The following is a 72,089-nucleotide window of genomic DNA, read 5'->3' as shown; positions in this document are numbered from 1 at the left end:
ACATATGTACATACAGTGAAATGTATTGACTCAAAACAAGGTTTTTTTGGTGAGACATTCTTTACATTTTACAGCTACAGATCAGACCACCTCAATCAATAAAATAAATAAATATCAAATAAGGTTTCAAAAGATTTTCATGATAAACTGAGTAGCAGAATGTACATTAAAAAAACCAGTGGTCACACAGCACAGATAAATCATTGAACTATACTATATATAAAGTCAACAAAAAACACACAGGTCTTCACACTAATGTGAACATAGTAACCAATAAACAAATTATTGAACCCATCATAGTTATACAGAAGTCAAAAGTTATTTAAAACAGTTATTTCACAGGCAGGTTACAGGTAGGCGGTGACGCCTTAGCAACAAGGGAAGAAGAGAACTAGAAAGCAATGCAAAACATGCAGGGGATAAGGGAATCAAGTGGAAGGCAAGTATATACAGCAATAGAGAAGGGGGACAGGCTAAAAGAGGTGTGGAAGAATGAGGGGAAGGGATATAAAGAAGGAAAAGGAAAACAGAACAGATGGGCTAGGGAGATGAAGAGAAAAGTAGCCACATGACTAACTTTTTCAAAGAGAACTAGATACATAACTTAAAGACACACAAAAAAAATCAATGCTTGTAGCCGTTTTTCTAATAAGCAGTTGTGATGGATGTCATAAGGATATTATGGGATTACAAATGGGAGAGATGTTCTCAAGATTATGTGACTAATAAGATTTACTACACAATGAAATGTATCAACAACACTGGCCAAATATATTCTGGTGAAAGTTCCAAGCAAAGACAAAAAACAAAGATAGTGAGAATATGTTCCAAAATTATTTAATCTGGCATTTTTGTATTAATGATCATTTATTATAAGTGCCAGTTTGCTCATTATGCGACAGACAACCCTAGCCCTGAGAAGCTTATAGTTTCTTTTAATCTTTTGAGGCATTTTCCCTAACCCCATAATTAATTTTAGCTATTCTTCTCCGAATTCCCCCATTTTGTCATCATTCTGGTAAAGAGGTGCCCAAAACTGAAAGCAGAATTCTAGGTGCAGCCTCACCACTGTACTCAAGAGGGGGCCTTATGGCTGAGAGGGAGAGTGGCCTTGTAATTAAGGCACTGTACTGGGACTCAGAAGATACAGCTCCACCACAGACTTCCCATGTGTCTTTGAGGAAGCAACAGTCCATTAACCTTTCTAATTGTGGTGTGTTCTACATATTAGAGATAGACAGGTCAATCAGCCATATTTACTGCTATAATAATATTCAGCTGTAAAACAAAAAATGCCATACCATGAACCTAATGACAATAATAAATCTGGACTGAACTCATTCTCATTAGAAACTCAGTAACACACAGGACAGTCATGACTCTATAGAACAAGTCATAACTTGAGGCCTAAAGTCTCTTTAGAGTATGTGTACTTGTTGAAAGTTCAAATAGTGCAGGGGGATGCTCTCTCCAATACTAGCCTCTTCCTTTCAGAGGTTGTCCTAATCACAATTCTATCTTCATAGGAGATCTCAAAAAGAAAAAAAGTTTCTGCACTTCAGAGATGCTAAAGTGGGCTTTGGCTTTTCAAGGATTCATAGCTAGTTTGATTAAGGAAAATGCACCAATTCAAGTCACATCCTGTTTTAAATGCATCTATCCCCCATCTGAAATTGAGATTCATCACATGCAATATAAACCATTAAAGAGGGAGACATAACAATGTGAACACGGGGTATTAAAAGTAACAAATGGCATGCTAAGTCATTTCATAATGATAGGAAATGGCAAACACATTGCAAAAGAAAAGTAGAGGACAGCATCCTTATACAAAATGTGCTTAAGTATATAAGAAGTGATGTTCTCTCAGAAGGGGTAAAAGCTTTCTGGTCTCTTCCTTAAGCCATTCCTGGTCACAGAAGGGGCCATGAGGGTGGATGGTTTTTAAAATTCTGGTCCTACTGAGTGTGCGTGGTGAACAGAGTGGCAGGGATGACCCTACAACTCTAAGGTACTGAGAAAGGGATTGGTCACCCAGCAATAGTGGTACAGCATTATACTATGGCCTATAGCATTGTGATTCCTTGAGTTTGTGTCACACAGACCCAGCTATTTACTGCAGCTGAAGCCTGCTTGGAGATTCTGTGAGAGAGTGTTGCTCAGAAGAAATGGGCTAAAAGTTTTGATGCTTATCTTGAACTATCCAATGTTGTGGGTGCTTATCTGACCCATACCTCTGACTCGCTGGGAAAAAATAAACATTTAAAGGGTCACAGCTATAAGTTGAAAACAGGTATAAAAAAAAATGTACTCGTCTCCTTGGTCCTTCCACTAAAAGCTACATAATTCACCTGTGACTGCCTCTTCTTTTCACTCCTCTAGTAACGGCTCAAATGTAAGACCAGACCATTCACTGATAATTTCAGCAACTACTACAACAAAGAGGACACCAATTTTAGTGCAAAATGAGCAAGGAAGTAAGAGGAGAAATGGATACAGTGAGGCAAAAGCTGTTGCAAGGGTACAGTTGAACAAGGTGTTAATTGTGCAGCAAGTGAACTTAAGAGATAATAGATCAGGTACAGAAACAAGAAAGAATAAGAGACAAAATGAATTTCATTTATCTTTGCTGCAGCATTACAAAAAGGTATTAAACAGGCAAAGCATCTCATTTCTTCTTCTGAATCTACAGGACTTTTCTTAAGCCAGTTTTTCTATCTCAATGTATCTTTAAAAAAAAAAAAAAGAATCATAAGGAAAGAAGACAGTACAATTCACAGAATCAATGAAAATGAATTCACCCTTTGACATCAAATCTGAATCTAAATAATTACTTTACATCCACTAATACAAATATACAAAGCCAAAAAAAATCAAAAGTATTATACCAGTACGATTAATGTTCAAATAGTTATTCTACTACAATAGCCATGGCTTATAACTTCAAACAAACAAAGTCCAGGAAAAAATTATTAGGAAATTGCTTTTAAATTGAGGGAAAAAATATTCAGTCTTTCAGTACCCTAGTCCTGTTTTGTACCCAGTATAACAAAATACATCATGCAACATTCAAGCCATTAACAAAAAGGAAATTCTCACAGACACTGAACAGTACATAAAAGCGTCCAAGCCATTACAGCAAAGTTCAAAAGAAATATTTTGGGCTGACAAATTGAATGCCAGGGTTCACTGTCAATATACAAAGTACACTGAAAAAAGCAATTGTTCAAAACAAGGGCAGCTATTTTAAGCATAAGGAGTGTCAAGATGATGAACTGTGTTAGCACAGAATCAAATCAATATTAATGGCCACTATCTGGTATTTAACTTATTTTCATTTCTTTTTTCTTTTCATTTTTCCACCCAGTCTGCTTGGCTAATAAAACTTCTATTATAAGTGAGTGGCAAATGCATGATTCTATGCTACATCAATTATTATGACTTTATTGTGACATATTGGGATTCAACTGATCCCAGAAGACTGCACTGATGCCTTGGAAGCAATTAATTTTTGATTGATCTAACTCACTCCAGTACTGCATGTAAAATGTTCAGAAACATTTGAATAATTCTATTATATGTAGGAGATGACTGCATAAAGATAATTTCAAATTAATTGCAGTTATTTTCAGTAAATGTAATTCACTATTCTAGTTCTATTGTGGTAACAGTTATGTAATTGCTTTATGGAGTAAACTAATGAAATAAAGGAACTTTGACTAATATGAAAGGGGAAGAGAGAAAGGAGAAAATGCAATGTACATTTCTTTTCAAACGGCGATTAATGGGGTTAATTTTCTAATTTCCAAACTGAACATGTGACAAGAATGAACTAGGAAAAAAACAGAAAAATAAAATCCTATAGATGAATTTAAATATACAATTTAAAAGACTTCAGGTATTGGATGCTTCAACTATCAGAAGTGATGGTAAAACATAAGGATCAAGTAATCATTATAATTATTCCATACACTTTTTAAAAGGCCAAATATCAGTTATACCTGCTGAGTGTAGAATTTTGCCCTTATTTTGCAAACTCTCATGTTCTTTCACATACTTCATTTTATTCAAAAAAGCAACATGTACACTTACTGTTCTAAACACATAATTTGTAGATTGTGGACAGGTGCCAAACAAGTATGCACTGCAGTCAGTCTTCATACAAATTATGGATTTCAGTAATGGTATCCAGTTACAGGAATGCTGGTATTAACGTTCAGTGCAGGCCAGCTAATGCAAGGGGGCACAATGGTTGACTTTTGTTCTGAAGCATGAGGGTTTATAATAGAGCCCTGCACAGGACTATTTTTTTTAATTCCACTCCCGTCCCGCTCCACAATACCTACTCCCACACGCCCCTGCATTGTTTCTTGCTTTCTCCCACCTGCAAAAAACCTTAGATCCTGCAAGGGAGACAGATTCCCCCATGCTACTAACAAAAACAGTCAGTTAATATTTTTTAATATAAACAAACTAAATACATTAAAAAAAAAAACACACAGCATTCAGACACAATTTTTACCACTAAAGCATAAAATAAAAATTGCTTAAACCATGTAAAAAATACTTTAACTCCTGTTATAATAGACATCAAATCTCTTTCTGTCCTTCACTTAAATTTAAGTTTGTCACAGGATGTTTGTCCTGACTGTGATGTCCCAGGGCACAATCCTCAAAACTTCCCTGCTCTATCAGACAACTCACCTGTATAAAATGACTCATCTGTGTGATATTTGCAGGATCCGGGCCTTAGTTGTTTGCTACATAATTTACATCTTTTTAAATGAATGTTTTTTTCAGTGTATGCATATTCAGATCATTTTAAATACTGTTAACATTGGCTAATCAATTTTAGAAATTTTTATTAAAGTCAGACCATGGCATTTTATATTTCATTTAAGGAATGAATGCTTTTGTAGTTACTTAATGTCTTTAATTCTTTAGAAGTTATTGTTTGTGTGAAATTTATAGTACTTAAGTTAGCAAGCTTCTTATATTTTATTCATAACTTGCTATTGTTTATGTATTTGAAATGGTGAACAAATATGTTAACCAACTCTCCTTAGAATATCTGTGTGAGACTTTTAGACGCCTGCCATTATAGTAATGTTATAAATACGGCAATCCGTCACTGCACGTTAAGCCACTTTGTGTTAAACTTTTCAGCTCTCCAAATAGAGATCCAGAATTGTCTGTCGTGTATCCATATACTTATTCTCAGAGATTCCAGAATATAGTGCTTCTGTGTAATAGCTGCTCCTCGTGATATACCAACAAAGCAGAATTAATTAATTAATTAATTAATTATTCAAACACTATTGATTTGAGAGGTAAATTTCACTCTGGTTTTGTCTCTGGAGGCAAACACCAAAGTCTTTAAGCCCTACCTAGAGGATTGCTACGAAAAAACAAAACAAAACAAAAAAAACACTGAAGTCTTCTGTCCATTTAGCAAGGTGAATAAGGGTGTGGTTCTCAAAAAGCAAAGGCAAAAGTTAGGATGCACAGGACAGAGTCCTTTACAGAGCCCTGTTTACCTTAAGGATTACTATGCAAGGGGTAGCAGAGATTATTATGATTACACAGTAACAATCATTTTTGGGAAACCATTGTGCTGCACTGGAACATACAGCTTAAATACCTAGTCTAACTATTCAGATCAGATAAGGCCTAACAAGTGGCAGAGTATGTACGTATATTAAAAGGCAACGTGAGGAGGAGCAGGAATGAGTACAGGTTTGGGAATCAAGAAGTTCCAAGCCCTAATAATGGCCCTGCTATCAATTTATCACATGACTTTGACTAAGCCATAGCACTTTTCTGTCCCAGTTTATCTTCACCTGTAAATGGGGATAAGAGGAAGTTACTCACCTTGTGCAGTAACAACAGGTCTTTGAGATGTGCGTTGCTGTGGATTCTCCACTTCTGGTGTTGGCGCATCCCTGCGCCGCAGATCGGAGAATTTCGGTAGCAGTGCTTGGTCAGGGCACACATGCACAGCAGTCATCTCATTGTGCCGTTTGCACCTCACGTAGTGCACGCACAGCCCGACCCGTTCAGTTCCTTCTCTATGGCAGAGCTCGATGCACAAACTCCGAAGTAAAGGGGAGGAGGGTGGGTATTGGAGCACTTACAGGGACAAACCTCGAAAAACCCTCGTTACTGCACAAGATGAGTAACTTCCTCCTCTTCTTTGAGTAGTGTCCCTGGGGGTACTCCACTTCAGGCATGTGTAGAGCAGTGCCCCACTGGATGGTAGGGGCTTTGGAGTCGTGCGTGTTGTTGCAGAGAGCATAGTAAGGCCTAATACATCATCTGACATAGAGGATTGAGTGATAGCATAGTGTTTTGCAAAGGTGTGCTCTGAGGCCCATGTGGCAGCGCTGCATGTGTCTATCAGAGGGACATTGTTCAGGAAGGCTATAGATGTAGCAATGGCAGGCGTAGAGTGGAATCAGATCCCTGATGGGATTTCCTTGTTATGCAGTCGATAGAGTTGGCTACAAGTAGAAATCCATTTAGATCAGTGATTCTCAAACTTTTGTACTGGTGACCCCTTTCACATAGCAAGCCTCTGAGTGTGACCCCCCCCCCCATAAATTAAAAACACTTTTTAATATATTTTACACCATTACAAATGCTGGATGCAAAGCAGGGTCTGGGGTGGGGGCTGACAGCTCTCAACCCGCCATGTAATAACCTTGCGACCCCCTGAGGGGTCCCAACCCCCAGTTTGAGAACCCCTAATTTAGATAGTCTCTGGGTTGATACTGCACATCCCTTGGAATGTTCTGTTGTGGAAATAGTCTTGGAGATTTTCAGAAGGATTTCGTTCAGTCTAAATAAAATGTTATGGCACAACTGACATCAAGGGAATGTAGGATGGCCTCTTGTGAGTTCCCATGTGGTTTTGGGTAAAAGGTGGGAAGGTCTATGGATTGGCTTAAATGGAAGGATGTTGATGCTTTAGGCAAAAATTTTGGGTGTGGCCACAATGTGACCTTATCTTTAGCAAACATGGTGTAAGGAGTCTCGGCCATCAGTGCCCTGATTTCGCTGACCTGTTTAGCGGAGGTAATTGCTACCAAAAATGGCACTTTCATAGATATATGAATGAAGGAACAGGTTGCTAAAGATTCAAAAGGTGCTCTGGGGAGGCATTTGAGTACAAAGTTCAAGTCCCATGGGAGTGTGGGTTATCAAACTTCCAGGTACATGTTTTGTACACCAGTAAGGAAGGGTCTAGTGATTGGGTGAGCAAGACTGATGTTCCCTTCACCTTTGGTGAAAGGCTGTAACAGCCACTAGGTGTACTTTGATTGAGCTTATAGTTAAGCTTGATTCTTTGAGTTTCAGTAAGTAATCCAGTATGGCCGGTAGAGGCGCCATGACTGCATTTACCTGTTTTTGTTGGCACCATCGTGAGAATCTCTTCCATTTTTGGAGGTAGATATTGCGAGTGATTGATCGCCTGCTATTTAATAATATGTTTCACTCGTTCCGAACAGGCTAATTCATCATGTTGGAATCACGTAGGAGCCATGCTTTGAGGTGGAGTTTCTCCAGATTCGGTGGAGAGTTCGGCCGCCATTCTGTAAGAGGAGATCCACCTGCAAGGAAAGAGCTTGGGAAGCACACACTGCCAGGTGCAACAGATAAGGGAACCAAGTCTGTCTGGGCCATGTTGGAACAAATCAGCATGATATGGACCTTGTCGGTCCGTATCTTGTGTATGACTCGCAAGATTAGAGGTATTGATGGGAATCCATACAGGAGTGATGTGTCCCACGAAATGAGGAAGGCATCCCCTAGTGACTTGGGTGCAAGACTTGCCCTGGAAAAGAAAAGTGAGCACTTGTGGCTTGTTGCTGATGCAAACAGGTCTACAGATGGATAGCCCCATTCTGGAATAATCAACTGGAGGACACTATCATGTATTTCCCATTTGAGCTCCTCAGAGAAATGTCTGCTTAGCGTGTCTGCCATTGTATTCTGTCACCCCAGGAGGTAAGATGCTGAGATGGTTATGTGGTGGTGAATGCACCAGTTCCACAATTTCAGGACCTCAATGCAGAGTGAATGGGAGCAAGCTCCTCCTTGACGATTGATATAGAACATAGATTCATAGATTATAGGACTGGAAGGGACCTCGAGAGGTCATCGAGTCCAGTCCCCTGCCCGCATGGCAGGACCAAATACTGTCTAGACCATCCCTGATAGACATTTATCTAACCTACTCTTAAATATCTCCAGAGACGGAGATTCTACAACCTCCCTAGGCAATTTGTTCCAGTGTTTAACCACCCTGACAGTTAGGAACTTTTTCCTAATGTCCAACCTAGACCTCCCTTGCTGCAGTTTAAACCCATTGTTTCTGGTTCTATCCTTAGAGGCTAAGGTGAACAAGTTCTCTCCCTCCTCCTTATGACACCCTTTTAGATACCTGAAAACTGCTATCATGTCCCCTCTCAGTCTTCTCTTTTCCAAACTAAACAAACCCAATTCTTTCAGCCTTCCTTCATAGGTCATGTTCTCAAGACCTTTAATCATTCTTGTTGCTCTTCTTTGGACCCTTTCCAATTTCTCCACATCTTTTTTAAAATGCGGCGCCCAGAACTGGACACAATACTCCAGCTGAGGCCTAACCAGAGCAGAGTAGAGCAGAAGAATGACTTCTTGTGTCTTGCTCACAACACACCTGTTAATACATCCCAGAATCATGTTTGCTTTTTTTGCAACAGCATCACACTGTTGACTCATATTTAGCTTGTGGTCCACTATAACCCCTAGATCCCTTTCTGCCGTACTCCTTCCTAGACAGTCTTTTCCCATTCTGTATGTGTGAAATTGATTTTTCCTTCCTAAGTGGAGCACTTTGCATTTGTCTTTGTTAAACTTCATCCTGTTTAACTCAGACCATTTCTCCAATTTGTCCAGATCATTTTGAATTATGACCCTGTCCTCCAAAGTAGTTGCAATCCCTCCCAGTTTGGTATCATCCGCAAACTTAATAAGCGTACTTTCTATGCCAATATCTAAGTCGTTGATGAAGATATTGAACAGAGCCGGTCCCAAAACAGACCCCTGCGGTACCCCACTCGTTACGCCTTTCCAGCAGGATTGGGAACCATTAATAACAACTCTCTGAGTACGGTTATCCAGCCAGTTATGCACGCACCTTATAGTAGCCCCATCTAAATTATATTTGCCTAGTTTATCGATAAGAATATCATGCGAGACCGTATCAAATGCCTTACTAAAGTCTAGGTATACCACATCCACCGCTTCACCCTTATCCACAAGGCTCGTTATCCTATCAAAGAAAGCTATCAGATTGGTTTGACATGATTTGTTCTTCACAAATCCATGCTGGCTGTTCCCTATCACCTTACCACCTTCCAAAGTGTTTGCAGATGATTTCCTTAATTACTTGCTCCATTATCTTCCCTGGCACAGAAGTTAAACTAACTGGTCTGTAGTTTCCTGGGTTGTTTTTATTTCCCTTTTTATAGATGGGCACTATATTTGCCCTTTTCCAGTCTTCTGGAATCTCTCCCGTCTCCCATGACTTTCCAAAGATAATAGCTAGAGGCTCAGATACCTCCTCGAGTATTCTAGGATGCATTTCATCAGGCCCGGGTGACTTGCAAGCATCTAACTTTTCTAAGTGATTTTTAACTTGTTCTTTTTTTATTTTATCCGCTAAACCTACCCCCTTCCCATTAATATTCACTATGTTAGGCATTCCTTCAGACTTCTCGGTGAAGACCGAAACAAAGAAGTCATTAAGCATCTCTGCCATTTCCAAGTTTCCTGTTACTGTTTCTCCCTCTTCACTAAGCAGTGGACCTACCCTGTCTTTGATCTTCCTCTTGCTTCTAATGTATTGATAAAAAGTCTTCTTGTTTCCTTTTATTCCCGTAGCTAGTTTGAGCTCATTTTGTGCCTTTGCCTTTCTAATCTTGCCCCTGCATTCCTGTGTTGTTTGCCTATATTCATCCTTTGATATCTGTCCTAGTTTCCATTTTTTATATGACTCCTTTTTATTTTTTAGATCGTGCAAGATCTCGTGGTTAAGCCAAGGTGGTCTTTTGCCACATTTTCTATCTTTCCTAACCAGCGGAATAGCTTGCTTTTGGGCCCTTAATAGTGTCCCTTTGAAAAACTGCCAACTCTCCTCAGTTGTTTTTCCCCTCAGTCTTGATTCCCATGGGACCTTACCTATCAGCTCTCTGAGCTTCCCAAAATCTGCCTTCCTGAAATCCATTGTCTCTATTTTGCTGTTCTCCCTTCTACCCTTCCTTAGAATTGCAAACTCTATGATTTCATGATCACTTTCACCCAGGCTGCCTTCTACTTTCACATTCTCAACGAGTTCCTCCCTATTTGTTAAAATCAAGTCTAGAACAGCTTCCCCACAGTAGCTTTTTCAACCTTCTGAAATAAAAAGTTGTCTCCAATGCAGTCCAAGAATTTGTTGGATAGTCTGTGCCCCGCTGTGTTATTTTCCCAACATATATCTGGATAGTTGAAGTCCCCCATCACCACCAAATCTTGGGCTTTGGATGATTTTGTTAGTTGCTTGAAAAAAGCCTCATCCACCTCTTCCACCTGGTTAGGTGGCCTGTAGTAGACTCCTAGCATGACATCTCCCTTGTTTTTTGCCCCTTTTAGCCTAACCCAGAGACTCTCAACACTTCCGTCTCCTATGTCCATCTCTACCTCAGTCCAAGTGTGTACATTTTTAATATATAAGGCAACACCTCCTCCCTTTTTCCCCTGTCTATCCTTCCTGAGCAAGCTGTACCCATCCACACCAACATTCCAATCATGTGTATTATCCCACCAAGTTTCAGTGATGCCAACAATGTCATAGTTGTATTTATTTATTAGCACTTCCAGTTCTTCCTGCTTATTCCCCATACTTCTCGCATTTGTATATAGGCATCTAAGATACTGGTTTGATCTTTCCTCCCAGTTTTGTCCTGACTCTCCTTTCTCTCTGCCAATATAGCCCACACTCCCTCTCGTTTCCGACCCATCTCCCCGGTCTCCATGTTCCTCACTTACCTGTGGGCTTTGCTCACCTGTCCCCGTCGAACCTAGTTTAAAGCCCTCCTCACTAGGTTAGCCAGTCTGTGCCCGAATAGGGTCTTTCCTCTCCTCGAAAGGTGAACGCCATCTCTGCCTAGCAGTCCTTCCTCGAATAGCATCCCGTGGTCTAGGAAGCCAAAGCCCTCCTGGTGACACCATCTTCGCAGCCAGGCATTCACCTCCATGATGCATCTGTCTCTGCCCGGGCCCCTACCTTTGACAGGAAGAATTGAAGAGAATACCACCTGCGCTCCAAACTCCTTCACCCATACTCCCAGAGCCCTGTAGTCACTCTTGATCCGCTCAGTGTCACACCGCGCAGTATCATTTGTGCCCACATGGATGAGTAGCATGGGGTAGTAGTCAGAGGGCTGGATAATCCTCGACAATGCCTCCGTAACGTCTCGGATACGGGCCCCCGGCAGGCAGCATACCTCCCGAGATGAAATGTCAGGCCGACAGATGGGCGCCTCCGTCCCCCTCAGCAGAGAGTCTCCGACCACCACTACCCTACGTTTCCTATACACAGTGGTGGCAGCAGACTTTCCAGCCTTAGGGGTACGAGGCTTCTCCTCCTTTACTGTAGGGAGTGATTCCTTCTTTCCTGTATCAAGAAGAGCATAACGGTTACCTATAACCACGGCAGGAGGGTTCGGAGCAAGGGTGGAGCACTGCCTGCTGCCAGAAGTAACCAGCTGCCAGTGTCCACCCTGAGCCATCTCCTCCTCCACCAGTGGTGTATCAGCAGTCCTGTGTACTGGGACAGCTACCTCAGCTGTCTCCACATGGACACTGTCGAGGAATTGCTCGTGGATACGGATGCTCCTCAACCTAGCCACCTCCTCCTGTAGCTCTCCCACCTGCTGCCTGAAAGATTCCACCAGCAGGCACCTCTCACATTGGATGGTCCCCGCAGCCTGGATATCAGTAAGTGGAAATTGCAAGTTACAGTCTTTGCAAAACCACACCAGGATCTGGGTAGAGGCATCCATGCTCAGGCGCTCTGTCTGGCTACAGGCACAGGTGGAGGAGACAGTAGCAGTGCTGGCACAGGTGTTGCGGGTCTTCCTAACCATCGTAAGCCTCCCTCTGTCAAACTCCCGTCTGCAGCCCCCTGTCAGCTGAAAGGGTTGTTTAAGCAAAAAGTTATGAATGTAGTTGCTTTATAGGTATTAAGGGGAATCAAGAGAAAACAGATGGAACTGGCAAGGGACCCTCGCCCCCTCCCTGCTCCCCTTCCAAAGTCCCTTGCGAAACTCCCTGTTAGCAGCCCCTGTTCGCAAAGCTCCCTGGTCGCTTGTGCGCTGCTTTATAAAGCCCTGGCCTGTATGAATGCCCCGCCCACTGATGAAGGCTCAGCCACTTACCAGAGGCTTCTAGCTTTCAAACCTTCCTTTGAAGCTCACAGATTCCAACTGCCAGCCACAGCACACGGTCCCCAAAAGGGTGCTGTATTGCTCCTCCTTCACCTGGAGAACTCCCTTGCGAAACTCCCTGTTAGCAGCCCCTGTTCGCAAAGCATGGTGTTGTTTGTGGTCCCTGAGGGGTAGGCTAAAAGGGACTTCTCCTTAAAAATCATCTTGAGGCGGAAATCTCTATCATGCTGTGCCCTGACTTTCAGGTTACTACAATGGGCGTATTTTTGAGGGATATGCATCTCCCCCAAACGACAAGTGGCTATCATAGACTGGCATTGCCTCACGACAAGAGTCGGAGCATTTAAACCCAGGCAAGCCAGGCATCACAGTTAATAAAAGTTTCCCGATTGGGGAAGAGGGGGAGAATTTTTATTTTTATTTTGGGGGGGGGGGGGAAGAAACAATATCTAACTACAAAAAAATGAGACTTACTAAATTACAACTGTGACGGGTTCGGTAAGACCCCCCTTGGGACTGTCACATGATGCACTGAAACTATCTCTGAGCCCATTTTCTCTGATGGCTTGGGACTCTAGAACCCTGTCTTGTTGAGCCAGACATGCTAGCCTGCTGCAACACAGACCCATGCCCCCAAAGCTGCAGACTTAACTGTCTCCAGCACCCAGACGCCAATGGGATCCACACCCCAAATAAATCCATTTTACTCTGTATAAAAGTTATACAGGGTAAACTCACAAATTGTCCACCCTCTATAACCTGATAGAGAGATATGATCAGCTGTTTGCTCCCCCAGGTACTAATCACTTACTCTGGATTTAATAAAATCACTTTTGTTTATTAGTAACTATAAAAGTAGGATTTAAATGGTTTCAAGTAATAACAGACCGAACAAAGTAAGTTACCAAGCAAAATAAAACAAAACACGCAAGTCTAAGCCTAATACATTTAAGTAACTGATTACAGGTAAAGCTCACCCTCAGAGATGTTCCAATAAGCTTCTTTCACAGACTAGACTCCTTCTTAGTCTGGGTCCAATCCTTTCCCCTGGTACAATCCTTGTCAGTTCCAGCTCAGGTGATAACTAGGGGATTTCTCATGTCTGGCAACCCACCTTGTTCTGTCCCACCCCCTTTTATAGCAGGAATCTTTTATTTCTCTGGATCCCCACCACTCCTTCTAAATGGAAAAGCACCAAGTTTAAGATGGATTCCAGTTCAGGTGACATGATCACATGTCACTGTAAGACCTTCTTCTTCATTACCTAGTAGCTGGGAGACACTTGCACAGGAAGGCTTGCAGGTAAACAAACCCATTCACAGTTCATTGATTCTGAAGCACCCTTAATGGCTTCCACTTAACATGTTTACATCAGTAATACAAGTTTATATCTTATTCTCCTAACTCCAGACATAGAAATAATACATGCAAACAAATAGGATGAACACACTCAGCAGATCATAAGCTTTGTAATGATACCTTACAAGAGACCTTTTGCATGAAGCATATTCCAGTTACATCATATTCACACTTATAAACATATTTCCATAAAACATATGGAGTACAACATCATAACTAATCTAATTATTTCTCTAGAGAAAAATGAAGAGGCAGCACTGCCACTGAACTCTGTCTGCAGCTGAGGATGGTTGAGAAGGAACTGAATGGATCAGGTCGTGCGTGCGCCACATGAGGCGCCAACGGTGCCACTAGATGACACTGCGCACGCGCGCCCCGACTGAGCACTGCTAGTGAAAATCTCCAATCTGCAGCGCAGGGATGCACCGACACCTGAAGTGGAGCACCCACAGGAACACTACTCGAAGAAGAACAGCTACTTACCTGGCAGTAGGATTGAGAGGATTCATTTTCTGTACACTATCTTATACTGCCACCCATCACCATAGTATTGAGATCCTTCCACATAAAATTAATAGCAACTGCAAAATCTCTAGTAGACTTCATGGACCCTACAGGGTCAAACCCCTGCTTGGGGGTAATTTGGAGGGGTAAGGAGGAGTTGACAGGGTTTAGGAATGAAAAGGGTGCTTAAATTGTGACCATCAATGCTTCAAACATACAAGGCAATATAAAAATGCTGAGTATTTTTGGTTACAAATTAGATGCTTAGAATGTAAAAGCAGGTTTTGAAAAAATTAAAAACAGCATAAGGTTTTCTATTACATACAGTAATGCCTACAGGCCCAAATGAGACATTGTGGTTTACACATAGGCCTGGTCTACACTACGACTTTAATTCGGATTTATCAGCTTTAATTCGAATTAACCCTGCAACCGTCCACACAACGACGCTATTTATTTCGATGTAAAGGGCCCTTTAAATCGATTTCTGTACTCCACCCCGACGAGCGGAGTAGTGCCAAAATCGATTTTAGCAATTCGAATTAGGGTTAGTGTGGCCGCAATTCGATGGTATTGGCCTCCGGGAGCTATCCCACAGTGCATCATTGTGACCGCTCTGGACAGCAATCTAAACTCGGATGCACTGGCCAGGTAGACAGGAAAAGCCCCGCGAACATTTGAATTCCATTTCCTGTTTGCCCAGCGTGGAGAGCACAGGTGACCACAGATAGCTCATCAGCACAGGTAACCATGCAGGCTGATAATCGAAAAAGAGCACCAGCATGGACCGTGAGGGAGGTACTGGATCTGATCGCTGTATGGGGAGAGGATTCAGTGCTTGCAGAACTTCGTTCTAAAAGACGAAATGCAAAAACTTTTGAAAAAATCTCCAAGGGCATGATGGAGAGAGGCCACAATAGGGACTCAGATCAGTGCCGCGTGAAAGTCAAGGAGCTCAGACAAGCCTATCAAAAAACAAAGGAGGCAAATGGTCGCTCCGGGTCAGAGCCGCGGACATGCCGCTTCTATGCCGAGCTGCATGCAATTCTAGGGGGGGCTGCCACCACTACCCCACCTGTGTTCGTGGATTCTGGGTCGGGGATAGTCTCATCAGCGACACCTGAGGATTCTGCCGATGGGGTAGAGGAGGAGGAGGAGGAGGAGGAGGAGGATGAGCTTGCAGAGAGCACACAGCACTCCATTCTCCCCAACAGCCAGGATCTTTTTATCACCCTGACTGAAGTACCCTCCCAAGCCAGTACCCAAGACTCTGACCCCATGGAAGGGACCTCAGGTGAGTTTACCTTTTAAAATATAAAACTTGTTTTAAAAGCAAACGGTTTTTAATTATTACTTTGCCTGACTTTGCATTCGCGGTCAGTTCAGCTACTGGAAAAGTCTGTAGCTACTGGAAAAGTCTGTTAACGTGTATGGGGATGGAGCGGAAATCCTCCAGGGACATCTCCATGAAGCTCTCCTGGAGGTACTCCGAAAGCCTTGCCAGAAGGTTTCTGGGCAGTGCATCCTTATTCCCTCCTCCATGGTAGGACACTTGACCACGCCATGCTTGCAGCAAGTAATCTGGTATCATTGCCTGACAAAGCCTGGCAGCATATGGTCCCGGTGTTTGCTGGCATTCAAGCAACATCCGTTCTTTATCTTGTTGTGTAATCCTCAGGAGAGTGATATCACTCCTGGTAACCTAGTTGAAATACGGAAACTTAATTAAGGGGACAGAGGTGGCCGTTCCTACTGGGCTGTTTGCCTGTGGCGGAAAATAAATCCTTCCCTGCAGTTAGCCAAGCGCAGATGGGAAATTGGCCCTGAGTTTTTCGCGTTTGGCTAGCAGGGATCTTCCCTGTTACCAGCCACGCGGTGGGGGGAGGGGTATCGTGATCATCCCAGAGAATTCATGGCGGGAGGGGGGCGGCGGCGGGGGGGGAGGGTAAGTTTGGTGCCTGCAGGGATCTTCCCTGATACCAGCCACGCGGTGGAGGGGAGGGGTACAGCGATCATCCCAGAGAATTCATGGCGAGAGGGGGTTTGTTTTCTGGTGCTGCTGAATGTTAACAGAAAAACCGCAGCACTCTACTTGCCTGAAGGGGCCCAGACAAGCCCCCCCACACTGCCCCCCCCCCACTGGCTGAGATTGGCCAGGCTTCTGCAGCACTCTACAAGCTATGCTTGGTATGTGGGAAAGGAGGGCGCAGAAGCTTACCATGGCCGCATGCAAGCCGAATTCTGTTGCCCAGACCTGTGATCTCTAGCAGCAAAGCCACAGGCACTCAGCATTAAGAGGCAAAATGCGACCTTGCACAGAAATCACATGTGCTATGTAATGTGAACAGTGTTGGTCACCGTGAAAGAGTATAAGCATTGTTCTGCAAAATGTAGCTTTTAAAACAATTCTCTCTTTTTTCCCCTCCCTACAGCAGCTGCAAATTCCTCAAGCCTCCCTCCTCCATCCCGAAGGTTATCACAGATAAGGCGTCGTAAGAAGAGAACGCGAGAGGAGATGTTTTCTGAAATTATGGAATCCAGCCGCAGTGACAGAGCTCATGTGAATGAGTGGAAGGAAACAGTTTCAAAGTATAGGAAAGAAGTCAGTGAACGTGAGGACAGGAGGGACCAACGTGAGGAGAGGAGGGACCAACGTGAGGAGAGGAGGGACGCTCGAGATGAGAGGTGGCGGCAGGAAGACCAGAGGATGAAGGATGCAACGCTGGGGCTGCTCCGGCGTCTGGTGGAGGTTCAGGAACGGCTGCTGGAAAACAGACTGCCGCTTCAGCCCCTGTTCCACCCTCCCCCCTCCCCATGTTCCGTATCCTCCTCACCCAGACATGTAAGAACTCGGGGGGGGGGAGGCTCCATACACCTTCCCATTCCACCCCAGTAGACAGCCCAAGCAAAAGGCTGTCATTTTTTTAACCTTTTCTTTGTGGCTTTTTCCTTCCCAGCAATCCTCCTCCCAAATACCACCCGGGTTCCCTCCCTCTTTTTCTAATCTATTAATAAAGAATAAATGATTTTTAAATGATAGTGACTTTATTTGGTTTGAAAGAAAGCTGGGGGAAGGTGCAGGGTGGGTTCCTTACAGAAAATCAGTCAATAAAGAGGGCGGGTTTTCATGAAGGAGAAACAAACAGATATTTCACACTGTAGCCTGTCCAGCCATGAAACTGGTTTTTAAAGCTTCTCTGATGCACAGCGCTTCATGGTGTGATCTTCTAATCGCCCTGGTGTCTGGCTGCGCGTAATCAGCAGCCAGGCGATTTGCCTCAGCCTCCCACCCCGCCATAAAGGTCTCCCCCTTACTTTCACAGAGATTGTGGAGCACACAGCAAGCAGAAATAACAATGGGGAGATTTTTTTGGCTGAGGTCAGAGCGAGTCAATAATGAACGCCAGCGACCTTTTAAACGGCCAAATGCACATTCTACCACCATTCTGCACTTGCTTAGCCTGTAGTTAAACAGCTCCTGACTCCTGTCCAGGCTGCCTGTGTACGGCTTCATGAGCCATGGCATTAAGGGGTAGGCAGGGTCCCCAAGAATAACTATGGGCATTTCAACATCCCCAACCGTTATTTTCTGGTCCGGAAAGTAAGTCCCTTGCTGCAGCCCTTTAAACAGAGTAGTGTTCCTGAAGACGCGAGCGTCATGAACCCTTCCTGCCCAGCCCGCGTTGATGTTGGTGAAACGTCCCTTGTGATCCACAAGTGCTTGCAGCACCATTGAAAAGTACCCCTTGCGGTTTATGTACTCGGTGGCTTAGTGCTCCGGTGCCAAGATAGGGATATGGGTTCCGTCTATTGCCCCACCACAGTTAGGGAATCCCATTGCAGCAAAACCATCCACTATAGCCTGCACATTTCCCAGAGTCACTAACTTTCGTAGCAGCACCTGAGTGATTGCTTTGGCTACTTGCATCACAGCAGCCCCCACCGTAGATTTGCCCACTCCAAATTGATTCCCGACTGACCGGTAGCTGTCTGGCGTTGCAAGCTTCCACAGGGCTATCGCCACGCGCTTCTCAACTGTGAGGGCTGCTCTCATCTTGGTATTCTGGCGTTTCAGGGCAGGGGACAGCAAGTCACGAAGTTCCATGAAAGTGCCCTTACGCATGCGAAAGTTCCGCAGCCACTGGGAATCGTCCCACACCTTCAACACTATGCGGTCCCACCAGTCTGTGCTTGTTTCCCTTGCCCAGAATCGGCGTTCCATGGATAGAATCTGCCCCATTAACAACATGATCTCCAAAGCACCGGGGCCTGTGGTTTCACTGAATTCTGTATCCGTGTCCATGTCCTCATCATGCTTGTTGCTGCGCTGCCGCCGCCGCTGCCTCCTCGCCTCGTTTTTCTGGTCCTGGCTGAGCATAAACTCCACGAGAACGCGCGAGGTGTTTGCAATATTCATGACTGCTGTCTTGAGCTCAGCGGGCTCCATGCTTGCCGTGGTATGGAGTCTGCAGTGTTCACCCACCCAGGAAAAAAGGCGCGAAAATGGTTGTCTGCCGTCCGTTGCTTTCATGCAGGGAGGGAGGGAGGGAGGAGGGAGGGAGGTGAGGCTGTACCCAGAACCACCTGCGACGATGTTTTTTGTCCCATCAGGCACTGGGATCTTAACCCACAATCCCAATGGGCGCGGGAGACTGCGGGAACTATGGGATAGCTATGGAATTGCTACCCACAGTGCAACGGTGCAGAAATCGACGCTAGCCCCGGTACTTGGACGCACACCACCGAAGTAATGTGCTTAGTGTGGCCGCATTCATTTCGACTTTATACAACCTGTTTTTCAAATCCGAATTATCTAAATTCGGATTAATCCCGTAGTGTAGACATACCCATAGTGAAGATAGTCCCTGTCCTAACCAGCATATATAGCGTGTCATTATTATTTCGGTTAGTGCCAGGTGATAGTACACTATTACATTAAACAAGGTTATTTAACCTTTCAGCAAATATCAGTAAGAGATGGCAGAAAGCTATACAAACTAAAGAGCTGTAGTCTAGCACCAGGCCTGAAGAAAAGCCTCAACTAGCCACCAGAGAGGGACAAAAAAGTGGTAGAGTAAAGGGGAAAAACCTCAGGGTGGAGTAATAGACTCTGTAACAGAAATAACTCCACCTCATGTTTGAGCATTTTGTCCAAAACTTGTTTCCTAGAGTGTTTGGCTAGGAGGAATCTAGCCAGTGCAATCTATGGAACAACTCTAAAAGGTATGATTACTAGCAACTCAGCTCTGGAGTTATTTTTTTCCACTCCAGCGTTCTCTGTATTACTAGTGCTAATAACTATGTTCTCCACAAAACAGATGTGGAGTCATGACCTCTTTACTTTTCCACACTGGACACCCTGTCAGCAGTGAGTGCTCTACTGACAAAGCAAGATTATATTCAGCTGCACTATTTTTCCACCTAATTCACAGCTGCAGGAAAATCTAAACAACCAGCTGAAGTAATGTATAAAATTGTTCAAAATTATTAGGCTAACAGTTAAGCATCGTATTTCAATCCAGGTGACTGAATCAACTTGCTTTTGGGAAAGTGTGTTTGCTAAGCACCTACTGGCTTTAAGTTGTATCATTTTTAGAGTTCATATTTCAGCACGAGATCAGAAGAGAAATACAAATATGTCATACAAATCATGAGCTGGAGTTTACACCAGCAATGGGTAAATTACCTTTAAATAAAAGTTATTGACTTGGCTTTTATTTTATCTATAATGGATAAACATTAAAAATGGGAGCTAGAACCACTGAAAAATGGGAGCTAGAACCACTGTCACCTTAGCAAAAATGCAAGAGGCTATGGCAAACTGAAAGCTTGGCCATGAACTACCAAACAAATAATCCAATTAGCTAGAGGATGAATGGGAAGGTGCAGGATGGCATCCTACAGACCCAGAGCACAAAGAAACTCCTCTTAGGTTCACCCCCTGGATCACAGAACAAAGGGACTTGGAGGAAAATATGAACAGTGTTAAGGTCCAGCATGGGGTGGAAACAGAACGACTTCAGCAATAATTGAGAATCAGCAAAGAAATCCATCAAGTGACTTGCCAGCATCTCCTACGTCACCATCTAACTAAACTCATGAAAGATGGAGGTGGGAGGAAAGAAATTCACCAGTACAGAAAACTTAGTGAAGAACTAGTTACATAAACTAAAATATCCACTAAAACGTTAGTTTAGCCAGGTCACCGCCTGACATTAAGTGAGTAGAAGTGAATTGTTCCATGTGTCACGCCGATTTAGTTCCTGTCCCCATCTGTCAGTAGATTAATGTTATCAATTTTGTGGGATGACATTATTCTGGAAAAAATTGGTTATTAAAATCACTTTGTCCACATAACAAAGAGGCAGAGCAACTTTACACTTGACCCAAGGAGCATGTTGCAATAGAAAGGGGAGATGCACTCAAGCGTAAATTTGCCTTTTGTCACTGTGCAATCAGTACTTGTCATACTTGCTTTGTTCAACTCTGCCTTACTCACAATTTTTAATACATTCCCAAAGGCCATCATTGCATCCCAGATACAAATAAATAAGACAAAGAAAGATAGTGTGATGATTTCAAGAATCTATGTAAAACTTATGAATTACTATTTGATTTTATTAACAGTCTGTATCCTTGTCTTATGACGGTCTTTTACTGTGTTCTGCCTCACATTCATTGTGTTAAAGAGAACGGGAGTGGTACTTGCTTGTCTATCTAAGAAGAGGTTGATGGATAAAGACTATCACCACCTGCACAGATCTCACCTGGAGAGAACAAGAGTAACTTCATCCTACGTGAAGCCAGTTTTCTCCAAATTCTCTGTCTGCAAGGGGGGTGGATTGGAGCTCTGGGAAAGCATGTGCTTGACCAGCTTAGTAGCTCAAGTATAACCCCAGGTCCCCTATAGGGTTTAACTCAAGGGGCTGGCCCAAGTTAAAAGCGGAGTTGCTATGTCTTCTCTGCTATTTTAGCTAGCCCAAGTTAAGAACACACCTTTGTTTGCAGTGAAAACACTCAGAGAAACAGAGAAAACTTAGGCAGGAGAGAGGAACAAAGAGGAATGCTTTCGGGGGGGTGGGGGGGGGGTGGGGAGTCCTTTTCTAAATGCAGAACAAGCCAAGAAGGAAGGTAGCTATCTGGCTGGCTGGGAAGAGGGGGTAGGAGAGAAGGAGCGAAGAGAGAGCCTTCATGATTGAAAGGATGAACCATGAGGGGAAATGCTAGGAAAATGTAGAGCCCTCCTTCAGAAAAAAAGAATTGCAACACCTCAGGCAATTTCCTGCATTTTAGAAGAATATAACATTTCAAAACAAAAAGTTGATGCTAAAAAAAGTATAAAAGCCCATCTAGTATTTGACTCCACTATAGTATGAAGATAGCCAGCACATGGCAAGCTAGGTTCCATTCATGACACAAGTGCACATGTGAATCCAACATAGCCAACATCTCCCAAGCACCAGCATGTAGCTCACATCAGATGTAGATGCAAAGTTGTGTGTGTACATATATATTATACACACAATCTCCAAATGCAGTTACAGAAATGTATACAGGTCTGTTGCATCTTACGTGCACTTAACATGCGTGATTTCAGCTTTATGCGGTCGGCAAAAACAAAAAAAAATTTTAATACCGTACCTGTAGTGCCGGCAATTCCGCCCGCCATTGAACTCAATGTAATTTTGACTATAAGCGGTTTTTGCTTAACGCGCTAACCGCAGAACGGAACCCCCACGTAAGATGAGACAGACCTGTACATATTCACAAATACAGAATCAACATGGACAATATTCAAAGACAACACAGCTTGAACATAGGGACACCAGGCTCCTGCCCGCCTTCCATTCACAACCAAGTTCTACCAGCTTTCCCCTCTGACCTTCCACACCCATCTTAAAGAATCATGCCCCCTGTTGTCCAGTGATATTTAAAAATTAAATTAGGTGGGTATGCATTTTTTGTAAGTGTTTTGGCCCTTAATTTTCCATAAAATACAAGTAATCAACTCTGCCTGCCTCAGGTTTTGCTTAGCTCTCTTTACTTCCACCTCACCCCCCAGCTCCTCTCTGCACCCCACTGCCCTTCACTCCTCCAGCCATTCCACCCTTACCCCCAGCTCCTCTCTGCACCCCACTGCCCTTCACTCCTCCAGCCATTCCACCCTCACCCCCCAGCTCCTCTCTGCACCCCACTGCCCTTCAGCCCCCCCCAGCCATTCCACCTCACCCCCCAGCTCCTCTCTGCACCCCACTGCCCTTCAGCCCCCACAGCCATTCCACCTCACCCCCCAGCTCCTCTCTGCACCCCACTGCCCTTCACTCCTCCAGCCATTCCACCCTTACCCCCAGCTCCTCTCTGCACCCCACTGCCCTTCACTCCTCCAGCCATTCCACCCTCACCCCCCAGCTCCTCTCTGCACCCCACTGCCCTTCAGCCCCCCCAGCCATTCCACCTCACCCCCCAGCTCCTCTCTGCACCCCACTGCCCTTCAGCCCCCCCAGCAATTCCACCTCACCCCCCAGCTCCTCTCTGCACCCCACTGCCCTTCAGCCCCCCCAGCCATTCCACCTCACCCCCCAGCTCCTCTCTGCACCCCACTGCCCTTCAGCCCCCCCAGCAATTCCACCTCACCCCCCAGCTCCTCTCTGCACCCCACTGCCCTTCACTCCTCCAGCCATTCCACCCTCACCCCCCAGCTCCTCTCTGCACCCCACTGCCCTTAAGCCCCCCCAGCCATTCCACCTCACCCCCCAGCTCCTCTCTGCACCCCACTGCCCTTCAGCCCCCCCAGCCATTCCACCTCACCCCCCAGCTCCTCTCTGCACCCCACTGCCCTTCACTCCTCCAGCCATTCCACCCTTACCCCCAGCTCCTCTCTGCACCCCACTGCCCTTCACTCCTCCAGCCATTCCACCCTCACCCCCAGCTCCTCTCTGCACCCCACTGCCCTTCACTCCTCCAGCCATTCCACCCTCACCCCCCAGCTCCTCTCTGCACCCCACTGCCCTTCAGCCCCCCCCCAGCCATTCCACCCTTACCCCCCAGCTCCTCTCTGCACCCCACTGCCCTTCAGCCCCCCAGCCATTCCACCCTTACCCCCCAGCTCCTCTCTGCAACCCACTGCCCTTCAGCCCCCCCAGCCATTCCACCCTTACCCCCCAGCTCCTCTCTGCACCCCACTGCCCTTCACTCCTCCAGCCATTCCACCCTTACCCCCAGCTCCTCTCTGCACCCCACTGCCCTTCACTCCTCCAGCCATTCCACCCTCACCCCCCAGCTCCTCTCTGCACCCCACTGCCCTTCAGCCCCCCCAGCCATTCCACCTCACCCCCCAGCTCCTCTCTGCACCCCACTGCCCTTCAGCCCCCCCAGCCATTCCACCTCACCCCCCAGCTCCTCTCTGCACCCCACTGCCCTTCACTCCTCCAGCCATTCCACCCTTACCCCCAGCTCCTCTCTGCACCCCACTGCCCTTCACTCCTCCAGCCATTCCACCCTCACCCCCAGCTCCTCTCTGCACCCCACTGCCCTTCACTCCTCCAGCCATTCCACCCTCACGCCCCAGCTCCTCTCTGCACCCCACTGCCCTTCAGCCCCCCCCAGCCATTCCACCCTTACCCCCCAGCTCCTCTCTGCACCCCACTGCCCTTCAGCCCCCCAGCCATTCCACCCTTACCCCCCAGCTCCTCTCTGCAACCCACTGCCCTTCAGCCCCCCCAGCCATTCCACCCTTACCCCCCAGCTCCTCTCTGCACCCCACTGCCCTTCACTCCTCTAGCCATTCCACCCTCACCCCCCAGCTCCTCTCTGCACCCCACCGCCCTTCAGCCCCCCCAGCCATTCCACCTCACCCCCCAGCTCCTCTCTGCACCCCACCGCCCTTCAGACCCCCCAGCCATTCCACCTCACCCCCCAGCTCCTCTCTGCACCCCACCGCCCTTCAGACCCCCCAGCCATTCCACCCTTACCCCCAGCTCCTCTCTGCACCCCACTGCCCTTCACTCCTCCAGCCATTCCACCCTCACCCCCCAGCTCCTCTCTGCACCCCACTGCCCTTCAGCCCCCCCCAGCCATTCCACCTCACCCCCCAGCTCCTCTCTGCACCCCACTGCCCTTCAGCCCCCACAGCCATTCCACCTCACCCCCCAGCTCCTCTCTGCACCCCACTGCCCTTCACTCCTCCAGCCATTCCACCCTTACCCCCAGCTCCTCTCTGCACCCCACTGCCCTTCACTCCTCCAGCCATTCCACCCTCACCCCCCAGCTCCTCTCTGCACCCCACTGCCCTTCAGCCCCCCCAGCCATTCCACCTCACCCCCCAGCTCCTCTCTGCACCCCACTGCCCTTCACTCCTCCAGCCATTCCACCCTTACCCCCAGCTCCTCTCTGCACCCCACTGCCCTTCAGCCCCCCCAGCCATTCCACCTCACCCCCCAGCTCCTCTCTGCACCCCACTGCCCTTCACTCCTCCAGCCATTCCACCCTTACCCCCAGCTCCTCTCTGCACCCCACTGCCCTTCACTCCTCCAGCCATTCCACCCTCACCCCCAGCTCCTCTCTGCACCCCACTGCCCTTCACTCCTCCAGCCATTCCACCCTCACCCCCCAGCTCCTCTCTGCACCCCACTGCCCTTCAGCCCCCCCCAGCCATTCCACCCTTACCCCCCAGCTCCTCTCTGCACCCCACTGCCCTTCAGCCCCCCAGCCATTCCACCCTTACCCCCCAGCTCCTCTCTGCAACCCACTGCCCTTCAGCCCCCCAGCCATTCCACCCTTACCCCCCAGCTCCTCTCTGCACCCCACTGCCCTTCACTCCTCCAGCCATTCCACCTCACCCCCCAGCTCCTCTCTGCACCCCACTGCCCTTCACTCCTCCAGCCATTCCACCTCACCCCCCAGCTCCTCTCTGCACCCCACTGCCCTTCACTCCTCCAGCCATTCCACCTCACCCCCCAGCTCCTCTCTGCACCCCACTGCCCTTCACTCCTCCAGCCATTCCACCCTCACCCCCCAGCTCCTCTCTGCACCCCACCGCCCTTCAGCCCCCCCAGCCATTCCACCTCACCCCCCAGCTCCTCTCTGCACCCCACCGCCCTTCAGACCCCCCAGCCATTCCACCCTTACCCCCAGCTCCTCTCTGCACCCCACTGCCCTTCACTCCTCCAGCCATTCCACCCTCACCCCCCAGCTCCTCTCTGCACCCCACTGCCCTTTGCCCCCCCCCATTCCACCCCCTCACACCCTCTGCGCCCCCCCCCCTTCTCCCCGTGCCTCACCTACCCTGCCATGGCTGAGGGGTCGCGGCTCCTTGGGACTGTTCCCCTGAGACCAAGAGCAGAGCGTGCAGCTCGCTGCCGGGCGCTGAGGAGCCAACCCCGCAGCTCGACTCCCTCTGCTGGCGGGAGGCGGGAAATGCAGGGTTTAAAATTCCGATGCCAGCTATGGTAGTTATCTGAGAAGGCAGCTCCCCCTACTGCTTTCCCTAGGCATAGGCCTCATTCTACCAACCACTGGCTGAAGTGCTGCACGTTGCAACTCAGCTCCATAGATCTCCCCCGGTATCTCCAACCCCACGTGTTTACCACTCACGATGCTGTGGAGGAGCCTGATTCCTGAGACTAGTTTAAGATTAATTATGATTTAAAATAAGCTTGGGGGGGGAGGGTGTTTTCTGGTTTCTATCTTAGGTACAGTGCATACCACTTAATAGCAATCCTGATGTTCACTTAACAGCAGCACTTTGCCTAGAAATGACCCGTCCCCTTGACTTTAATGTTAATGGAACTCCGATATTGGCAAGAGGCGGGAATACTTCATAGCAACTTATTTTTGGAAGAAAGGCCTTGGCCCCAGGCAGATTGTCAAGGCTGCACTCGTGCAAGGAAGCACTGGAACGCATCTTCCCTGGCTGCAGCCCTGCTACAAACCTACCTGTGACCAGAAACCCACTTCCCACACAGGAGGTAATGGGCTGGGGCCCCCACATCCCCACCAAATGAGGAGCCCTTGCCAGAGCCCTAGCACTGCAGCCTGGAAGCAGAGGCTGTAGGCAGGGCAGCAGCAGAGAGAGAGAGAGAGAGAGAGAGAGAGTTCAGCCTGGATGCCAGGGCTTTCCACAGGGAGTAGGGGCACTGAGACCCCATGGAGCTGCATGCTACCTCAGGCTCTTCCTATCTTCTCTGGACCGCACCCTTCCCTAGCACCAGGGGCCCAGACTCTGCACATTCCAATGTTTCCTTTCCTAGCTGCAAAGTGCAACAAGTGTACAGGGTCTGCTCAACAGAATAACTTACAAACCAAACAGAACAAGAACCTTTCTAAAGAAAAAGGGACTGAGGTAGTAATGGGTCTGCCTTGTACATGGTAGAGTAAATTATTCCAATTTGAAGTGAATGCAAAGTAGGTATGCAACTTTCAAAATCAGAACCGCAGGGTTTTACACCAGCTGTACAAGTCTAAATGACTACATGGAGTGTAGGGAAAGTGGAAAGGCAGGGAAAGTGAGTGCGCACAGGTGTGTGGTTTGCATTACTACTCCCCAACTGGTGAGCAAGCTTTTTCTGGGTGGACTTCATATTTAGCAATGCAACTGTAAGAAGTGTTACTACTTCAGTCATTTATTAAAAATCACAACTTTATATCGCTACTGTAACTCCATTGGCACCATCTGCCATTATAAACAAGGTACTGACAACCACTTATGTCAGAGTATATGAATGACATTTTAATTATATATTTTATTCAACCTTTCTGAAGCTTGAGTTCAGCAAAACCTTATCTCCTATGGCTCCTGGATTATCTAAAGAATACTGTCTTAAATAGTGAAGGATTTCACATTTATAGAAATCACATTCCTGAAATTGTATTAGGCCATTCTCCCCAAGCACCTGAATTAAAGCTTTTGCTAGGTCTATAGCAGTTCAGAACGAAAGTGCGTCTTAGCCCAGCAATGCCTGCCCTTTATACCCTCAGTAGATGTCCACAGAAATGTAAATGATAATGGCAAGAAGAATAAGCTTTTGGGGTGTAGAATGAACCTGATTCCTTGAATATTCTGTGGTCATTACACCAAAATCCCTAACAGAAGAGTCAATGTGTCTCATGATCCCTTGAATCATGATCTGGAAACAAACTGTTCAAATACTATCCAGATTAGCGGCAGCATGATCTAATGAACAGGACATTGGACTAGGACATGGGAGAGAAGGTGTCAAGGCTGCTTCCCCACTTTGAACTTTAGGGTACAAATGCGGGGGCCTGCATGAAAACTTCTAAGCTTAACTACCAGCTTAGATCTGGTCCGCTGCCACCACTCCCAAAGCTAATTCCCTTCCCTGGGTAGCCTTGAGAGACTCTTCACCAATTCCCTGGTGAATACAGATCCAAACCCCTTGGATCTTAAAACAAGGACAAATTAACCATTCCCCCTCCTTCCTCCCACCAACACCTGGTGGATCAAGATCCAACCACCTTGGATCTAAAAACAAGGAAAAATCAATCAGGTTCTTAAAAAGAATTAAAGAAAGGTAAAAATCATCTCTGTAAAATCAGGATGGAAAATAACTTTACAGGGTAATCAAACTTAAAGAGCTCAGAGGACCCCCCCCTCTAGCCTTAGGTTCAAAGTACAGCAAACAGAGGTAACACTCTAGCAAAAGGTACATTTACAAGTTGAGAAAACAAAGATAAACTAACACGCCTTGCCTAGCTGTTTACTTACAAGTTTGAAATATGAGAGACTTGTTCAGAAAGATTTGGAGAACCTGGATTGATGTCTGGTCCCTATTAGTCCCAAGAGCGAACAACTTCCCGAACAAAGAGCACAAACAAAAGCCTCCCCCTCCCCCGCCAAGATCTGAAAGTATCTTGTCCCCTTATTGGTCCTTTGGGTCAGGTGTCAGCCAGGTTACCTGAGCTTCTTAACCCTTTACAGGTAAAAGGATTTTGGAGTCTCTGGCCAGGAGGGATTTTATAGTGCTGTACACAGGAGAGCTGTTACCCTTCCCTTTATAGTTATGACAGAAGGTCTAGTCCCAAAATCTGCTACTGGCCTTCTTTATGATCCTGGGAGAGTCACTTTATCTCTGTGCCACTATCTCCCTTCCTACCCATGTGAAAAGATGTGATGAAACAACATGGAACTGAATCTGACAGTTCCAAGATCAGTTCAAACACCATTGGGCTTTAGCTAATATTCTATTTACAATGTACAAAAATAAGAGCAATAGCACAAAGACCCATACCAGATAATACTCTCACACAAGTGGCTTTATTTTTTCACACTGCAACATGCATTCTGGAAGACACAGTCAATCTGTAGAAAAAAATTATTTAAAATACCTTGTGATTTATACCTATTCTACACCAAAAGCCTACTTTCCTGAAAAGATATTTCAATACTGATCACCAGTTCTTAACTGCATATATTTATGTTATAAGTTAAGTAGTTGCACTACTTCTTTTGATACAACATTCATCTGTATACATATCTCCTTGTGTCATTTTCATCAATCCCCATACCAAATTATAAATTTGGATGTGTACCTACCAGAAAATATCACTTAAAACACACAGTATAAAAATGTATTAAATATTATGAACCTGCCCTGCCTTCAGGACATACATTTTTCATGACAAGCGCAGCTTTATATTACTTTTTAGGTATTCCTACTGTACTTGAATTATCATCATTTATTATTTGATCACCAAGTGTGCTTAACACTGTACAAATAGGACATTGTGTTCACAAAGGCACTTGGTGTCCAGTCAAGAAAAGCAAACACTAAATAGATGTAATTGTCTAATCAATGGTATTTAGGGGAATTTTAAAAAAAAAAGAATGCAGTGTGCCTAGCAGCCCTGTACGAACAACCAGCAGGAATCTCTTTGGATCACACAGCCCTATTCCCCACCCTGAACGCCAATTTATGCACTAATGGCAGCTATTTCCATGAAATTTAAATGTCAACACAATGCACTGTGTAAGAAAAGAAACTGATTCAAAAAGTGGGCAGCATTTGATACAAAATTTAAAGACAATTTCTGTCCATTTATCTTGAAGATTATTAAAAGCCTTAATGTGACTTCTGTAATATTGCTGATTAGGTACAAAAATGAGATAGTGCTTCATTAATGAATCCATTTATTCCATTAACGTTATACGGCTCTGATATACCATGATTTTTCAGTTAAAAATGAATACTAAGTAGTGGAACTGATTGCACTGAAGTAATTGAGCACTGACTGATGATGCAAATCAATATTATGAATTTTTCCGCCTTAATTTCACATTCTTGTAAACAACATATTTCCTGCTATCCTTGAGATTTAATTAGCAAATGAGATATTTATAATATTAAAGACTAATTCATCTGCATACATATGTCAGAAAGAAAAGAGTCTGGCAATTTAACTATGTGCATAGCAATAGGAATAATATTTAGCCTGCATCTGACTGGCTCAGAAGGCTAATACCCAACAGTTTCGGGCTTTCGCATGTTATTTATATAAGGACAAGTCTTGATCACTTTCAGCACAATTCATGATTTCATTGGGAGAAAGACAAGCAGGATCTAACCTACTAAGGATAAAATACAGAAGAGAACACTAGAAAACAGAGTTTCAAATTTGGGAACCAGTCTGCTCCTTTAGTCATCAGGAACAGGATTGGGCTCTACACATAATAGATTTCTGTATAATCCAATTGAAACATGTCAGCAACCTCAAATTCCTTAGAGTATGTAACTCATTATGAGTTATATAAATCAAGATGACTTTACATAAGACTCTTGCTAAAAACATTAAGCAAGGATTCAATTTTTTAAAAAATTCTAATATTTTCATAACTAAAAATAAGTCCAAGTTACAAATCCATGAAGTTCGGCAGAAGCAAAGGGGAAAATTGAGCCAATATGCCAAACATGCTTCTCACAGGAATACTACAAAATGTATTTTCCCATTGAATTCAATGGGAAAAGTTATGCAGGTTTCCAGGTCTGCGGAGTGTCTTCATGTGTGAACGTGGATTCATCAGTATAACAGCACCTAGATATCTCAACTACATTCAGGTCTTCTTTGTGTTAGGTATTGTACATACATATAAGAAACTGTAAGCTCTTTAGGATATGCACTATCAAAAAAGACACAAACAGTAAAAAAAAAAAATTTCATAGTATCCTTATTTTACACCCTTAGAACGCAACAATTGCTTCAACTTCATTCCTCTCAGTGCAATCGGACATCAGCACACAACATCATTATTCTATTTTCAGAAGAGAAAGAGGCAAACTAGCCCTCCTCCAGGCTCAGCCTCAGGTCTTTGCAGCATCTCTGCAAAATAATTTGAGCCGCTCTAAAGTCACGGAACCAAAAGACATAGGCTTTATGAGCATCTAAGGCACCAGGGATCCACAATGGGGGGGAGGGGAGGAGGAGGAGGAGACTGAAAATAAGTTGCGGTTGTTAGGGAAAAAATAAATAAAATTGAAAAAAAATCATGACCAGCACCTGGTTGAAATTTTAGTCACTATTTTTGCAACAAAAATTCATAATTTACTTCATACAGGAAAGCTATGAATAGCATTCACGTTAAAGCCTGCAAAAATCAAGGGACTGAAGCAGGCAGCTTCAAAGGCCTACACTTCCTATCTCTCAGTCTTTCACAGTTTCTCACAATTTTCTCACAATTTTAACTTAAAAAGGAACGTATCCCAAGCCTGTAACTGAGCAAGTTTATTGAACCACATTAATATTTTCCTGAAGGCAATTGGCTGATTAATATTAATCTATTCTACTCTATCCTATTCCCAACTACACACCACAATATTTTCCCCCACATCAGAACTTATGAAGATTAGTGTTATTTAAAAAGACTGAAAAAAGAATTAAAGAGTTGCAAATCAAATGTTCTTTGGCCAGGGTATGGACCAGATGACCTAATTTTTTAAATTTTTGAAAAACTATGAAATAGATACCGTATTATAAAAAGACAAGAGTAACTGACCAATGCTAATTCACAAAATTAGAGACCCTCTGATCTGGTCTCTATAGTGGTTAAACTTGCAGTAATTATTTACAGTCAGGACCTGAACCACTTAACTGGGAGGCAAGACATGTTCAATTGTTAAAAAGAGACCCTTCCAAAGCCTGTCCAGTAGGAAATCAAAGCAACGATTCTTTTAAAGAAAATTACTCAAAATTTCAACTACAAACTGTATACCACTTATTTTAGACAAAATTGTTAGAAATAGCACATCATCTCTCCTGAACAACGTTACGGTCTCCCACCCTCATCTCATCAATGGGAAAATGGTTAGTAGCAAAGGTAAAATGCCAGATGTGAAGAAAAGTTTTTGTGGCATACTGGAGAAGGCAGGCAAAATTAGGGTAAAAAACGTATTCATACTCTTAAAGTATCTTATAACAAAGGTACTCAGAACACTTTACATAAACACTTTTCAAACTTCACAGTACTCCATGAGGTAGTTTAGTTTAGTTTACGGAGTAGGATGCTGAAAACATGGTGAAGTCACAAGTCATACGACAATAAAATGACAGTGCCTGGAATAGAATCCTGAAGTCTGACTCCTGTCTTGTGCTTTTAGATGAACACCCAAAGGTAATAAAACTCTACAAATATATAACAAAATGGAAAAGGTCTAGACATTCTGCAATTCAAGGCCCAGTACGCCACAATGTATTAGTAATAAGCCAGGAAAAAAGTTGTAAGAGAATATAGAGGGGAACCAAAAAAAAAAAAAAAAAAAGCCAAACCTATTCAAAGGGACACAAAATGTTTAAATGAAACTCTTACATTCATTTTAATCAGAAGAATTTGTACCCAGACAGACAGAAGCAGCAGAGCTCCAGGTTTCTACCCCCTTTCAGCTAAGAATTAAAAACACCAACATCACCACAAGGAAAGACCCTATGCACACAAGTATCTTCAAAAACATATTTTTAGGCCTGTAAAGGTCTCTCTCTCTCAAACCCATGACATTTTGCTGAAGTTTTTTTATGGTATATTCTACTATATTACAAGCCAAATCCTGCCCTCTATGACAAAGTTGCTCCTCTATCTTGGCGGGTCCTGCGCTTATTGGCGGATTTTCTTGCCTCAGAGATTCACCATGTGGGTTGGGGAACAGCCCAGAGACCTTCCCCTCTGGAAGAACCCACAGTCCAGGTCAATTGGGAGGTTTGGGGGGAACCCGGGCCCGCCCTCTACTCCGGGTTCCAGCCCAGGGCCCTGTGGACTGCAGCTGTCTATAGTGCCTCCTGTAACAGCTGCATGACAGCTACAACTCCCTGGGCTACGTCCCCATGGCCTCCTCCAAACACCTTCCTTATTCTCACCACAGGACCTCCCTCCTGATGTCTGATAACGCTTGTGCTCCTCAGTCCTCCAGCAGCACACCCTCTCACTCTCAGCTCCTTACACCTCTTGCTCCCAGCTCCTCACACTTACACCACAAACTGAAGTGAGCTCCTTTTTAAAACCCGGGTGCCCTGATTAGCCTGCCTTAATTGATTCTAGCAGCTTCTTCTTAATTGGCTCCATGTGTCCTAATTAGCCTGCCTGCCTTAACTGGTTGTAGCAGGTTCCTGATTACTCTAGTGCAGCCCCTACTCTGGTCACTCAGGAACAGAAAACTACTCCAGTGACCAGTATATTTGCCCTCTACCAGACTCCTGTACCCCACTGCTCTGGGTCTGTCACACCTCTTACAGAAAAACCCCCAAAGGAAAGCAAAATAATTTAGTAAACCCTGAGAGTTCAAACTGGTGCAGCTGGAGATAGTGTCTGAAGGAGTTCCTTTCCTGAAGAGGGATTGGGATGAAGCCCATTGACTTCAAACCCTCTGCTATTCCAATGAATCATTGGGAAGCATCAAGGATTTTGGAACAACTAAATGGAGGACCAAGAAATCCACACATTACTCCCTAGACTTCTTCCTACTGGCAGCACAGCAGGCCTACTCCCACTGCCTCTCACCCACACTGTAAGACTACCATATCACCCTCAAGGCATGGAGGGTCAACAGCAAGGGCCAGGTACTTGTGATATTTAGGCCCCAGTTCAACGCATTTAAGCATGTGCTGAACAGAGGCTGGATTTCAACAAAGGACTTAACTTCAAGCACATGTTTAATCATGGTGCTTAATAATGCTTTGCTTCATCAGGGTGTAAACTATGCCAGACTCAGCTTTAACTTTAAACTAACCTGGAATAACGTGCATGTCAAAGTGTATCCCCCTGCTCTGCCCCAAGCCTGGCCAAGTCTTCCAAAGCACAATTAGCCAAAAATGTGTGCTTTTGCACAATGTGTGCTTTTGCACAACTCTCACAATTTTGAGAGTTAATGACATTTTCACGTATCTTTCTCTAGAAGTGGAGTTGACCATTTGGACTCTATAGCTTAGTTCTGAGCTTGTGTTTTGTAGTTTTGAGTTAAGTTCATAACATTATCATACTGGATTTTACACAACTCCACAGTGCCTCAGACAACTAACAATTAAAAATTCAGTAAGAACACTGTACATGCACCAGCACATATTTTTCATCACTTGACTTTCTTGGTCTGTCCAAACTTAGCAAAATGAATGTTGATCATTAAAAACCTGCCTCTTATGAAATCTGAAATTTCAGAGCTCCGTTCATAGAAGTATAGCTAATTGTTTTTTTAAGCTTCATTAGTATTTATCTAATTCTAAAGCCTCCAGTTTCCAACAACAAAAAAGTCACATATGGGTTAAGGTTAACCCATGAGTCCATGGAAACTATTCAGAAAGTTTGAGCAAGTGAAAAGATACTTCCATCCAACAATGAAGCTTATGTGTATGTGTATGTGTATATATATATATATATATATATATATATATATATATACACACATATACATATACATATACATATACACACACACACACACCATTTTGGTCATCCAGACATTTGGGACATATTTTACACATGTGAATTATGAGAGAATATTTTTATTTAAATTTTTTGTTTGCACTGGTATTTATAAATTGACTAAAAATAGAGATAAAATAAAAGTTATAGAATTTAAGTTTAACTCTATTGAGCTTCTGGACTTCGGGAAATTTCAGCTGTGATTTGCACCAGGAGAAAGAACAGAGAGGGCTTACACTTTGCAGAACTTCCTTCCAAAACACAATATTGTGTAGTTTAGTGAACACTGAAGAAGTATATTTTTGGTATATTGACTAGTATGGTAAGTAAACGGTATATAGAAAAACAAGCTCTCTTGTACAATCCACTTGCATCCATATAAAAGTTTGTGCATTCCATTTATTTGTTTAGAACATAAAATGTCTGAAGTTTTCCGTTCCAAATTGTTTCATGTTTCCCAACATTAGTAAGTCAATTTCTTTGTACTGGATAATGTTGTTTCTGTATACTATTAAGTTACCATTAGTTCATGCTCTATTGTCCAGTGTTGTTCTCCTTGAACACAGTGTATATATTCTTAATAATTAAGTGGCCTCACTTTCTTTGAAGAGTCATTCATCCATTTTAATATTTGATAGTTGTGTAAAAGTGGGTAAAGTCTAATTCTTTGACACTGTCACGCTTGGCAGTCCCATTTGTAACAACAGGGGCCTCCCAAAAGGAAGGTTTGCATCAGTGCAAGTCCTAGTTATTTCATTCTGCTAAAACAAAAAGTTAGGCAATACCGTTATGAAGGAAAAAGCTTTGATAAGAATGACAAGGAGAATTACCTGGCTCAGGGTTGGTATAATTTGTGTTGGAACCTGTTATGAGTTTAAAGGATTTGAAAATGGAAATAGTATCTGGTTGCCAAATATTTCCATTTCAGCTACACAGTCTCAGAAATTTTCTATGGGAGTTTGTTTTTTGTTTTGTTTTTTTTAAAAGAAACCTTACAAGGTGCCATTAAAACTTATCCTGTGCTATTTTATATATAAAATATACCTTTGTAGCAAACATATACATACATACATACATAACAATTATTCCGTACATGATCATTTTAAGTTTCTTTCTTGGTATATCGTGACAGGAACTGCGTTCTAACAAAGTTAATCAGCTTGGTCTCTGTGAAAAATACAGTGATAAGTGTTGCTGCAAAGCACAGAGCTCCCACAGTGATGTGAATCAGCCTCGCCAACCAGCCTTTATCACAGCACAAGAATACCTACAAAGAAAACAAAGTAAGCAAGCAGTTGTAGAAAGATTACTGGTAGAGAGGTAGATGCTCTGCATCAATGACAAGTAGGCTCTAATACTTCTCTTGACCACAATAGCGGTACTACTGAGGTGGTCATCAGGCTGCCAGTCTCAGGCAAAGCAATCAGATAGATTTGGCTAGTGTAATTTGAACCTACAAAATATTATAGCTAATATTGGCCATATTAATATTTTTATAATACAATTTCTATGAAAATAAATAAGCATTTGGTATATACCTGATCATTGTAGAAGTTATATGCAGTAATATATCATTCATTATGCACACACAAAGTTAATTGATATACTTAGGAAAGCTATTTTCTTGTTATGCATTGAGATTAAGGCTACACATCATTCCTTCATTTCTGCAACCATATATCCACCTATGTTTAAAAGACGAGCGTATTGGAAATCTGGGAAAACAACAAAACAGTTACCTACTTTTCGTTATTCTTCGAGATGTGTTGCTCATGTCAATTCCATTCTAGGTGTGTGCGTGCCCACATGCACAGTCATCGGAGATTTTTGCCATAGGGTTGGCTGTGGCACCCCCTTGAGTCCTACGCTCATGCGTTGGCACATCAGCCACCGCCAGCCCTATGCCTTCTCGGTTCCTTCTTGCCGACAACTCTAACAGAGGGGCAGGAGGATGGGTAATGGAATGGACATGAGCAACACAGCTCAAAGAACACCAGATACGAAAGGTAGGTAACAGTTTTTTCTTTGAGTGCTTGCTCATGTTGACTCCATTCTAAGGGACTCATAATCAGTATCTATGGAGGTGGACTTGGAGTTCATGGTGGTACAGCTTGCAATACTGGTCTACCAAAGCCAGCATCTTAACAGGCAGTAATCCAAGATGAGATTCTCTGGGCCAACACTGGACAACCTTTCATCCTGTTGGCAACTGCGACGAATAACGGTGGTGACTTATGAAAAGGCTTGGTCCTCTCCATGTAGAAGGCTAGCTCCTTCTGATGTCCAGAAAGTGCAACCTGTGCTTCCTCCTCCGACTTATGAGGTTTAGGGAAGAAGACAGGTAAGAATATATCCTGAGTCATATGAAACTACAGAACAACCTTGCGTTGGAAGGCCACACGCGGTCACAGTTGGACCTTTGTCCTTGTAAACACCATGTAAGGCAGCTCCGAGGTAAGGGCCCTAATCTCGGAGACCCTGTGGGGAGATGTAAATCACCAAGAAAGCAACCTTTCAGGAGAGGAGGGAGCTCCCGTGATCTGCAACAGCACAAGATTTAGGTCCAACGGAGGAATGGGGCCCTACTGATGTGAGGGCCCTTGAGGAACCTGGCAGTCATGTCATGGGTGAAAACCAACCTGCTCTCGAGCGGAGGGCCAAAGGCCAAAATAGCAGCCAAGTGGACCTTAACAGATGAAAGAGAGAGACCCTGGAATTTAAGATGCAGGAAGTAATCCAGGATTAACTGCCGAGAGCGGCCCTCTCGGGTGGAATATGTTTATCTGAAGTACAGCATGTAAACCATTTCCATTTGGCCAGGCAGATTGCTCTGGTAGCAGGACCTGTTGGACACTGGCCGAGCACAGCCGCTCATCTGCATTCAACATGCAGCAGCCAGGCCATCAGGTGCAGTGCCATCAGGTTCAAATGTAACAGCCTGCCATGGTTCTGAGACAAAAGGGCCAGCTGGAGCAGTAGCTGTAACGGGGCAGCCACCAAGAGGTCCAACAACATGCCAAACCAGTGCTTGCACGGCCAAGATGGCGCTATGAGGATCAACTTTCCATCTATCCTGCTTGATCTTCATGAGGACTCTAGATTAACGGCACTGGAGGGAAGGCGTACATCACAGGGAACATCTGTCGGTCCCCCGAAATGAACAGAATGTATGACACTTTCTGTTGTGCCTGGATGCAAAACAAGTCCACCTGGGGAGTCCCCCACCTTTGGAAAATAATGCTGACCATCTCCCGATGGAGCAACAACACATGGCAAAACGAGAGGGTCCTGCTGAGGTGATCTGCCAAAGTTTCTCGTCCCGGGGAGGTGTGCAGCCACGAGATGAATGGCGGGCTGAACATGGATGTTCCAGACCCTTAGGGCTTCTTGGCAAAGAGCTGAGGACCAGGCTCCGCCTTGCTTGTTGATATAGAACATAGCAGCAGTATTGCCCGTCAGGACCTGAACCACCTTGCCTTTTATATGAGGCAGAAAAGCTTGACAGGCCAAACATAATGCTTTGAGCTCCCTGACATTTGTATGTAAGGAGCAATCGCACTCAACCAATGACCTTGCATGCCCACCCCAGATCCGAAGTATCAGAGAACAGGGTAACTGATGGGGCCACGAAGGGGACTCGCCTCCAACACTGATGCAGGGGTCCAACCACCAAGCGAGCAACAACAGGATGCGGTCCAGAACCTTGACTACCCAATCTATGTTGTGTCTGTTGGGGACACAGACCGACGCCAGCCGCGCCTGTAGGGGCCTGAGATGGAGTCGTGCATACCGGACCACCACAAGGCCCAACAGCCTCAAGTACATATGAGCAGTGATGAGTGGGTGGTCTTGCATATGTGAGATTAGGTCTGACATAGCACAGAATCAGGTTTTGGGGATGAAAAGAAAGGAAAGGAACACTTTCTGTTTGATTCCACGGCCCAAGTAGGGTCAAGGACCACTCCTATGGACTCTATGCACTGCATTGGCACTAACATCTGTTTTTTTTCTCATTTATCAATAGACCTAGATCGTGACATGTGGAGCAAACCAGATCAAGGTGCTGCCACACCTGATGCCAAGACTGGCCCTTGATCAGCCAGTCATCGAGGCATAGGTAAATTTGAACACCCGGACTCCAAGGTAAGCGGCCACTGGCACCATGCACTTCGTAAATACTCTTGGGGCTGATGAGAGACCAAAGGGCAGTGCCGTGAATTGGAAATGGTGCTGGCCCAATACAAAACAGAGGAACTGTCTGTGTCCTGGGAAAATGGAAATATGTTGTTCAAGTACAGGGCGGTGTACCGGATCCAGGGAAGGGATGATGGAGGCCACGGAGGCCATGCAAAATTTCAACTTCTTGAGATGCTTGCTGAGGTGAGGCAGGTCCAGGATGAGTCTTGGGCCCCCTTTTGCTTTCAGGATTAGGAAAATATCGTGAGTAGAATCCTTTTCCCTTCATATCCCAAGGGACCTCCTCCACCGGTCCCAGCATTAGGAGGTTTTCCTACCTGCTGAGCGAGGAGTTGCTCGTGAGAAGGGTCCCTAAAGAGAGACAGGGCGGGGGGGGGGCAGCAGTCGAGAACTGTAGGGTGTAGCCCAAGGATACTGTGTTGAGCAGCCAACAGTCAGATGCCATTCGTGACCATGTCAACTGAAAGGGGCACAGGCGGGTGAGGAAAGAACAGGGGAGTGGATCCAGGTACTTGATTGGGGCGCCATCCTAGGTCGCACCTTCAAAATGCCTGTCTCTGGGCCCCGTGTGTTTCAAAGGGCCAGGTTGAGCCTGGGCAATAGAGATCTGTGCTAAGGTGATTGTAGGCAGGAGGCTGGCTGGTACCAGGAGTGTGGGGACTTGTGCCTCGGTTCCAGTGATCCGTGTCTCATGGAAGGAGAGCGCGGCACCGGGAACCTGGACCTTCTAGCTGGTGACCTATGTTGCAGGACTGGTGTCCTAGGTTATGGGGACGGGGGCAAAGTCTGTGATCCGGGGACCAATGGTGCTCCCCTGCCCTTTGGGAAGGTTCCAAGATTGGCTTGCCATTGGGCTGTGGGGCCTTAGTCACTTCCAGCACCTGGCACAGCATTCGTGATACCGGTAAGCCCACCAGGTCTTTGGCCACTTGGGCTCTCTCAGATGATGATGGTCCCCTAGAAGCCAGGATCCCCTACCGCTCCTGGGAGTCAGATCCTTGGCTGGGGTAAGGGGTCTGACCATAGCGGTTCTCCCCTGTAGCTCTGGGGCGGGCACACGGCCTGAACTAGGTCCTTTGCCCAGAGCCCCCTTCCCCTCCTTGGACAGTGCCAGGGAGCCCTTTTTCTTCAGACACTTCTTGGGCACTGGCGAGGGGGATCAATGCCGGGAGAATCCCAGTGCCAGCAGTGCCACTACACCAATGCCGAGGTGCTACAAGCGAAATCCGGTCAGGCGGACTCTGATGCCAGGTGCTCTCAAGTGGATGTCCCTCTCCTTTTGGGTTCTGGGACGAAAGTTTTTGCAAATCCTGCACTTATTCTTTATATGGGATTCCCCCAAGCACTTCAAACAGCTGCTGTGAGGAACACTGAGAGGCAAGGGCCTGTTGCACAACGAACGCAGCTCCAGGGTAATGTTCCAGCTGGGACTCTAACCACTAAACTAACACTTACTTAAAAACATACCTACAAACTATTTAGAAAGGGAATAACAATGGGCTGTTAAGAACCGCTAATGCTCTTGCTATGCAAGATAAGGTGCTCTGACCAACCGTCATGGGCAGTAAGAAAGAACTGAGAGGGAGCAGGGCTGGCGGTGCCTGATGTACCAACGCATGAGCATGACACTCAAGGGGGCACCACAGCCAACCCTATGGTCGGCAAAAATCTCTGATGACTGTGCACATGGGCGAGCACACACCTAGAATGAAATCGACATGAGCAAGCACTTGAAGAAGAATCTCCCTTTCCAATACAATCTCTAGTTTCTACCCCTCAGAGCCATGGAATATTCGACTTAATTCATGTAATCGTTACCACAGAAAATCTGCAGCAGGTGCAGGACTGAACCATGCCCATCTTCTACCCTAGGTAGGTGTGAATGGGAGAGGAATGCCACGTAGTGGGGAGGGGATGCCAGGGAGCAGGGGGGGAAAAAGAGGGAACATTTTTGTGGCAAGTTATTTTTTTATTGATTGCTGTTTGAAGCTTTTCGGAGATTGGAGATATTGAAAGAAGATCCATGAAGACTGATTAGTAGGCAGAGAACAGATGGTATGGTAAAAAATAGCATTATTCATTAATCTGTCAGACCCCGGCCACGTGGCATTGATAGATATTCTATATACACATACTCACTCCACAATGTATGGTAATACCCATGTGATAAATTGCATTTATCATCATGCACCTTTGTCTCATATATATATATATATATATACACAATATAATCAGCCTTGCAAAATTGTAATAACATTTTATTAGCCTATGCTCATAATCTACTTGCATGCCCTTTAGTGAGATTCTGATAATGAAAAAACTAATTATATTTTCTAATTACTTGATATGAGCAGACTTTTACAAGAATTATAGTGAAATCTGAAAAACACACTCACCTCTGAAAAAACAGTTACTACTCCACTAATAATATAAACAAAAATTAGTGATGGTGAGAGTAGCAGCCCTTTCAAAGGTCTGTAAGAGCTCTCTTTGAAGTAATTGTTGATGTAGTGAATGCTGTGTGCTATTCGAATACTCATATTGAAGCAGTTTGCAAGGATAAAGCCTACACTGCCTTGCCACTGAGTCAAGAAATAAGAGACGCACAAGAATGTGAAGGACAAGGCCAGCATAACAAAATTGAACCTAAAGGAAAAAAGAGAAACAAGTTAAACAATGTATGCAGTGAAAATATTTATCCATTAACACCTACGTCAGCAAGAGTCCCACAATTTTTTACCCTAAAAGAAGAAACCAAATTATGGTTAATTTTGAACATAAACAGTAGGGTAGGGATCAAATTAAGATGTGCTAATAAAGAAGGCTTATTGAAGGGTGTGGAGGAAAACAAAGAAAGAGCCACATTAAGTGTGAGATTTTTATTTTTAACAGTGAACCATACATTTCTGATTTCTCTTACCAGATTTGACAGACTAATTAAGCTTGCAAAATCTGAAGATTTCTACGTGATATTAAAAATTCTTAAACAAGAAGGCACATTCATAAACTTCTGTAAACCTTGGTTAAAAAATTTACTTCACTTACAAATCAGCACTTTGAAAAGATCATGCAAGTCAGATGGTTCAGTCTAAAAATCTCTGTGTATGAAAAGCAAGAGTGGAAAAGTCTTGTAACAGGGAGTTGTTGCACACTGCTGAATAAAGGGCTGTTGCTAGTTTTAGCAAGGCCAGCAGTGTCTTAGCCTTTATAAACAGAACAGAACAAGATTCTGATTAAAAAAAAAAACAAAGCCAGATGGTCATTAAAACTTAATATATGAAGTGGATAGTTATAGCCTACTTAATTTCTGAGACTACATCGTTTTTTAAAATAGCCAGTATTGGGAAAGGGCTATAATCTAAATAAAAACATTTTTTGGCAAGCAATATTAATCTATTTTAATTTGAACTAAAGTGCAGTAGTGATGTTACACACACCCACCACTCTCTGCAGGTGTGTAACATCTGCTAATTTTCAGCAAGCACGCATGCATTGGAACAGTCTCCCAGATTGCTGGATATGTGGTTACTCCAACATGAAGTATACGTGCAATCAGTGTGCAGAGAGCTATACCAACCATTTTGCCCCTACAGAAACTTAGATGAAAATTCACTTCACTTGATCCAACTTCTATTTCTTTATAGTATCCATAGAAAAATATCCAGTTCATACATGATCATCCTGAATTGCAACAAGTTCATTAGTTCACAAAGTCACACCCATAATGACAGCTAAAATAGATGTGAACAAATAACTAATTCATAAAAATAGGGATTAATTCAACATTACAGCTAAAAGACTACAGTGAATAACTTAAAGGCAGCATTGGTACAGCTGATAATGACAAGTCCTGCTGTCTTCTATTAGATGAGCACTCTGCAGCTGTTGTATTTCCCAATTAAGCACAGATCACAAATCTACAGGCTTAAAATGCATGTTGTACATCTGACAAAAACTGCAAATTTAAAATGAGATGCAATTAATATAGCACTTTTTCAAATCAACAGAAAATTATTATACCGTAACAGCAATTATTCCGCCATAAGGTTGTGGTTAAAATGCAGTGTATGCTGCCATATTTTTATTGCTCTGCTCTTGATGCTCAGGAGTGAAATTCAGTTTGAAATTTGACATCTCAGTAAGATGCCTAGATTGCCAAAAAGACACGATAGGCATACAGTCTCACTAACGCAGGCAATTATCCCAACATGTTAAAAGTCAGCTTTAAAATCTAATTTTAAAGTTTCAATTTTGGGGATTATTTTGATGAAGTGAAATAAAAAGTTCACAGTTGGAAAATTAAACTTTTAATTAAATTGACATTTAAAATGGATCAGTGGCTCAGACATTCAAACCTGTAAAGTCTGATAATTTAATCTAATGAAGACTTTGGTCCAAACAGTATATATGTTTAAAATATAATGTGAAAATTGTCTCTGTGTCAAGTCACATGACATACAAACTTGTTTCCTCAAGGCAGGATGTTTGCCAATCCAAAAATAGTCTCATTAATATTCTTATATTATTGCACTATTTTGACAGTCCTCTTATATTGATAACCATTTCACTTTTAAAAACCCAATATGCCACAGAATTGGGGAAATTTGGCAGGGTGGATGGGGACAGACTAGGTTTTTCCATGAAAGAGTCCTTTGTCAAAAATTTGAAAAGACTTGAAGTTTAATGAGTCTTATGTACATTATTTAATAAGACAGCTATTTCATGATGTATTGTAAAATTCCTGGACCTAATTAATTGATATATTGCCGAATACACAATCTTCTGTGCTGGCAAATATTTATGTTCACTTGCCTAAAATTAATAAGGTAATAAGACATGCTGTACAATACAGTATTTAGCACTTATATTTTTTTCTTTAAAGGAGAGTCAAATCTATAATTGAGATTGGCAAATTCTTTATAGTCAAACCCTCTCCTTGAAAAAGTTTGGAATCAAAAAAATGTTTGTAGCACCACTTAACAGTGACCAAAGTCATAAGCATTATGCATCAACCCTTCTCCCTGTCAACAAAAGCAGCCTCTTCTACACATCAGCACAGATTTCAGAAAAATAGGAAATAATTAGCAATTAAAACAGTCAAGGAAATATTAGACTATATAGACAGGAATTTCATTCATTCAGAAAAATACCTGAGATGGAATATTTTTATAACTGAAATTTATCATTATTTTCTTCCATTTCATACTTTGACCAGATATGCATTCTGTGCATATAACGTTAAAACTTATACGTGCCCAAGATTATCCATTTAATCTATATTTAGACTGCTAAATAAGTAGCCTGTTTTTCAGCAGTGCTGAGGAGCTATGTACACCCTTTAACCTCAAAGGGAGGAGTGGGTGCTGGCTGCAAAGCGTAAATAAAGTCACTTACCCAAACACCTATATATGGATTTAGGTATGTAATCTTGGAACCAGAGTCTGAACATTTTGACCATATTTATATTAGTTGAGACTGTATCGCTACTTTAGGACTGGCACTGAAGATGGGAAATTCAAAACTGAAGCTTAAGTGGTGAAACAACAGTATGTAAAAAGGAACCTGAATTTCCAAAGTATTCCTCCCCCCGCATATCCCTCCCTCTAGGTACAGATGCACTGTAGAGTCGACCTGCAGTAAATTTGTTTTTCAGGAACACTTTAGGGGCTATTAATGGATCCACAAGCCTTCTTGCCTACCTGTCTACCTCCTCTTTGCACATAGAAGCAAATGTAAAACATTCTGTTACTCCATTGACAGCAAGAAGCAGGACATATAAAGAATAGCAGCGCAGGAGACTGGGACCTAAAAAATAGTAAAACAATAAATGAACCAATATTCCTATACTGAAGGCTCATGTATATACTTCTCTTATCTACTGGTACTCAAAGATCAATCCTTCAAATGTTTTCAAGGATGATTTTACCATTACAGCTACTTTTAAATTCAAATTCAATCTGTAATCTAAATTACACAGGCATGTTCCTATCAATACCACTATAAGACAATGAGTAGACTAAACAAAAAGCCAAGGACACCACTTGTAGCTCAGATCTTTTTTTCCCCATAGCCAAAAGGATATTTTAATAGTTGAGATTTCTTTAATAAAGATGAAAGCTTGTTAAATCCAGCATTGTCTATTGTAGAGGACTTGGGGAATAAGTCTGAGGTCAATCCTCAAGAGCTGGAAGCAAGTGAGAATATATATATACACCAGCCAGGATATACTGTCATAAGAAACAGATAGCAACTGTGCTACACTGGGAGTTACATTAATATTTTTAATGGGACATAGGTAATTTATAAATGAGTTAAAAATTCTACACTAGTTTTGGAAATTGGTTTAATGCCTTTTAAAAGATTCTCGTGTGAACTTGTAAAGGTGAGAAAATTACAAAATGGCAGCTAACATTTCAGTTTGTTCAGGTAGCAAAAAATTAATGCTGACAAATGAACTCGTCTCCCAAAAATGGACTTAATTGATCAGGGTTATGACACTGTGCACTCTCCCTCTGTCTCAGTTCTGAGGAGTAATTTCCTGAGCAGCCACGGTAGAGCACATTTCTTTGAGGTGAAGAGAAAGTCTTCAACTCTATGAAGATGCACATAAAGGCAATCAAAGTCAGGCTACAAGCACGCGAGAAAAAAGGGAAATGAAATAATTTAAAACAACTAATGGATACTCAAGGAAAATCAGGGTAGATACAAATACCAGTGTGTCACATTTAGGAATTCACTTTCGTAGGACCCAATCCTGTGAATATACTTGAGAGTGACTTAACGCACATGAGTAGTCCTCCTGAAGCGAAGAGGCTAATACCTTAAGTACAGTTAATGTTTGATAGATTGGGCCCACAGTGAGTAACACCCTTTTTCATTTCCCCTTAACGGACGCTAAATGTAAAGCAAATGATGCTAGCAAGGGGATAGAAAATGCTCTCTTGATAAAGAGGGCTAACTGCTGCTATTCTGTAACCACCACCCACTTTCAGAATTTTCATTTTCCTGAAATTAATAAAAATCTAAGCAGATTAGTAATAAAATATGTACTCAGAACAGATGTATTGACAACTGATGCAAGTCATGTTTCTTTATTGCTAAAAATTCTTCATAAAAACCAATGTGGGCTTCCAGACATGCATCTTAATCTGTCAAGAGCCCAAAGTTCTTGAGGAACAGGTGATAATATTTAAATGCTTATATTTATTGCTCATTCCTCTTTGACTGCATTTTGCACCATACTATCAAATTTCAGATTAAGGGACAACAGAAGCAACAGCAATTGTTACAAGCCTGTGTCCGACCAACCTCCTTAAAGATAAAAGTAACAAGGGTCTTCATGGAGCTACTATGTCTCTCAAATTAATTATCTTGAAACTGAATAAGGTAATTGCAACTTTCTCCCTGTTATTCAATTAGCGGTATTCAAAAGACAACGTTTCTCACTATAAAGCTCCTATATATTCCATGTAATAAATTGTGTTGTAAGGTTTTCCATTTTCCTTGTAATTTTTCAGGATTAAAGACATAAGTGTTTGTCAGTCAGAATATTAATATCCCATTGTGCACTGTCAGTGTCTCCATATTGAAGTGAAATGTCTCAGGATGGCTAGCCCTTTAATTGGAAATGCACCCAGCCTCAACTGACAGATCAGCTACCTCCCAACTGAGAGAGATCAGCTAGGGATCTCAGTTGGGAAGAGACCTGCCAGGAGTGGGGAGGCTCTGGCAGTAAACCCATGGGTAGTGTGGGGGAAGGAAAGTTACAGGAAGCAGGTTGGCACCTATATCAGGCACTGGGGGGTGACTCTCAAGCAATAGTGGCCAATAGATTGCTAACATGTAGGGAATCCATAGGCCCCTGCAGCAGATCCCAGATTAGGGGCAGGGACAATTGATGTGTTGATTTTGTGTTAGGTAGAAGAAAGCTAGGAGAAAAAGGACTTGTACCAGTCTCTAGGAGTAGTGTCAATTCGTCCAAGGCTAGGAAGAGAGGCCAACAGCCTATATAAATTAATTTTCCAGTTGTATGTTTTACCCTTTAACATGTAAAGCTGCACTGACAGTGTTAAACCACCAAAGGATCAATTTTATACCCAAATCACCCCCAGTGATTACTACTGAGACAGTGATTACTGTTTTGAATAATCTAACTGCTTTGAATAATACTTATGATTGCCACAGACCTGCATCATAATTTTATAGATTTACAAATAATGGTATGCTCGGTACAGAAGCAGTTTTCAAACAAATGTTTTTGCTAGTCTTAAAAAAAATAAAAATTAAAAAAAATGCCACACACATGACAAACGCACCCCTCTTTGTATTGTTAACAACTCTGGCATTTTTATCACGAGTGTCATAATACTTAGCGTTTTCCTCAACCGTTGGCTCCTGGAATCATGTAATTAAGCAAGCATCTCAGCTTTTCATGTTTAAAAATAAGTAAGTTTGTAGCCCTCATGATTACAAAGAAAGGTTTAAGAACATGACCCTAAAGATTCAGAAGCTTGAAAACCAATAAAAAGAACCCACAATATATTTTTTATTGGGACTGGAGAGGCCTGACTTATGATTATTGATCTCTTGGGGTTGGTAATACTGCATTATGGAATAACCAAACGCACACTATCTTTTAAAGTAACTTTCAACAATGGGAAATCTTGAAAAAAAATATGTGATCACTAATTAAACTCTCCAGCAGATTAAAACTGAAGATAACTACACCTCTACCCCGATATAACGCGACCCGATATAACATGAATTCAGATATAACGCGGTAAAGCAGCGCTCCAGGGGGGCAGGGCTGCGCGCTCCGGCGGATCAAAGCAAGTTCAATATAACACGGTTTCACCTATAACGCAGTAAGATTTTTTGGCTCCCGAGGAAAGCGTTATATCAGGGTAGAGGTGTACTTATATATAAAGAGCTTGAATACTAAAAACCAAATTCTGGACTCAAATAGACAAACTAACCTACAGGCCCTCCCTGGGAGCTGGATATACATGCATAAGGGAGGATTTTGGTTCTAAATCCCTGTCAAATGTGATTTGAAATGAAGGAGATCAAACCCCACAACAATAGGTTATAATGGAAATCTACAGCTGCACTGATGTGCAGCACCCACAAAATTGTATATAAAATGCATCTGTAACACCATTCTCGTAAAGATATTATAAATATACCAGTTAATTGCTACATAAGTCTGAAAATACAACATATGGAACACCGCCCCCCCCAAAAGGATTACCCTGCAAAAAGAATAAAATAGAACCCTACAAATTATTAGCTTTAAATGTGTCTAGAGCCAAATGTAATTAGACCATTGCTTAGAAGCATTGTGTATCTTCCATAGCAGTTCTCAACAGCTACCTGGCAAGTTGGTTCCCTAGTGCCATTAAATTCTGAAATTAGATATGCATAACTGAACAAATGGATGCAGCGGATTATCCAAAGTGAGGTCAGTGCATGATACTGTAGACTGCAATACAGAAACTCCGTGGGATTTTAAGTACTTCCGTTTCTCATGCACAAGCAGACAGAAGTACTTTTCTACTTATCAGATAATTTTGCTCGACTGACAACATGTGTGATTTGTAAAATAACTCAATAAATCGCATCTTCTGTTCAGAACGATTTCTAAAACTGGCAAAAAGTGATTAGTTACCTGATCCTGAACTGAGCATTGAACCTCCATAAATATCCAGAGCCAATTGAGAATAGGCGTAGCCAAAAACTGTAATGCTCAGGCCTACCAGAAGAACGAGTTTTAACAGTGACTCCAACACTGCTGCAGCCATTGCAATATCATCCTGGGAAAAGAATTTCATGATCTACATGAATCAGAAGCTACAGAATTCTGCAGTTTATTTTGATGGACATTTTCACAAAGAATTACTTTAAAAAAAAGAACAGCATTTTTCTACTGCTTTAGAGAGATGGTAAAATATTCATTAAGTTTTGAGTTATCCTTATACATTCTGTGTACAAACATATGCACTTTCAATCTTAACATACCGGTCATTTACCTAGCGTTTTATATGTTCAAAGCTCTGTACACTACATTATGTCTCACTGAAATAGTGGTAAACTGATAAGGGCAAAGTATTTTCCTAAGGCCACAGTGATTGAGTGGCAGAGGCAGGATTTTTACTGCTGTGCAGGAAGACAGCATTTGCATACCAGAACAGTCTGTTAACTCTAGTGTCCCTTCCGTAGCATCGGCCTATACTAGATAGGTGACAGAAATGTGAAAATTTATAAGGCACTTGGCCAATTATACAATATGAACCATGAGAAAATATACATTTGTTACCCCATGCACCAATCAAATAATGCCCTGAAGCAAGAGATTTTATTAACCCTGTTTTATCATGTGTACCAACAAGTACTACTGAAAATAAAATATCTAATTATATTATTTGTAAACTCCAGAGGCTGAACTTTATGTTTTATGAAGTATTCCCTACATAGACTTGCATCTATAATTCACTTCCCTTGTTCTATTGTTATTTACCACCATGAAAAAGCAGTACAAGGCAGTTTTTACTATGCACTTCATAATCTCAAATAGCTCAGTTACAGTCTCATTTGATTAGTCTCTTTTCAAAACTGGGGGAAAAAAAACACTATTTTTTTAAGCATAGTAAGTGGAAATACGACTATATAGAGTTCCATATATTTTCAAAGCACTGCACAAAGTAACTAGGAGCGTTACTGTCAGTTAACCTAGAATAAGACAACCTGAATGGTGTGTGCGCGCAAGTGAGTAGAGTGAGGTTTATGTAAAACTATTTCGCAGTGTATTAACATTGAAGCTAACATTCTGGGAAATACCATACTATAGAGTTTTGTTCCCTTTATTCATTTTTACTTAGGGATGTAAGAGTGGCCATTCTGGGCCAGACCAATGGTCCATCTATCCCAGTATCCAATCTTCCCATAATGGCCAGTGCCAGATGCTTAAAAGGGAATGAACATAGCAGGGCTATAATTGAATGATCCATCCCCTTTCATCCAGTGCCAGCTTCTGAAACACCTAGAGCATGGGGTTGGCATTCCTGACCATAATAGCCATTGATGGACCTGTGCGGATGTCTGTGTTCTTACTTCTACAATCTTTGAGGAACACATTTTTGCAATGACTTTCCCACCCTTTCCCTTCCCCTAAATATTAAAGGAAAAACTTACTCCCTTTAGGAGCTAGTAGATTTTTATGATTAGTTCTTTATTTTAAAGCACAGTTCTATAGCAGATGTTTACTAATTTAGAATTACACTCAACCTACTTGTTTCTGTAGCTTTACATCCGTCCCTCTTTCCAGCACCTTAGCAAAGAAAATGTAAAAACTCTCCTCTATTGGCAAAAAGATAAATCTAGCCACCAGAGAACCAAGGTTATTCACTATGTCATACACACCTTAAACAAAACAAAAACAAAGAAATCATATATTAAATTTTATAAAATATTTTATTTTCAGCTTCCTAGTTCTAGATCTTAAAAAGTTACGTGCACACAAACTCCTTTTGAGCTGGCATTTCTGGTGAATGGTCATAAATAAAACAGCACTTTGTCTCACAATATATAGAAGAACACTTTTAAAAGAAGCAGGATTCCTATCCATAAGGATTTTGGACCTAAACATATTGATAACAGTAAGCCGCTGGAATTACAAATCTCATTTTTGGACAGAAAGACAAGTTTGAGTGAAACTTAATTTATGTGCAAATATGTAATGCCCCTCAAATTATATTAACATTAGCAGGGGATGACTGTAGGAAAAACTCGTTGAGATACGATCAGTAGACACCATAGAACAAATGTTGTTTCACTGAATGGGTACAAGATCAGGACTTCAATAACTCAAAAAAAAAAAAAAAAGGGAATAGCCATCTTCAAATGCAAGGTCCTTTTTTGTTTTCATTCAAATGGAAGAATTTTATATAAGCTACCAGAATGACACTCTACAGCACTCTAACAATTCTACCCCCAATAAGAAGTTGACTAGGGTCCAATCTTGCAAAAACTACTGTTCATTACTACAATGTGACTACTCACAGTGTATTAAGTACATACATAACTCTTTTCAGGATCATGACCTATGAATGAAATAATGGTCCTAGTTAGTTTCCCAACCCTAGGAAAAATACAGTGTTACACTAATGCAACAGTGTGGATTTTTTTTTTTTTTTAATTTCAGTTGCTGGTGCCTTGGAATACCAAGCAGAAAAAAAATCAAATGCAATAAATGCACATATTCAAAGAGAGAAGTGAAGGCAGCAGAAGCCTCAAAAGGAGGCAAAGATAGTTTAACAAAAGTGCTAAGTAAGATGCACTATAAAATGTACAATGTTCTTGCCTTCTCAATTACTATGGGGAAAATTTTCATCAAGAGAAACATAAAATTAAAGCCTTTGATCATAAACTACCAACATCTTCTGTCTACATCTTGCACTTCCCCATCATTTCAGTACAAAGTCATTAAGACTTTGAGATCATCTCTGAAGTTTCAAAATACCATTTCAATGTGGTATCTTAATTTCAAAGTTTATGTAAAAGAACAAGCCAAGTAACCACTTGGTAATATATCATGCTTACCCTGGTCTCCAAAATTTAGCACATTCAAAAAAGTCATCACGTATCTTTCACCTGTAAATTCAAAACAAAGAAATTAACAATTAACAATGAATGTTGGTACCCATATCCTTTTCCAGTTTTTATTCGTCTACTTCTAGCAAGCAATGTCGTGAGGAAGCCAAAAGAAAAGGTAAAAAAAAAATCTACTAATTACACCATAGGCCTGGCATGAATTGAAGTCAATGGGAATTAAAGGTGCAAGCAGCTCTGAAAGTCAGGCCCAAAGTGTTGAGTTGGACAGCTAGAAACAGAAACAAAAAAACTGTGGACACTTTAAAAACATTTTGTCCTCACTGATCAATAAAGACGCCTAACTGTTCTTGAATTAAATCCATCCTGTTTAAACACATCCCAGAAATCAACAGCAATGCGATTAATATAAAACTTTCAGAACAGTTCCAAAATGGATCAAACATGACCCAGCTTTCTCAAGCTCCAGATTAACCATAAAATAGAATAATTAGTATGCATCACCAGCATCTGTATTTTCCAGCCATCGTTTAATCTTTTAAAATTTACTTCCTCTTCTCTGTGCAGGAGATGCTGGACATATTATTGTATACAAAGGAGACTTTAAATAGGAAAAAGGCAAGGAAATGAGGAATAAAGAGTGACCTAAACTGGGACAATGTAAATGATGTTCCAGACTTGCTCAATATTTAAATTTCTACTGCAACAGAAAACCCTAAAGATATGTCTACACTGCAATGTAAACCCAGGGTTCAAACTCAGGCTCAAGCCTAACCCCCCTTTCATACACACGCAAATCATGCCAAAACTAGAGCTCAGACTCAGGGTCCCAAGACCCCACAGGGTGGAAGGTCCAAGCTTAAGTCAAGCCAGGACCCAGGCTTCAAGCCCCATTGCTTTGCAGTGTAGACACAGCCAAAATGGACTTGTGCTCTGGGAGTCTGCCAAAAGTATCCCACAATCCCGTAGGCTGACTTTCTTTGTACTCTAGACAGTCAAGTTTATCCTTACTGCACTAGGAACGAAGGGAGAAAGAAGCCACATGTTCGGAGGGCACTAGGAAATCTGGGATATGCATAGTTGGACTTGGGCCAGTATAATGCAGCGTTTGTTAACCTAAGGTTTGAGCATCTACACGAATATGTAAGCCCCAGGTTAACAAACCCAGGGTCTGCTAATTTGACTTCTACTAACACTGGGCTTACATTGTGGCATACACATCCTCAAATCTCATATAGATACTTAATTTGTGAACACTATTAAGATGCAACATTTAAGAGTGTGTGAGAAAACAATCCTTAAATCGATTCTGTTCCATACCAGCCAATCTTCATGATTTGTTGAGTTTATTTTCTTACATAAAGCATCTTTTGTGTGTTTGTTTTTAAAAAAAGACAAAATGTGGAGTGGGCAAATATCAACTACAACTAATGGCCAAACTCACGTTCATTAATGTTAGAACAAATCTGAAAAAGTCTCCAAGGCCAAAAGGCTCATATGCTAAACCAGTACGGTACAGAGGCTCTACCGCAGTGGAGTGCTCATGCTTTACTATAACATACATTAAAAAAAAAACCTAAAAATGTACCATGACATATCGGGGCACAATCCAAGCTAGCGGGGGGGCCATGTCACCCCTGTCCTGCAAACACGGAATCTGTGACTTCCAGCGACCTCTGTGCTGCTGGCAGCAGGAGACCCCACAGCAGCCCATCCTCCATGGGCAGCAGAGGACCCTCTTGCAGCTGCAGGTGGTGGGACTCCCCGCAACTGCCCAGCTGCTGCCATCAGCAACAACCCCAGAGCTGCCCAGCCACCGCTGCTATCAGGGGTCCCCCCTGCAGCTTCCTGCCGCTGGCAGCAGTGGAACCCCAGAACTGATCAGGGGCCGCAGGTGGGGGGTGGAGAGAGGGCACACAGCTTCCATCCGGCGGCGGCAGAGGGACTCCAGGGCTGCTCGGCACCCAGGGGCAGGGGGCCCCATCCTCAGGGCTCCCCAGCCTCCGTCGCTGGCAGGGGACCTCCCACAGCTCCTCTGCCACTGCGGGCAGCAAGGAAATTTGCGCGCGCGCACACACACACACACACACACACACACACACGCACCCCACAGCACCCAACCCTGCAGGGCAGCAAGGGGACCCCTCCCAGCCACTGGGCAATGGAGTCCTTGCAGCTCCCAATTGCTGCAGCGGGGAGGGGGCAGGGTGCTGGACCCTCCTCCCTCCCCATTTTGTCAGAGATTTTTTAGTAAAAGTCAGGGACAGCCAACGGTTTCTGTGATTTTTTGTTTATTGCCCATGACTTTTACTAAAAATATCCATGACAAAAATTGTAGCCTTACTTACTATGCCTTGCTGTAGTACCCCCCCCCCCCTCCGAGCCACTCAGCCGTCCAGCAGACAAGCTACACACTGAGTGTCTGTGCATATCTGCAGTCTGCCAGCTACACCCTGGCTCTCACCAGCCTTGGTTATACTGAAGGGTGACTCTAACATGCCCCCAGTCCCAGATCTTCCCCCAGAAAGGACTATCCTGCATTGCCCCACCCTCTCCTGAACAGTACAAATATATTTAATCTATTATTCCTTTAAAGAAATAATGTGCCATCTTATTACCTTAAATAGTTACCCAGGCCCTCCAACTTAAACACACTGGATTAGATTAAACAGTAAAACAATTTTACTAACTACAAAGAAGTAATGAGGCATAAAAGTCAGAAATGATTACAAGAAGATAAAATACTTACTTGCTTCTATTTAAGAAACTAACCTAGTTGCAAAGCAAAACTTTCTAACCACATGCTTCCAACAAGATTACTGACCAAACTCTTCAGGTCAGGACCACCACTACCACCACACCCCTCACCTTCCAGAGTCCAACAGCTATTTTCTTTTGCCTTTTTAGGTGTGGTGCCAGAGAGACAGGGAGAGAGAGGAAGGTGTCTTGGAGCTTCTGCCCCTTCTTTTATAGTCCTATTCTCCTCTGAGAAGCATTTCAAGATAGGAACAAGGTGACAGGCAATCCACTGAAGAAGAGTAACTCCATGCTTTTTTGCTAAGATGCAGATTTTTGTCCTTACCCCCTTCCTCGCCAAGGCCACTTAGCAGGTAACGGCTCATCAGCCTCGTTGACACCCGACTGAGGCATCAGCTTCCCTTTGTCTCTGAGGAACTGGTTTAGCCACTCCACAAAGTTATTTGGGAAACATACTTCAGTCATGATTTCAGCTTATGTTCATAACTTCACATATAATGTTGCTATATACATTTTGCCATATTATTGATCAGCAAATTATGCATTTTAAATAATACCTCATAAGGCATACCTTGCAGAAACATTATCACAATAGTGTAGGGTGTATATAGGGATGCATACATACAGAGATATATTCAGTCACACTTACCCTTGCAAATTTCATGCAGTCAAAAGTGTTCTGCCCAGCTCTACTGGAAAAGCACAGAAAATAAGGCTGGGCCACCAATATGCTGATAACTCCTTTCCTATTGCGGGTGTCAGTATCACAACCACACTACTACTAGTCTTTTGTGATTCTTTTCAACCAAATGTTATCTGTGGTTTCTTGCTATTGAATTGACAGCCAAACAAGCAATACCAAGGTCTTTCCAACCATGGACAGGCATGAAGAGGGCACATAATACTCACCTTCTGTCAACATCTGTTTCAAGAAAGATTGTTTAAAGAAGCTCCAAGTCAACCTAGCCTCTTTCCAGTCAACCACAGTCTGCAAGAAAGAAATACGTACTGTGATTTAACCATTGGAGTTGATTTTGAGAATTAGAATTGCAAGATAATTTGTGAATACATTGCTCTTATCATCAAGGCCAACTCCATCTACTCTAACCCCCTGTACTAACCAGGAAAACCGTCTCTATTATTGCAACTAATGACGAACGTAAAATATTCTTGAATACAAGCACAGACTTATCACTACAAGTGACAGACTACGATCAGTCTCCACTGCATTGCACCCTACAGAAACAAAAAGAACAAGAATAGCTGAAAGTTTCTACCAGGAAGCAGGGCTGAGGGGGAAGAGAGCAGGCGGGGGAGGGAGAGAGAGAGAGAAGTGGGCGGCCAGGGCTACAGCAGGGGCGCTACCACGCAGCCCCTCCTGCTGCGCCGCCTCCTGCCATGAGGGCTCCGCTCTGGTGGGCGGGGAGGGAAGAAAGAGGACTGCCCTGCAGGGCACTCTGGTTCTCCGCGCCACCACCCCCTACAGGGCGGCCGGAGCGGAACAAGAACAACAACAACAAAAAAGCGGCCGTGCCGCCATAGGATTGGGTAGAATGCCACCTCCAATAATCTGCCGCCCCAAGCACCAGCTTGCTCAGCTGGTGCCTGGAGCCGGCCCTGCCAGGAAGCATTGCGCAGCACAGGATGGGACCAGGGAGAAGTATATTGCAGCTGATTCCTTGATATGCAGTAAGATTTCTGTTATCACTTAGTCTGCTAAGTCTCTACCATGAGGCCAGCTGAAACATTAGGAAGGGTCAGTTTTCTTTCCGTCTCAAGTTCAGTTATTGAATGTTGTTCTGTTATTGAGTCTTGAATTGTATGCCAACCCTGAGTAGACGGAGTAAGTCAGGGTGGGCAAACTTTTTGGCCCAAGGGACACATCTGGAAATAGAAATTGTATGGCGGGCCATGAATGGTCACAAAATTGGGGTTGGGGTATGGGAGGAGGTGAGAGCTCTGGTTGAGGGTGTGGGCTGGGGCAGGGAGTGGGGTGCTGGGCGGTGATGGAGTATGGGCTCTGGGGATGAGGAGTTTGGAGTGTAGGAGGGTGCTCTGGGCTAGGACCAAAGGGTTCGGGGGAGGAATCAGGGCTGGGGCAGGTGTGCAGGCTCCAGATGGGGATGAGGGGTTTGGGGTGCAGGAGGGTGCTCCAGGGTGGGATCGAGGGGTTTGGAGGGTGGGAGGGGGATCAGGCGTAGGGAGAGGCTCAGGAGTGCAGGCTCCAGGCAGCGCTTACCTCAAGAGGCTCCTGGAAGCAGCGGCATGTCCCTTCTCCAGCTCCTACATGGAGGCGCAGCCAGGCGGCTCTGCACGCTGCCCCGTCCGCAGGCACCGCCCCTGCAGCTCCCATTGGAGCACCGGAGGGGGGCCATGCCACAGCTTCTGGGAGCTGCTTAGAGCGACCCCTGACCTTGCTCCCGGCTGGAGCATCAGAGCGGGGCAAGCCCCAGACCCCACTCCCCAGCAGGAGCTCAAGGGCCAGCTTAAGACAGCTGGCAGGCCGAATCCGGCCCACAGGCTGTAGTTTGTCCACCCCTGGAGTAAGTTGTTCTCAATAAAGTTCTATCTTGGATACAACTGGGAAAGGCTGAAAGAAGGGAGAACACAGTGCTCCTGTAGAAGCATTAATAAGCATGGAGAAAGCAATCTGATGCTCATGCTTCCCATATTTAGGAGAAGGAGAGAATAAGGTCTACATCTAATTGGAACTGCATGCAAGTGCTCCAAGCCCTAGGAAGCAAACTATTAATATTTAAATGTCTCTCTAGTTAAGAAGGGGGTGCCTAGTGCAGTAATTGTGAACAATGAAAGGTTTAATATACTGAGATTTGTGGCCAAATCATCCCTGATTAACTAAATCACATCCAAAGGGCAAGTTGGAGCAAAGATTCCCACTCTGAGGTCTTGTGTTGACAGAGCAGACAAACCCTGCTTTGATTCCCTTTTGCTTAACTGTGAATGCATTTTTTAAAATAGTGGTTTATTTAATTCTTGAGATGAGTAACACTATTTCTGTTAATACTCTAGATTAGAGAGATACAGTGGGTGAAGTCATCTCTTTTACTGGACCAACTTCTCTTGGTGAAAGAGCCAAGCTTTTGAGCTTACACAGAGCTCTTCTTCAGCCCAGAGCTGAACAGAAATTGGTCCATGTAGCAGGGTGCTTACCCCGCTCCTGCCCTGAAGGGCTTAAAGAGCCCTGGGGGAAGGTTGTGGCTGGGAGCTGCTAAACTGGGCTGATTAGGAAGCAGCTGCAGCTGGGCCACACCCCAATCAGGCCTCAGCTGGCCCTATATAAAAAGGCTGTGATCCAGAAGCCAAGCAGTCTCTCTCTGCCTTCAGAGGGAGAAGGGTCTGGTTGCAGCGAGCTAGAGACAGAGTACCTGAGTGGAGCAGGGCTGGGGACAGGCTGAGGAGTTGGGGAGCTCCAGCCTGGAAAGCCCCAGGCTGCGGCCTAGTAGGAGGCCAAGAGATACTGGGGGTTGCAGAGGGCAGCCCAGGGATAGGCCAAGGCAGCAGGTCCAAACCCAACCTTGCCTATGATGGACAGACTGCAGTATCAGCCACTCCAGGGAGCGGGGGCTAGTTGGTGACTGGCAGTGGCCTTATTCTGAGGCGAGGTAGGGATAGTGGGTGAGGGTTCCCCGGGGAGGGGAGACCCTAGTACTGAGGGGTGTACTGCCAGGGGGCAGCACCCCAGATAAAAGGGCACTGGGGTCTGGGAGGCCGGAGGACAGGTGGACCACCAGCCTGCAGGGGGCGCTCCAACGGTGAAATGAGCTAATTCCCAGAGACGAGCAGCAGGAGGTGCCGCAGGGGTGAGTCCGCTCCTCTACAGTCCAATAAAAGATATTACCTCATCCACCTTGTCTCTCCAATATCCTGGGACCAACACAGCTACAGTAACACTGCGAACAGCGTTCTATATTGTTTGCAGGCACTTTTTATTCGTAATAACGGATTTAGCTGTGCCTTAGAGCTCATCAGGTGAAGCAGCATGAAATGGTTTGTAATAATCGTGACTGACATGAACGGTTTAGTTAATGTCTATAGCTCATACTACTGCTCAGATTTACTGGTAGTACCATTTTAGGCTAAAAGTTAATGGGTATTATTTTACATTCCATTGACATCTTGAATACATATGCAGGGCTTAAAGCAAATAAGGCTTTCTACAAAATTTCTCACAGGATATGCACAAAGTGCAGTCAGCAAAAGGTCACTACTTCACCCTTTTGCATAAAACCGGATGCCAAAACCCCCCCAACCACTGCAACTTACTCTGGCAGCTGCAGACTTTTTCCTCCTTCTCTTCCTTTCTCCTGCTTAGTGCCTGCCAAGTTGGCTCATCTGCTTCAGACTCAGCTGCTGCTTTTATGCAAGCAGTACTGCCACCACCACTTGGAATATGAGCACCTGCAGCCTCACTGGGGAGACAGGAGCACACCCCAACCGCTGAGTCCACCCTCTAAATTGTTGCAATTTTTCTGACAGCAGGAAGATAGAAGCAGGCATCTGTGCATACAGGTCTCATACTCGGTGTGGCTAGTAATGGACAGCATCATCATTTTGCACAGCAGTTCGGGGGGGGAGGCGGAGAGACATAGCAGCTGGTGCAACTTCTGCCTCCCTGCTGAGGCCACAGCTGCGCATGTGCACCAAAGAACAGCAGTGCCACTCACATAAAAACAGCTACTGAGCCTGCAGCAGGTAAGCCAGCTTGGCAGGCAGGTGGACACCGAGCAGCAGACAGGAAGAGAGCGTGGAAGAAGTCTGCAGCAGCCAGAGTAAATTGCAGCAGTTCGGGAGTGGACTCAGCAGCCAGTTTTATGAGAGGCAAGACGGCCACCACTTGAAATTGCTGCTCCAACATGACACTGACACATGCTACACGCCACACTGAGCCCCAGACCAGGGCGCACAGGTGCCCACTTCGATCTCCCTACTGTTGGAAAAATTCGGGTATTGGGCTAATTTTGCCCAGTCCATTAAATCACAATTTTCCTCAGAGCCCTATCTACGAAGAGAATGGGGCATGTTTTGCTGAATAGGGATTCTGAATATTTCAGAGTTCAGTATTTTCCAAAAACATTGGGTAGAAAACTCCACGGCACAACAGTGAGATTATCATTCCATTAGGAGAGAAACTAACCAGCTTGGAATTCAATCACAAATGCTCATTCTATTCATTATTACATGCAGCTACATTCTTAAAGGTCTATGCAAAAACACTATATTTCAGTGAAACAATCCTGCATCGAGGAAATTAGCTAGTTAATAACGGATCTTATTTCTCACTTCAATAAAAAGAGTGCTTGAGAAGTTTGGGGGAACCAGAGTGTTGACCAGAATGAGGTGGTGGCAATGTTTTAAATAGTAATAAAAGCTTTATTAATACAAAGAGAACCATTACAAGAATAATTTACCCAACTTGTATGTTCTTACTCAACTGTATTCTCTGCAAGGAGGCTACATCCTGCAAACTCACACTTAAGATGGGTATTACTCAAGTAGTTTCTCCTTATTCAGTAAAACCAACTTTGAAATTCCCTTATTCATGGAAGACTACAATATTAAAAACTTTAAGCTCTGCAATTTACCTGGTCTTCAGTCAAGTTGGGTAACAGATCTGTCATTCTAGAAACTGGAAAAGATTTCTTTGTTGCTTCAGGAGAACCCAAAAACTTCATGAAATACATTACATAGCACAACACCAGAATACTGGTGTATAAAAGCTGGAAAAAAAAAAAAAAAAAGATATGAAACATAATATAAACTACAGATTTAAAACTACATACTAGGATTCAGCTAAATAATAATTGGATACCTCACAATTATTCTGAAATGTCAAATAGTAATAGTTTACAAACAAATGTTCTAAACCAAAATTACTACTATCACTAGTCACCTTAACACTCAAAAATCCCTTTTTTTTTTTTAAACAGCACATTTTAACATCACTAGCCCCGATCTGTGTCACTCCACCCTAAAATTGGTTATATTTGCACTGCAATAAAAGATTTGCAGCATGGCTGCAGCTGGCCCAGGTCAATTGATTCAGGCTCACAGGGCTCAGGCTGAAGGGCTAGAAAGTGTAGCGTAGATGTTTGGAGCCAAAGCTCTGAGACCACACAAGTCTTTCACTGCACTGTTTTCCTCTTGTGTTGTACAATTCATTTGTCCTATTTAGTAGATATCTAATTATAAAGCTTTAATTAATTCATAGACTATTTTATTGTATTGATCTGTGCCACAAGCACTTATATATGGAGAAGAGGTTTATAAACGATTCGAAACAGTTGAAATTTGCAGCCAAATTATAGTAATCTCTGTAAAAGGGGGACCTAAATGGAAGGATTGATAGCAGTGACAGACAGCATTAATATTATAACACCACAGGTATGCACTACATTTTGCAGAAAAATTAAAGGCAGGGTATTTGCAATCTAAGGGCCTGATCTTACAAATTCTTACTGTGAAGTAGAGTTTTGCAGGATTAGACACTAAACTGGAAAGGGTTACAAATGTAATTGATTCAGTTTGTTATGCCTAAAGTAAGGTGTTCAAGCATGTATTTAACAGAGGAACAGCTATCTTTCAAATCCTGATTCAGTCCATATATTATTTCACCATCCATACAACTGCTATGATAATAAATCAGTCTGAGTCTTGGGGGCAGGTCTGTTATGTTCCTACAGTGCCTAGCACAATAGGGCTCAGGCCTTTAAGCACTACCACACCACAGAAAAACAACAGAAGTATTTAGTCTGCACAAAGGCTCTCTTAGTTTGGAATAAATTCTCAAATATTAAATGCCAGTTATTAAAGTTGTTACAAATAAACATTGATCTATTTGGTCATATTTATTGTTGAAATTCTTTGCTTAAGAACTCAAGATCTTATTTCTCATACACAAAATCATCTGATCTTTACCACAATAAAGGGGGGGGGAATCAAAACATATTTGTTGAACTGGTACACACATAGTCATTTCCTGCTGCAAACAGTAGGAATTCAAAGTAACAAGATCAAAAAGAAAAAGATCATTAGCATGTATAAGTGAATTAGAAATAAGAAGAGAATAATAAGTGTCCATATTTGGAGAACATGCATGCATACATAAAACATGGTGCATGTTTCTGTTAGCACTAATCTGGGTCAGTCACAATGCTAAGTGTGTAGTGGACACCGATATACAAGAACAGTATTTTGTACAATATTGCAGAAGCATCTTCCTCTTACTTTCAGAATTAGTTAATTGGCTAAATCCAAGAGGTAGCAGCAATTAGAAGTTTGGTGAGTCACAAATATACAGTACAGAACACAGAGAAAACTTACCTGGGCCAAAGAAAAAATGTAAAGTCCCCATTGTGGATACAGCACTACTAAAATAACTGTCAAAATGCATTTGGAGATTATTGAAAGACTTTCAGCAATTACCTAAGGGGAGGAGGGGGAAAAGAACACAGATTCACTGCCAACTGCATCAGACAAAAGACCTGAAGTGTACACAAACTGCATATTCAATTATATATGTATATTTAAATACATTTGTTAAATATTAGGTATCTCATCACACTAGTCTAACTTCATTCAGAGTTATGTGGTTAAATACCCCAGTCACTTTGACTACTTCAATCAAGACTTTCTCCACCATTATCCAGTATATGCATATAGTGCTCATTTTACTAACCTTAAGCCTAATAAACAAATGTGCTTGTGCCAAAACCCAGAATGGTTCTCCTAGAAGTTCAACCACTGCAGAAAGACCAAATGCAACTACTCCAATCTTATAGTAGGGAACTGAGTTAGGATCAGGAACTTCAAGTAACCGTAGCCAGATCCAGCCCAGAAACAGTGACCAACACACCCCCAAAGGAACTCTTTAAAGAAAGAAAGAAAGGAAAGGTCAAATAAATTGTTTTTCTGAGTTATAGAGACGTTTGTCTAAATGGCAAAAAAACAATTTAAATTAAGTGATCACATATTGCAAGCAAAAGAGGAGGGAAACATGCAGTTTTCACTTTGCTATATACACAATTAAAATATTTGAATTGATACTACAGGATACAAGTATTCATATTTAATTTCTTTGTAGTGCTTATATTTACATAAATACGTTAAACATTCATAGAAAAAGTTCAAACCATTACCACCCATTGCTCCAAAAAAACCCTCAACCCTGCCCATTGTTGCTGTTGTTTTAAAAAGACCGCTAACAAACTCCCTTGACTTCTTTTTATAGGCCTACCCCACTCAGTGCCTCCTCAAGTGCACCACGTAAGAGGCTGCAGACAGCCTCCTCACCTCTAGGGGACCACTTGCATGGCTGTGAGACAGACCCTTCTTTCTGAAAAAGCCAGTCTTCAGTAAGACTATAGAAAGACATACTAAATCTTTTAATAAGTTACAATATACTAATGACTACTGCATTATGCTGCTAATAAAGTAACAGTATAGAAATAGGAATTACTGTACAATTTATCTTACCCTATGATAACCCAGACTGGAAACTAAGCCATAGCAAAAGCCCCTGGAACACACAAATAAGTAGGAAAAACTGCTTTCTCTTGGAGATTTAGCATTAATAATTACAGCCATAGCAAATTATCATTACTAGCACAATTTCAATTATGGATGACAACACTATTTATTTAATACAAATAGGCCTTTTTATTTATCTGCTTTACCATATCTGAAATAACTATTTGTAATTCAATTTAAGCAATATGGACAGTAACAATATTTTTACATCACTTCGTACAACAGGGCCCTGACTGGCTGGTTTCAGCTACCACCACACAATGTAAGTTAAACAATAATAAAATTAAGGCCTTGTCTACAGGAACACTTAGTTCACAACAAGCTGGGGCACACTAAGTGTTCATGTGGACCCAGCTGACACACACTAACAGTTCCTTAGTGCTTTGATCTACTCTCCTTTCAAAGCAGGGCACATAAAGTATACTAAGGAACTGTCAGTGCACATCAGCAAGGTTCACATGGATACTTTGTGCACAGCAGGCTAGTAATGGGCTAGAGTCACACCCCAGCTTGCCATGAACTAAATGTTTGCATAGACAAACCTGAAGAAGCTAAGTAATAAGAAAATAACACGCTACATTTTGGCTGCTAGACATTTTGGCTAGGCACCTAGTTTTGCTTCTTCCACATTTGCAGACATAAGCACACATCTGATCTTATCTAAATGTGGCAGTTTTGTGGGTGAGGGAAGGACAATGTGTTTCTCTGATTTCTCATTCTCCTATTCGCACTTCCACTCCAGGGTCCTGTACTGGGCCAACTATTACTTCTAAGCAAAAGTTGTACTCTGCTTCCTCCAGGAGCAGACAATTCTAGTACTTAATTAGCCTCTAAAGTAACCAAAGATAGCCGAGCCCTCAGGGACCAACCACAATGCTTTCGCAGTGCTCCAAACCCCAAAGAGATTTGGGATCAAGCTCTAGATCCAAACTTGGATCCTCCACATAAATTAAAACTTTCATTTTCAGTTTTACTTCTCCCCATGGGGAGAAGATAAGTAAACACACACACAACAGACACTAGTCACAAAGCTTAAGGCGCTATGAGAAGGCGTTCAGGTACTATGGTGATGAATGCTGTATAAGAACCTCTAAGGAATTTAGTTCTAATACTTTTGAAGTACATGTTCCTAAATAATCAAATTTTCCCTTGTGTGTATCTTGACTATAGAATTTACTTCCCTAGTATAGCTCCAAAAGAGGCCAAGTGCATGGATACTAAGAGCACAGTATAAACAATAATACTTAACTCAACTCTCATACAGCACTTTTCATCAGTAGATCTCAAAACACTTTTAAAGAGGGAGGTAAGTATCATTAATCCCATTTAATCTAATGCCTTGAGTCTTTGTCTTCAGGCTGCAACTGAGGAGATCATAATGTGCTACATCCTGGAACAGTAGTCTAGTTAGGTAAATACATATTTTCATCTTTATATGTGCTCAGACATCTGGCAATGAATGCTTTTATAAACAGACTGGAATACATAAGAATCTCAAAAGGAAACTTACGTTAGCCACAAAAGATTAATAGTTTTGGTCCAATTTCGCTTTGTGCTGCCACTCAAACAAGCCCTACGGAACGCCTCTCTGGCTAAGAAAACAACTGTAGAATAAAGCAATGTTAGCCTAAAGAAAGGGGATAAAAAGATAAAGTGATTCATTTGAGGGCTTGTCTTCATGTACAGCACTACAGCGGCTAAACTGACGTTTAAAAACTAAACTGACAAAGGTACTTTACCTATAAACATAGTTTAAATACCATGGAGCAAAAAACTTATTTCTAATTGATGATCTTATAATAAAAATTGTGCATAATAGAGGGTTGACCAACTTGCCCCCAGTGGGGGAAGATGTGGTGTCATGATATAAGGTTTAATACAGATATAGGCAAATTGTATTTTTTTTCCTCATGTGGTACATTGTTAACATACAGTTCTCCTGAAGGGCAGGAGAGGAATAAGAGTACAGCAGTGTTTTTCAAATGGCTGCTCCAACCTTTACCAGGTAAGGTTTAAGCAAGTCCCAGGGAAGTTGGGAGGAAAGGGAATACTCTACCCAATTTGCTTAAGATTTGCCAGAGCCAACACGAGGTACCTGTATGTTCAATATTGAATATTAAGAACCTACTAGACAGTTACTCATTTATAACTTCAAAACTGATTATAAAGCTACTCTTATCACAAGATTACAGGCATACCATTGTACAGTTCAAAATTCAGACAGAAATGTTTCTAATGCCACTGGAAACAGCTCTAAACATTGCACTTAGTCATCCTGCTAGTCCATGAGGCAGAAAGTGAAACGGATTGATATACTTTCCTTGCTCAGATTTAGAGAAATCCAACAAGCAAACAGCACAAAATACCAAGAAGTACTTTGTTAAGATTTTTTTTTTCTGAAATGTTACTAGCAAAATGGGTAAGAATTTGTTTTTAAATACAAGGCATATAATCTTACTTCAAGCCTTTAAAATGTACTAACACCAGCATCTTCATTATGCTACCATGCACCCACTTTTTAAAAATCTTGCATTAGGGAAAGCCCAGGTACTTCATTTGTATTTAGACAAGGAACAACGTGACAAACTTCTATATTGGAATCATTCACCTTCAATTCTATTCATTACCTTACATTCACAAGGCCAATCATTTCTTTTGATACATAGCGGAGAGTAAATGCATTTAAGCCAAAAGTAATCACCCGAAACAATATCTGTGAAGAAAACACACAGAATAAGTTGCATTAGTTACTTTCAAAAATGGGCCAATATCAATCTTAACAAGGGACCAGATCCTGTGCAGGGCCAAGCACTTTCTGAAAGGTACTGAATTCTTTCAGCTCCTACTGAAGTTGATGAGGATATGTGCTCAGCTCACATGAGGTGTCCAGTATCTCACAGGATTAAGCCCATGGACAATCATTTTTATTATTTGCTATCTAAATCAGTAGTTCTCAACCAGGGTATGGCACATCAACTCATCTACATCATTGTTTCTCAACATAGGGGTTACGCCTCCCAGTGGGATCACGGGACGGGTTTAGAGGCACCACAAGTGCAGGGCCAGTGTTAGAGGGTGGCAAGCAGGACAACTGCCCAGGGCCTTATGCCACAGGAGGCCTTGCAAAGCTAAATTACATGCATCAGCGCTGGGTGGCGGGGCTTGGGCCTCAGACTCCTGAAAGGCATACAGTAGTCTGCAAAGGTTGAGAACCACCCATACAGCATCAATTTATCTAGAAATAATATACATTGGAAACAACTCACATGCTAAATGCATTGTTAGTCTAGAAAGGAAAAATTACTCATAGGGAAGAACTACATGGAGGTGCAATGTCATACATCTGACGAAGTGGGTTTTCACTCACAAAAGCTTATGCTCCAATACGTCTGTTAGTCTATAAGGTGCCACAGGACTCTTTGTTCCCCCTTAAATATACTGTAAGCACAAACTTACTAACCAAGGAAGAAAGCATTTTCTCTGCTTCATAGATGAAGTGGATTGCATAAGATGTCACAGCAGGTCTGTGGTTGTCCTGACTCCTGAGCAGTGACCATGATGCTATCTATTTAGCTTTTGTCTTATGTTGCTTAATTGTGTTCTCTCACCAGTAACCTATTATGGGACAAGGTACAAGCCTTGACACTGTTTGCAGAATAGCTTTGTTTTCATCTGTAGCAGACCCAGAAACAAGTAGGAACGCAAAACAGCAGGTAGCGATCACAGCAGGAAGCCAGGCACAAATGACACGAGAGAACCTGCAAAACTCAAGTGTCTGAAGACAAACCTCAGTTACGAAAATAACCGAGTCAGAGAAAGGGATGGAAATAGGAGAGGACAACTTAACCTAGCTGGTCTCCGTGCTCCGTCCATTGTCACGATACGCTATGGCAACACACAGGAGCGTGAGCCACCAATATTGTGCTGCGTAGTAATGTGCTACTTACGGTGTACTGAGCATGCTCAGTTCATCTGTTGAAGCCACTACCCTTCACCCTGCCCTTATACCCATAAGATTCTGCGAACTGCTTTTGACAGGGGTTAAAAAGTGGCAAAGGGGGTGAATCAGAGCAGGGGGGTGGCCAGGGTCTGAGCAGGGGGTGGAAATTGACTGGTCAGAGGGGTCAAGCAGCTGGAGGCAGCATTAGTAGAGGGGCTAAAGGGAAAATCAGGGATGGGGGGGCAGAGTTAAGCCCAGGAGTGAGGCACTGGCAGAGGGTGTCAGAATGATCAGCACAGGCAGGGTTAGAGGGGGTAGCACTTACCCCAGTGGGACTGAGACACCAGTGTTTGCCAAAATAGTTTGTTGCGGGGGGACGAGAGGCTTTTTTATTTGAACAAAGTGGCTTTTTTGTATGGTCACACGAACTGAGCATGCTCAGTAACAGATGCTGAAGCCACTGCCCTTCACCCTGCCCTTATTAGCCGTAAAAATCTGCTGACTGCTATTTACAAGGGTTAAAAAGTGGCAAAGGGGGTGAATCAGAGCAGGGGGGCAGAAATTGACTGGTCAGAGGGGTCAAGCAGCTGGTGGCAGGATTAGGAGAGGGGCTAAAGGGAAAATCAGGGATGGGGGGGAGAAGGTGGAGTTAAGCCCAGGAGTGAGGCGCTGGCAGAGGGCAAAACCCAGCACAGGCAGGGGCAGAGGAGGTAGCAGTTACCCCAGTGGGACTAGACACCAGTGTTTGCCAAAATGGTGGGGGGGGCAAAGGGGCTTTTTTATTTCCCCCTCTCACAGACAGCACCTCTCAGCATCGGCTTCCCAGGGCTGGGTTCTTAAAGGCACAGGCATCCCAATGCCTAGTCAATGCATCTCCTCTTTGTCTGATCTAACCTACTGAGGCTATGTCTATACTACAAAGTTCAAAGGGATGTCACAGGTGCCAGTGCTCCTGGTAATCCACCTCGATGAGGGAATTAGCTCCAAGCACGGGGAGCCGAGCCTGTCCACACTAGCGCTTTAAAGCGCTCAAACTTGCTGCGCTCGGGGGGGGGTTGTGATTTTTCCACACCCCCGAGCTAGCAAGTTAGAGCGTTTTAACTTGCCAGTATAGATAATCTCAAACTTAATTCAGTGAAATATTTTACATATATCCCCTCAGAAACAAAGAATCCCTTATCACTGTATCTGAATGTATAAAGTCTCTGAGTCAAGTTTTCTTATCTGCTGCTGGGATTCCCTGAATTCCCTGAATTTTTAATTCTAATTTTTTCTTCTCATTTGTAGAGCAGGTGTTTATTCTGTTGGATCATCTGACTTCCACTCTGAATTTCTGGCCTATTGTCAAAACTTTGTTTTGAGTCAATCCACCAATGGGGTAAATATTGGTGGTCAAACCAATAGTCCGCCTAATCTAGTATCCTGTCTTGTGACAGTGGCCAATGCCAGGTACTTCTAAGGGAATGATCAGACCAGGCAACGACCCATTGAACCACCCCATTGTCCACTCCCAATATGTGGCAGTCAAAGAATGTTTTACGGACATGCAGAGCATGGGCCTGCATCCCTGATTATCTTGGTTAATAGCCAATCTACTTATCCTGAGGGACTGATCGAATTCTTTGTTCAACCCGTTCATTAGTTTTCCTTTCAAAACATAATGAACACACATCTACAACCCCAAGATACCTTTACAATCACAAGAATTCTAAAATCATGGAGTTATACACCCTCGAGTCAAGAAATTTTAATAAATAAATGATACCTTTTTTTTGTGCCTCTTTGTTCCTGAGCCTGTATGGTGCAGTAAGGCCAGTTCCAATGCCTTGAGCCTAAACACCTGAATGAATCTTAGTCTACCCTCATACTCCCAAACATTTAATATACCTAAGGCCATATGTACACTTTAAGTTTGGGTTAACTCAAGTTATGTCACCATAGAGTCACTACCATTACTATGTCACTTGTGTGCATGCCTCCTGGACTCCTTGCCTCAGCAGTCAGGGTACTCACCAGAAGCACTTGTATAGATTCAGAGTGAGATGCACCATGAATACATATCCCACTATCCACCCACTGTATTTTGGGAAGCTTTGGTTTGGCAGTATATGCTGGGTATCAAACAGGTCAGACGGGGTGGTTGTGGCCATGGGATCCAACTTCTTATAATGCATTGTTAACCATCCACTAATTTTATAAGTATCCCATACATAAATGTATACATAATGATTACACCTTTTTTTCTAAACCCACTAACCTGCCTGGCCCTCCTCACTGTCTGCCATCTCACACAGAATCATGGAGCTTGCATGGCTCTGCATTATTGTCATGAGCATTTAGACCCAAAGGTGCATGCTCCTTTACTATTTGCAGACCAGCTGTGTGTGGATGTTGCTTCAGGCAGTGCCCCCAGCAGCTCCAACTGGCCGGGAATGGGGAACCGCGGCCAATGGGAGCTGCTGGCGGCGGTGCCTCAAGCAACAGAAACACACAGCCCCTCCTTCCCCACGGTTCCAGCCTCCGCAGGGGCAGGGCAGACAGGGATCCTGCCCTGCCCCCGGTATGCGCCGGGCCAGATCCTGATCCCTGAACCCCTCCTGCATCCCAACCCACTGCCCTGAGCACCATGCCGCACCCCTCCTGTACCCCGACCCCTTACCGTACCCTGCACCGCTCCTGCACCCTGACCCCTGCCCTGAGCCCCCTGCTGCACCCTACACCCCAACCCCCTGCTCTGAGCCTCCTGCCGCACCCCACACTCCTCTTGCAACCCAACCCCCTGCCCTGAGCCCCTTGCCGCACCCTGCACCCTGACCCCTTGCTGTACTCCTCACCCTTCCTGCACCCCACACCCCAACTCCCTGCCCTGAGCCCCCACCACACCCCACACCCCTCCTGCCCCCCCTGGGGGCAGGGAGGGGGCAGAGTTGGGGTAGGGATTTCGGGAAGGGGTTGGAATGGGGGCAGGGAAGGGGTGGGAAGAGGCGGGGCCTCATGGAAGGGGTGGAGTGGGGGCAAGGCCGAGGGCGGCAGGGGGAGAAGGTGTCAGTAACGTGGCCCTCATGGTCATTTGAGTTTGAGACCCCTGATCTAGCACCCGCTCACTGGGGCAGACTGCTGTCTGTCATGGCCACTCATCATTGGCAAGGGGTTAAGACCTGCTACCTTTGCCTATCCCCGGGCTGCCCCTGCAGCCCCAGTATCTTTTCATAGGCCTTCATCAAGGCCTGCAGCCTGGGGGTTTAACAGGCTGGAGCACCCCAGTTCTCCTTGCCCTTCCCCAGCACTGCTCCACTTCAATTACCTTGCTTCCCTTCCCACTCACTCCAGGGCTAGAGTGAGACTTCTCCAGCTTCTGGACCATAGCCCTCTTATCAGGGCCAGCTGGGCCCTAATTGAGCCTGCCACAGCTGTGTACCATCCAGAAACATATGTAAGGAAAAGGTTATTTTCATGTTTTGTCAGCAGAGGAGTTAAAACTGTCATATCTTTAGCTCGTACCCAACCCATCTCACTTTCTGTTAGCATTATAGCTAATAATTCTTGTTCAGAACACCACAAGGCTAACAGGTATGGCCCTTCACAGCTCTTAGGAGCTTCTAATGGTAAGAATTCACTAAGGCCATCTGATGTAGCTAATTCCTACAGATAGTCTCACATACCAATGGTGTGAGAAACTGCTGTCTGTAGGAATTAGCTTCATCACATTGAAGTGTTACAGGTAGCACATCCCTATAGTTTGCAGTTTCATACACGTCTGTGTGTGAAAATGCTATCTGTAGGACCCTGCTACCTGCAGCAGCTACATGTCCTACTTTGCTAAAAGGGTATTTCAAGCAGTCTCACGTGTAAAACCAACCTGCAGGGCCGGTTCCAGCTTTTTTGCCCCCGCAGGCAGTGAAGCGGGAAAAAAAGAAGGAGGAAAAAAAAAATAAAGCTGATCGGCCGCACTTCGGCGGCAGCTCAATTGTGCCACTTCATTCTTCGACGGCAATTCGGCAGCGGGTCCTCCACTCCCTCTCTTCTTTTTCCTGCCGCCAAATTGCCACCAAAGACCCAGACGTGCCGCCCCTTTCCATTGGCCGCCCCAACCACCTGCTTCCTTCCCTGGTGCCTGAAGCCGGCCCTGCCAACCTGATAGCTTTCTTTAACAGTGTAACAAGCCTAGTAAGGCTTTTGATACTGTCTCCCATGACCTTCTCATAAACTATGGAAAGGAAACCTAGATGGACATAACGATAAATAAGATGGACATAACAAGTGGGGTTCTCCAGGGATCAGTTCTGGAGATGTTTCTATTCAAAATCTTAATGATTGAGATAATAGCATAGAGAGTACACTTATAAAGTCTGTGAAAATTTAAGGTCCATAGAAAACATGACCTATGAGGGAAGACTGAAACATGATTACAGTTTTCAAGCATGTACAAATAAGGTAGCATCTTTTTTAAAAAGCTGTTTCTTACAATCTATACATATCGCTAACTGCTACAGATAGCACATTCCTACACCTAGCAATTTCACATACACTATAGTGCAAGACCCTGTTATCTGTAGGCATTTGCTACATCAGGTAGCAGTTTAATACAATAGCAATGTCTTACAATCTCCGCGTATCGATAAGTGCTACCGGTAGCACATTACCACGCGGAGCGGTATCCTACACTCGGAGGAGTTCGCTCTCACACCGGAGAGGAGATTCCCTCCTTCCACGATAAGGCGGGGAGCGGGAGCCGCCTCACTCGCCAAGAGCCGCGTCTGCCTGCTCTGGAAGGGGGACCCCGCGGGCGTGGGGGACGCCCACCAGAGGAGCGGGGGGGGGGGGTACCTGCAGCAGGGCGCTGGAGGAGGCCAGCCGGGTGGTCTCGCTCAGCACATCCTGGGAGCCCATGGCTCGCGCCCCCGACGCACCAGGGGGAGACGTGCTATCTCCGCACGCCGGCGGGGCTCAGCACCCGGACCCCCGGCTGCCACGCGTGGGAGCCGCTCTCAGCCTCCGCTCCGGCTCCATCTCGCTCCCAGACCGGCGTCGGTCTCGGACTGCAGAGAATCGGGAAGTCGGTGGCGGTGCCGCATTGTCGCGCATCGTTCTCGTCAGCAGGGGCGGAGCGTGGGGCTCTGGCTGCCGGGCCGCTTCCTCAGGCCGCCGGAGCGCAGCGCCTCCCCCACCCCGAGGCGAGGCGCTGAGCCACTTCCCCGTTCCAGCCCAAACCCTGACTAGGAGACATACCCCCTCCGCACCCACACCCTTACAGGGGACAGGCAGACAAGCTCCCGCCCGAGAAGGGAAAAGGGGAGCCACACAGCTGCCCCCCTGCATTAGGCGGGAGAAAGGGGCAACCCTTACCCATGACCCTTGTAGGGAACAAGTAAAAATACCTCCCAACACTCAAAGAGAGATGCTAACTCTCACCGAGCTCTTGCCCGAGCTCTTAGGGGGAAAGGAAAACATTCATATACGTCCCCCAACCCCTATGGAGTCAAGGCAAACACCACCAGAGCTCTTCCAGTCCTTCTAATGGACCAGGAGAGACATCCTTCACAGGCATACAGCTCCCCCAAACTCTACCCTTATATGGGACAAGGAAAGACAGCTCCCCAAACACCAACTCTTAAAGGCAGCATGGAGACACCTTTCACACACACTTCTCTCCCTTTGGGTAGATTAGAGATGTACTTTGATTCTGTCCTGAAGTGAAGAATTTGGCTGTTTGATGAGACACATTCTCACTGATAACTATTTCTAACATTTCTTCATGCAGCTATCTCTGTTAAGAGGTGCACCTGGCAACTAT

At 43.8% G+C, this 72,089-nt stretch overlaps 1 protein-coding gene across 1 annotated transcript; it reads right to left on the bottom strand.

Annotated features, from left to right (window-relative positions):
* Window positions 1–34,312: 34,312 nt before the first annotated feature.
* On the bottom strand, window positions 34,313–71,356 carry RFT1 (RFT1 homolog). The gene is made up of 13 exons (XM_054035421.1): window positions 71,123–71,356; window positions 64,983–65,068; window positions 63,866–63,982; window positions 61,505–61,694; window positions 61,150–61,251; window positions 59,412–59,546; window positions 54,718–54,796; window positions 51,043–51,093; window positions 49,733–49,863; window positions 48,113–48,257; window positions 44,145–44,250; window positions 40,842–41,091; window positions 34,313–35,515 (listed from the first exon to the last, which is right to left on the bottom strand). Exons 1-13 carry the CDS (start codon window positions 71,183–71,185, stop codon window positions 35,351–35,353), a joined length of 1,620 nt encoding a protein of 539 aa, XP_053891396.1. The 5' UTR covers window positions 71,186–71,356; the 3' UTR covers window positions 34,313–35,350.
* Window positions 71,357–72,089: the final 733 nt, after the last annotated feature.

The sequence above is a fragment of the Malaclemys terrapin genome, chromosome 7 (genome assembly GCF_027887155.1).
Source record: "Malaclemys terrapin pileata isolate rMalTer1 chromosome 7, rMalTer1.hap1, whole genome shotgun sequence".
Classification (NCBI taxonomy): Eukaryota; Metazoa; Chordata; order Testudines; family Emydidae; genus Malaclemys; species Malaclemys terrapin.
Note: the sequence above shows the minus strand (reverse complement) of the source record. Positions and strands in the feature narration are given on the sequence as shown.

What these genes read in the sequence shown, in the direction of transcription:
- RFT1 (XM_054035421.1), bottom strand. Translation starts at nt 71,185, where the DNA reads ATGGGCTCCCAGGATGTGCTGAGCGAGACCACCCGGCTGGCCTCCTCC. An exon ending in CCTCCAGCGCCCTGCTGCAG is followed by an intron (nt 65,069 to 71,122) that starts GTACCCCCCCCC and finishes TTTTCTTCACAG; the next exon opens with ATATTGTTTCGGGTGATTAC. An exon ending in GAAACAGATGTTGACAGAAG is followed by an intron (nt 51,094 to 54,717) that starts GTGAGTATTATG and finishes TTGAATTTACAG; the next exon opens with GTGAAAGATACGTGATGACT.